Source organism: Phallusia mammillata, chromosome 6 (genome assembly GCF_965637545.1).
Source record: "Phallusia mammillata chromosome 6, kaPhaMamm4.hap1.1, whole genome shotgun sequence".
In the NCBI taxonomy this organism is placed as follows: domain Eukaryota; kingdom Metazoa; phylum Chordata; class Ascidiacea; order Phlebobranchia; family Ascidiidae; genus Phallusia; species Phallusia mammillata.
In genome coordinates this window covers 5,876,302-5,947,294 of record NC_137257.1, presented here as the reverse complement: position 1 = coordinate 5,947,294, position 70,993 = coordinate 5,876,302, and the positions used below count along the sequence as shown (strand labels likewise).

At 37.1% G+C, this 70,993-nt stretch overlaps 7 protein-coding genes and 1 long non-coding RNA gene across 9 annotated transcripts in view; 4 read left to right on the top strand and 4 right to left on the bottom strand.

Moving 5' to 3' along the window:
• The window catches only part of LOC145233353 (uncharacterized), an 8,014-nt gene extending 6,278 nt beyond the window's left edge, over positions 1–1,736 (top strand). Inside the window, exons 5-7 of the mRNA XM_080098065.1 lie at positions 86–99; positions 762–829; positions 890–1,736. Of these exons, the coding sequence (XP_079954191.1) occupies positions 86–99; positions 762–829; positions 890–935 (128 nt within the window). The 3' untranslated portion in view covers positions 936–1,736. The remainder of the gene's footprint in view (positions 1–85; positions 100–761; positions 830–889) is intronic.
• A 26,767-nt stretch (positions 1,737–28,503) lies between these two features.
• On the top strand, positions 28,504–29,676 carry LOC145232917 (uncharacterized). The gene is made up of 4 exons (XR_013860954.1): positions 28,504–28,564; positions 28,870–29,035; positions 29,446–29,536; positions 29,598–29,676. It is a non-coding gene; the product is annotated as an uncharacterized LOC145232917 (long non-coding RNA).
• Positions 29,677–30,404: 728 nt separating this feature from the next.
• Positions 30,405–42,700, bottom strand: LOC145232916 (uncharacterized). Of its 2 annotated transcripts, none has more exons than XM_080097587.1 (16): positions 42,476–42,700; positions 41,340–41,434; positions 40,982–41,088; positions 40,462–40,599; positions 39,498–39,624; positions 38,989–39,152; positions 36,758–36,895; positions 35,799–36,186; positions 35,314–35,402; positions 34,898–34,961; positions 34,739–34,806; positions 34,477–34,671; positions 32,874–33,015; positions 32,206–32,390; positions 31,830–31,944; positions 30,405–31,696 (listed from the first exon to the last, which is right to left on the bottom strand). In XM_080097587.1, exons 1-16 carry the CDS (start codon positions 42,601–42,603, stop codon positions 31,590–31,592), a joined length of 2,250 nt encoding a protein of 749 aa, XP_079953713.1. In that variant the 5' UTR covers positions 42,604–42,700; the 3' UTR covers positions 30,405–31,589. The 2 variants fall into 2 exon arrangements, with proteins under 2 accessions (XP_079953713.1, XP_079953714.1); XM_080097588.1 differs by having other exon boundaries at positions 31,839–31,944.
• Positions 42,701–44,244: 1,544 nt separating this feature from the next.
• Positions 44,245–46,508, top strand: LOC145233334 (mRNA (2'-O-methyladenosine-N(6)-)-methyltransferase-like). Its single transcript, XM_080098042.1, has one exon. The coding sequence runs from the start codon at positions 44,309–44,311 to the stop codon at positions 45,848–45,850; it is 1,542 nt and encodes a 513-aa protein (XP_079954168.1). The 5' UTR covers positions 44,245–44,308; the 3' UTR covers positions 45,851–46,508.
• LOC145233335 (plasminogen receptor (KT)-like) lies at positions 46,490–51,812 on the top strand. Its single transcript, XM_080098044.1, has 4 exons — positions 46,490–46,680; positions 47,039–47,145; positions 47,278–47,387; positions 50,505–51,812. The coding sequence occupies exons 1-4, from the start codon at positions 46,555–46,557 to the stop codon at positions 50,609–50,611; spliced, it is 450 nt and encodes a 149-aa protein (XP_079954170.1). The 5' UTR covers positions 46,490–46,554; the 3' UTR covers positions 50,612–51,812.
• A 1,663-nt stretch (positions 51,813–53,475) lies between these two features.
• LOC145233971 (uncharacterized) lies at positions 53,476–55,388 on the bottom strand. The gene is made up of 3 exons (XM_080098735.1): positions 55,325–55,388; positions 54,730–54,777; positions 53,476–54,133 (listed from the first exon to the last, which is right to left on the bottom strand). The coding sequence occupies exons 1-3, from the start codon at positions 55,348–55,350 to the stop codon at positions 53,539–53,541; spliced, it is 669 nt and encodes a 222-aa protein (XP_079954861.1). The 5' UTR covers positions 55,351–55,388; the 3' UTR covers positions 53,476–53,538.
• A 236-nt stretch (positions 55,389–55,624) lies between these two features.
• Positions 55,625–58,349, bottom strand: LOC145232849 (uncharacterized). The gene is made up of 5 exons (XM_080097528.1): positions 58,156–58,349; positions 57,140–57,595; positions 56,463–56,701; positions 55,793–55,975; positions 55,625–55,728 (listed from the first exon to the last, which is right to left on the bottom strand). The coding sequence occupies exons 1-5, from the start codon at positions 58,176–58,178 to the stop codon at positions 55,625–55,627; spliced, it is 1,005 nt and encodes a 334-aa protein (XP_079953654.1). The 5' UTR covers positions 58,179–58,349.
• An 11,760-nt stretch (positions 58,350–70,109) lies between these two features.
• LOC145234714 (uncharacterized) overlaps positions 70,110–70,993 on the bottom strand; it is a 1,234-nt gene continuing 350 nt past the window's right edge. The window contains exon 1 of the mRNA XM_080099440.1: positions 70,110–70,993. This exon is cut by the window's right edge and continues 350 nt beyond it. Coding sequence (XP_079955566.1) covers positions 70,344–70,993 — 650 coding nt within the window. The 3' untranslated portion in view covers positions 70,110–70,343.

Here is a 70,993-nt window from a genome sequence, read left to right as displayed (position 1 = left end):
ATTTAACAATCAAAATATGTAAAAACTTGTAAATGATCAAACAAAAATATTTCCGCATAAACACTTTATTGTTTTTCTTTTGCAGCTGTAAAGAAGGACGTAAGTATGTGAGATGGTATCAGGGATCTGTAAATTCTAATAATTTAATTTTTTTGAGAACGTTAGTTGTACCATTTTTTGTCGCCATGATAAGGGATTGGTTAGCGTAGTGGTTTCCAAGTTTTATCGACGAATTGCTCACTTAACAAATCAAAACATTTTCATTCCTCCCCAATAGACTACATAGTGTATACTAAACCATACAAAGCTTGTCGTCAACTTTGCAGGTTATATTCCTAGAGTTAACCACATGTACGAATTAAAGTAAATACCTCCCTGGTTGGGAACCATTATTGGCGCAACCGCTTTTGGTGTTCACAATATTGTGAGAAGTAGTCTAGTCTTGACCACTTGTGTTTTCCTGAGCATAAAAGTCGAAAAAATCACATAAAAAAATGATATGACGGACTTGCAATAAAACAGTCAATTCGGCGGAAAACTCATTTTGAGCATATATTACGCAGTCAGACGTTGTACACAGTTAATAAAATACCGATGTGGTGATAATCCGGCGTAATTTGAACCAACTGGCTACAGATCATTTTTGAAAATCTATTACTCATGTAATGGTCATTTGTACACCACCTCCCCTTTATTTCCCAATCAAATTATCAACGTGCTACTGTTGCCAGTGATTATTCAATTTTTTGTTTTGTTTACAGATTATAGTTAAACCCATAACGGAAAGAGACCAAGTTTATCTGAAGACCACAGGAAGAGGGGTTTGGATGTAAATGACTTTTTTCAAAACAATTTAAGCTTTTAACTTAACTTAAAAATTTGACGTCAGATGCATCGTCATTGGAAAAATACATCTTCGATGCGATCCAAGCTAACGTCGAACCAAGGGTTGACCTTTTCACTGCTTGTCGCAAAACCTTTGACAATTTTATATTTTGTCCAATAAAATTTGTACAATTTTGTGTTACATTTAATGTAATGTATGTCAACGTTAATTTTTTTTGATAACAATGTAAATATTTTGTTTGCAAGGTTTTATTCACAAAACACCATTTACAGAAATGAATGGTTTATTAAACTTCCAACCCTTTTTGGACAATAAAATACCTTTGGTCGTTATTAAGCATGGTTTGAATGAAATTCTAAAATTTTCCGTTGTAATCAGAAGTAGGCTAGGAATGTACCGCTTTTTTTTATTATTTTTCAGAACTGATTTTTTTCCAGTTTGATTACGAATTTTAAACCTTACCTGCCGCATTGTTTTTATCAAGTAATATTTGGATCCAATTTGCCGAACAGGCAAACTGTACCAATTTTTGAGTATTTAAACTGTCAATGAACCAAAAAATATTTTAAACTTGACTGTAGTGTGGTTTCATGATAATTATTTTCGTGCATCATTTTTACATGTAGCCTATGTTTTCTTAGCGTAGCTAAACCAGTTGTGCTGATTCAATGAATAACATTTTCACAATAACCTTACATGCACCCGTATCATCTTTAACTGTACATTGCATTTCAGTCCCTTTGTATTATAACTTATAAACGCATAAAAAGTCGTGACAGTTTGTTGCATTTGTTTGCTATACATTTCGATGTTTGAATTAAAAACAGTAACACGTTGCGCCCCAGTGACACATTCACGAGGAATATTACTTACATAAATACTTTTAAAGCCAGCGAATAAATTATACAAAAAATGTAAATTTTGTTGTAAAGTATGTAAAAGCGTTCTCATATACAGATTGCATAAACAGTGAAAAATGGGTTAATGTACATTAGCTTCCGGTGGATTTAAAGCTGCAACTAAGCGAACAATTTTGGCAGCATGTAGATACTGATTGTTGCAAGACAATGAACACGAATCTAGTCTGGTCTGCAAGTTGATTTTAAATCAAACAGTTCCTATTGTGACACAAAGTTCACTTTGTTGGTTGTTTGTAATAAAACTGCAGAAAGAGCATTACTTAATAATACATTATGAGACACTTGTTTATTAAACATAAATTATATTAACGATTTTTTTACAGAAACAAAATATTTAACATAAATAACTTAAGATAATATGTCCACAAATATAACATCAGGATTCTCTGTGAAGGTCGTCCAAACCTTTTTGAAAAACAAGTTTAAATCTACGATAATAAAGTTTATGATGTAACCTACGGCGTATAGGTTAAATGGTGAAACTGCTGGTTTAAACCGCCGGAAAGTTTTTTTCCACAGCTTAGGCCGCTGCCTGTACCGGTAATGCAAAATAAACACCAATTTGGGATAACGTAATGCTTTAACACAGGGGTGTCCAACCTTTTTGGCCAAAGGGCCACATGTGGTTTACGAATGATTGCGCGGGCCACTCGAGTGCTTACTGCTAATTTGTAATCATAGAAATGGCTGTCCACATGTCCACTTTTCTTGGAATATTCTGTTAGCGTTACTTGCTTTTCGTTTCCTATTTGGCATAATCTATATCACTGCAGAGTGCGAAAGATATTTCACCACTAAATGCGTTTAGCGCGAGTCTCTGATATCAGATGTACATCAATGAAGCAAGAAATATTACTCAATGACTACTAAAACACGAGTAAGATTGTGGACGTAACAATGCAGAAATTGTAATGAAATTGTAAATGTGCATTGTCATGCAATAAAAGTAACTTGAACAGTTGTGTATTACTCTATTAACAAAGAAATAAAGCAAACAATAAATGCCAATCCTCGGAACATAAGATCGCCATAAATTGCGCAGGCGATTAAGATCATGGTATAAGTCATTTCGAAAATACCGCGCTGGCCACTCAGAACCTTCCTGCGGGCCACGGGTTAGACACCCCTGCTTTAACATGACAATCCGCCTAAACTTGTGCCTGTTGCGGAAAAGGCCCCAGAGTATATCTTTACTGCAAATTTTGCATGATATCTAGTGTTTCACGGAGACGCAGCAACACTCATAACCTTTTAGGTAAATCTACGGAAAAAAATTAAACTGTAAATTAGACATTAACTTGACTTTACTAACGAGGGAATATTTCGAGATAAACTATTTTCTTTTCGAAATTTGAGAAATAAATTATTATTGGCGACGACTTGTAATGCATTAGTCAATAGGCAAAAGCTCGTGTCCTCTGGTTTAGCTGATGAAACGTGTTTTGTAGTTTATACAAGTTGTTTTAATGTTGTCCATATGTCCGATAACAAACATCTACAAGACTGGATGTGATGAAAATACAGATGATGATTGCTAATTTCCGAACGTGGTTAAAGCGGTACCATAGTCCAGTGGTTCTCAAACTTTTTTTGTTGCGACGCCTCTGGAAAAGTTTTCTGGATTTACGACGCACCAGCAAATAAAAGTGTATGAGGAAACTTATTATTAAAGTTGTGTTTATTGATATAACAACAAAAAGCAATGCATAATATTTAATGTTGTTTGTTTTGAACGCAAACATGCGTTCAATCCGGGCTTTTGTTCTTTCAACTATTGCCACAATTGCATTGTCTTGTCTGCCGCAAGGCCTCAACAGCATCAACAACGAATTACAATGAAAGTAATGTTACAACTTATGCATAATGAAGTCTTGTGCACAATAATTTACTGCTACAACTCATGCACAATAATTACTTCAAACTTTTGCTAACAATTATTCGTTATAACTACCTCAAGCTATTGCTAGAAAAGTCGCCTTTATTACATTGTTATGAAACAAGACTCCATTCACATAATCAAGTTTAATGCCCGCCAAGCGTCGCCCCAGACACGCCCCGATAACGCACTTGCTGCATGGGCTGTCTGGTGTTGACGTACATTAACGGGCAGCCGCGTTTACGTCGATCCGCAATCTACGCAAAACGTCTTTGGACGTAGATATACGTCAACCGCATTGAAGGTGTTAACCTCATTTTCAGGAGATAAACTGAGTTTAGCCACGAAACGGAACTATTCTGCGACGCCCTTGGAAAATTGAAATGACGCACCAGGGCGTCGCGACGCACAGTGTGAGAACTACTGTGATAGTCGGTTGCAATAAGGGTCACCAATCGCCTTATTATATTTAAAAGGTAAACTGCTATATTCTGATCTAGTTATCCTTGTCCTGTATTAATATTAGAAATGCCCTATAACTATATTTATCTTTATAACTAACTTTTAAACGCGGCTACAGTATATACGTGTGTTGGTAAAGCAATCTTTGTAGATAAACGCTTTCAGTTGTGAATTTACAGTCAAGACGACAAATGGTATTAGTTGGAGTTTTTGGAGTAAATAAAGATGCCAAGCTTTATGTAAATTTTAGATTTAATACCTTATAACCAGTGTTTCATCCAGGAACGGAACGAAACCATATAACGTTATTCGTTCTGAGCAAATTTTTTATTTCGTTATTTCGTTCTGGACCGATATTTTCATTTCGTTCCGGTCCGACCGAAATAAATTTATAACGGTATTTTTTCGGTATTTCGGTCTTAACAAACGAACATTTCTTTGTGGTCTTTGCAACTATTAAGCGAAAAAAGAAAGAAAGTTGCAACACACAAGAATTATTGTCGGTAGTTGTTACGTCACATAACTTTTGACAATGATGGTCAAACGTATGTAAATTTTAGGAGCTTCAATTTTTATTTTAGCTTAACGGCGTGAAATTTTCAGCAATTGTTTCATGTGAAATGTCCAGAACGAAATTCCGGAATAATAAATAACGGTATTTCGTTCCGTTCCGGTATCTTGAATATTTTTTATTTCGGTATTTCGTTCCGGTATTTGAGCCAAAAATTATTTATTTCGTTCCGGTATAACGTTCCGTTCCGTTCCGGTATGAAACACTGCTTATAACAACAATTTGCTTTTCACTACAAATAATACAACCAGCCTTGCATATTGCACTGATTTATTTTATTGCTGCTCATTTCAACTACTGTACAATCAAGTGGCAGTAGGTTTTCTGCTGGAATGTTTCGTTCTGAAACGGAACAAAATACTTTGATTACAAACAGATTCACGAAAATATTAAAAAGACATTTTTTTACCAATCCATATTAATATCATTGTCAATCATGTTCATCTCAAAAATGTCTTCGATGGTCATCTCCACCTTGGGCATTTGCGTATCTGGTCATTTAAAATGAGTAAATTTCATTTGGATAAGTCAACTACACTATATCATGGCAAAACAAAACAATATTGAGGTATACGCGCAGTAATTAGTTTCCAATATTCATTACAGATTAGAAACTATCACAAGTTGGAAAATGTTTTTTCTACGTTAAAATCAGTTGACATATCAATATATATTTTGAGTGTTTGGAGATTTTCTAAATCTGAACCTAAAAGATTTTTAAAAAGTCAGTTTGATACCCGTTTAAGTCAGTGTACCTTTGCCCTTATAACAACCAGATAAATTTTATTCACATCCTGCAAGAAATACCACCTACGACAAACCAAAAAGGTGATGTCACTGAATTAAAACGTTTTACCTCGCTTAAACGAATTAACCTCACTTAAACCGGATTCGGTTAATCCGGATCTTCGCCTATAATTCGTACAAAACTCGAGGAAAAGTGATTTGTAGTGTAGTTAAACTAATCCATATCGGCAGCCTAATCCGCCCAAATTTTTCGATCCAAACGGGTCCGAATTAACCGAGGTTTACTATTTTATGTAATTATCCACTGACACGTATAAAGCAATATTTGCATTAAATTTTTACTTGTTAGAAAAGTTAGAAACAGCACCACGTAGAGCAGTGGTTCTCAAACTGTGGTACGCGTACCACTAGTGGTACGTCTGAACTTTTCAGGTGGTACGCGAGTCTATTTCTGTGATTTACCTATTACTGAATTTAAGTCCGATATAAAGTTGCAACCCAACTGACAAAACTGATCAGTCCTGGTTTGGGCGAAACTCGTGTTTTGGACATTCTTTTGAAATTGCTAAATATGCTAACTAGGTTAAGAAAATGGGCATATTTCTTGGTTTATCTATTAAACAGATTTTAGGTGGTACGCAACAATAGAAAAGGTTGTCAGGTGGTACGCGATCCGCAAAAGATTGAGAACCACTGACGTAGAGGATATAACTCACCCTGCTTCTTTCCAACAGGCCTATAGTATGCCCATAAATGCGTGTAGCAGTGACTTGGGTAAGGGTAGTACCTACAGTGGTGACAGTAACGTCTGTAGATGTACCCATTTACTTGGTTGTCAGTCAACAGACCACACAAAAGCAGGGCGATCAAACAAAGCTTGTTCATCTAAAAATAAAACAACTTATCCGAATTAAATGTAGATTTAACAATAAATTTTATTGTTGGACAAAATCAAGTCATTAAAACTGTGAATGGCATCTTTCACATGTAGTGTTATCGGTTTTAATGTTAATAGTCGCTGATGAGTCTCAAGGCTACAACCGAGTCACTACAAATTAAAAGAGGTATACCACCGTCCTTAACCTCCCAAGCTCCTGGGCTTGTCAGGACCGGAGTCCTGGAAACTCCACACACGTGTCTTGCACTTCGGTTCGTTTGTTTATTGTTCACGAGAAGAGAGAGAGATGGTAGAAGAGGAAAGAGATCGAAATGAACGAGTGCGGTTTTATATATACCCGGAAAAAGGCGTTAAATCGTACACATGTGCTCTTGCGATTGGCTCTTGCACAAATTCCCACACAAAGCAGCATCCAATCACAGCACGAGACAAAACATACGGTTAAAGCACATAAACACCAGATCACAAAGTTGCATCTGCATCCTAATTAACTGCGACAGGAAATATTACAAAGTCCGAACACGATTTGTCATTACAGTGGGATTTGGTTGCTATACATTTTAACTTCCTCGCAGCTTTTGAGCTAGCGAGTCAAAACCGAGCTATTTTGGTAAACAAATATTGCAAAGTTTGCACAAATTATGTCGCAACCGCTACAAAATACCCCCCGCCATTTTTTTGAGCAATGAGCAATATATGGTCATTGCGGGATTGGGCATGAAAGTGGCACACAAAAATTACATATCATACACAACAGAAAACAGTACGCAATTGAAAATTTGTTGATTTTTGAAAGTTTCTGGATCAACCACACAACGATGCACAAGTAACATAACAAATACGATATTGTCTGTATTAGGCATTAAAACGTTTTAAGATTATACATTCAAAAACAAACAACATTCGCTTTTACACCACACTAATTATCGAATTTCATTATCGCATTTCGAGCGTAACGTTTTGTTTCTGGAGATTGATTGTCTCCAATCTTCAGACATCTGAATTGCTGAAATTATGTGTCTGTCAGTATGGTGAATTTGAATGTCCTTTGCTCTTGATCGCAATAGCGGTTCGAAGGCACGTCGCTTCTGAAACAACAAAATAACAAGCAGTATACCGCAATAACAATGACATTATTTTACAAGAAAGTTTCTACGTTTCAATGTGTAACAATAGAACATAGTAATTACGGTAGAGCAGCGCATTTATTGCCTGAGAATCGAATTCAGTATTATGTGTTACAATTGGGCAGGCAATAAACTTCGCAATTGAACTGGTAGTCTTGGCTGACTATATTTGATAATATGTGCAAAAAATTAATACGTTTGATAAAGCAGAACACGAAATCAAGTTGTGATTTAATGAAGGTATGCCCCCAAGCTAGCCGATGTTCAGACTAAACCTTAAAATTGAGATGGTACTCAGGAGTATATTGATGTAAGTAATCATTCGCATAGCATTCATTCTTCGTGGGAAAATAATAAAAAGTACGTACGTGTATCGAGCCATGCTCGGAAGCTACGACAAGCTTCGATTGTTCGTTCTTTTGTAATGTATAGAAAGCGCCTATAGTTGGCGTATCATGCAATGATAATAAAAAAAACAGAGAGCGCCTAGTTGGCATAGTAATGCAATAGTAATAAAGTAATCACCGCCTATTTGGCGTAGTAATACAATAATCGGACAAGTAATAAAGACCGCCTAGTTGGCTTATCATGCATGAACAAGAAGAACAATAAACGCCTAGTTGGCGCAACATGCGATGTAATAGCACGGTGGCATAAACAATATACTCCTATGGCTAGGCTAGTGGACAGCACCCACACGATTTGGTTGTTTTTATGGTTAAATTACGTGTTTCTTAAAATCGAGCGCATGAGGTCAACACAGTGGAAGACCGATACAATTCTTTGTGCGCATATGATGTAACATGAGTTGTAAAAAGTTTTTCTTTCGTTAAACAAATATGCATACAAATAACAAATCAGCCAAGAATAGCACTTCAATATTTGCTCACCTGGTTTAAGAAAAGACATCGCACTGCGGTGTAACTGATCGAACGATGATATAGAAACATGATCCAAACGGTGAGAAACAAAAACAAACGTTCGACGTTGATGACAACACATAAAATACAGTTTTCTGCAAAAAGTAAAATGTTTACAAATTCTTAGCTTAAAGAAACAGTCCAGAAATTTGGACGGCAAACTTGTAATTCTTTTGGTCGCATGTCGTAAACTTTGGTGACATCACTAGAGCTTTTCTCAAGTTATCATTCGTTAAACAGCAAATTTTGTTCTCCTCACTCAGGGCACCACATTTTTGTAGTGTTATCGGTTTTAATGTTAATAGTCGCTGATGAGTCTCAAGGCTACAACCGAGTCACTACAAATTAAAAGAGGTATACCACCGTCCTTAACCTCCCAAGCTCCTGGGCTTGTCAGGACCGGAGTCCTGGAAACTCCACACACGTGTCTTGCACTTCGGTTCGTTTGTTTATTGTTCACGAGAAGAGAGAGAGATGGTAGAAGAGGAAAGAGATCGAAATGAACGAGTGCGGTTTTATATATACCCGGAAAAAGGCGTTAAATCGTACACATGTGCTCTTGCGATTGGCTCTTGCACAAATTCCCACACAAAGCAGCATCCAATCACAGCACGAGACAAAACATACGGTTAAAGCACATAAACACCAGATCACAAAGTTGCATCTGCATCCTAATTAACTGCGACAGGAAATATTACAAAGTCCGAACACGATTTGTCATTACAGTGGGATTTGGTTGCTATACATTTTAACTTCCTCGCAGCTTTTGAGCTAGCGAGTCAAAACCGAGCTATTTTGGTAAACAAATATTGCAAAGTTTGCACAAATTATGTCGCAACCGCTACACACACCAGGGGAGGGCAACCTGCGGCCCGGCAAACAAGACGAACTATTATATATTTTTAAGCAGATTAATGCGCCTGATGCTAGTTTTCTGCGACCTGGCAAAATGTGGCTAGAATCAAATGCGAATTATACTTATATTTATGCATATTTGGTAAGCAACGAAGTAAAATCACCTTGTGTTATACACAGGTGCGGCCCGCGATCTATTTTTGAAAAAAAAGTCTTAAAAACATTATTCCTAAACAATACGGTTTTGGGTGGATATTCGTCGGAATATTCCAGTTTCAAACTGGTTTAGACCGGTTTCTGCCTCCTACCGAAGCTCCAAACCGGTTTAAACCGGAATCGGAGATACAAAATTTTGACACGATTTTTGAAAAAAACCTAAAAACCCTTTCCGTTTTTTCGGTTTTCGTGGGTCAAAAAATTGAAGAAAAATCCGATTTTGGGTGGCTTTTCGCCGGAATATTCCAGTTTCAAACTGGTTTAGACCGGTTTCTGCCTCCTACCGAAGCTCCAAACCGGTTTAAACCGGAATCGGAGAGACAAAATTTTGACACGTTTTTTGAAAAAACCCTAAGGCTATAGCCTTTCCGTTTTTTCGGTTTTCGTGGGTCAAAAAATTGAAGAAAAATCCGGTTTGGGTGGCTTTTCGCCGGAATATTCCAGTTTCAAACTGGTTTAGACCGGTTTCTGCCTCCTACCGAAGCTCCAAACCGGTTTAAACCGGAATCGGAGATACAAAATTTTGACACGATTTTTGAAAAAACCCTAAAAACCCTTTCCGTTTTTTCGGTTTTCGTGGGTCAAAAAATTGAAGAGAAATCCGGTTTTGGGTGGCTTTTCGCCGGAATATTCCAGATTCAAACTGGTTTAGTCCGGTTTCTGCCTCCTACCGAAGCTCCAAACCGGTTTAAACCGGAATCGGAGAGACAAATTTTTGACCCGATTTTTGAAAAAAAAACTAAAAACCCTTTCCGTTTTTTCGGTTTTCGTGAGTCAAAAAATTGAAGAAAAATCCGATTTTGGGTGGCTTTTCGCCGGAATATTCCAGTTTCAAACTGGTTTAGACCGGTTTCTGCCTCTTACCGAAGCTCCAAACCGGTTTAAACCGGAATCGGAGAGACAAAATTTTGACACGATTTTTGAAAAAACCCTAAGGCTATAGCCTTTCCGTTTTTTCGGTTTTCGGGAGTGACAAAATTGAAGAAAAATCCGGTTTTGGGTGGCTTTTCGCCGGAATATTCCAGTTTCAAACTGGTTTAGACCGGTTTCTGCCTCCTACCGAAGCTCCAAACCGGTTTAAACCGGAATCGGAGATACAAAATTTTGACACGATTTTTAAAAAAAACCTAAAAACCCTTTCCGTTTTTTCGGTTTTCGTGGGTCAAAAAATTGAAGAAAAATCCGGTTTTGGGTGGCTTTTCGCCGGAATATTCCAGTTTCAAACTGGTTTAGACCGGTTTCTGCCTCCTACCGAAGCTCCAAACCGGTTTAAACCGGAATCGGAGAGACAAATTTTTGACCCGATTTTTGAAAAAAAACCTAAAAACCCTTTCCGTTTTTTCGGTTTTCGTGAGTCAAAAAATTGAAGAAAAATCCGATTTTGGGTGGCTTTTCGCCGGAATATTCCAGTTTCAAACTGGTTTAGACCGGTTTCTGCCTCCTACCGAAGCTCCAAACCGGTTTAAACCGGAATCGGAGAGACAAAATTTTGACACGATTTTTGAAAAAACCCTAAGGCTACAGCCTTTCCGTTTTTTCGGTTTTCGGGGGTCAAAAAATTGAAGAAAAATCCGGTTTTGGGTGGCTTTTCGCCGGAATATTCCAGTTTCAAACTGGTTTAGACCGGTTTCTGCCTCCTACCGAAGCTCCAAACCGGTTTAAACCGGAATCGGAGATACAAAATTTTGACACGATTTTTAAAAAAAACCTAAAAACCCTTTCCGTTTTTTCGGTTTTCGGGGGTCAAAAAATTGAAGAGAAATCCGGTTTTGGGTGGCTTTTCGCCGGAATATTCCAGATTCAAACTGGTTTAGACCGGTTTCTGCCTCCTACCGAAGCTCCAAACCGGTTTAAACCGGAATCGGAGAGACAAATTTTTGACCCGATTTTTGAAAAAAAACCTAAAAACCCTTTCCGTTTTTTCGGTTTTCGTGGGTCAAAAAATTGAAGAAAAATCCGATTTTGGGTGGCTTTTCGCCGGAATATTCCAGTTTCAAACTGGTTTAGACCGGTTTCTGCCTCTTACCGAAGCTCCAAACCGGTTTAAACCGGAATCGGAGAGACAAAATTTTGACACGATTTTTGAAAAAACCCTAAGGCTATAGCCTTTCCGTTTTTTCGGTTTTCGTGGGTCAAAAAATTGAAGAAAAATCCGGTTTTGGATGGCTATTCGTCGGAATATTCCAGTTTCAAACCGGTTTAGACCGGTTTCTGCCTCCTACCGGAGCTTCAAACCGGTTTAAACCGGAATCTGAGAGACAAATTTTTCACCCGATTTTTGAAAAAAAACCTAAAAACCCTTTCCGTTTTTTCGGTTTTCGGGAGTCAAAAAATTGAAGAAAAATCCGGTTTTGGGTGGCTTTTCGCCGGAATATTCCAGTTTCAAACTGGTTTAGACCGGTTTCTGCCTCCTACCGAAGCTCCAAACCGGTTCAAACCGGAATCGGAGAGACAAAATTTTGACACGATTTTTGAAAAAAACCTAAAAACCCTTTCCGTTTTTTCGGTTTTCGTGGGTCAAAAAATTGAAGAAAAATCCGATTTTGGGTGGCTTTTCGCCGGAATATTCCAGTTTCAAACTGGTTTAGACCGGTTTCTGCCTCCTACCGGAGCTCCAAACCGGTTTAAACCGAAATCAGAGATACAAAATTTTGACACGATTTTTGAAAAAAACCTAAAAACCCTTTCCGTTTTTTCGGTTTTCGGGGGTCACAAAATTGAAGACAAATCCGGTTTTGGATGGCTTTTCGCCGGAATATTCCAGTTTCAAACTGGTTCAGACCGGTTTCTGCCTCCTACCGAAGCTCCAAACCGGTTTAAATCGGAATCGGAGAGACAAAATTTTGACACGATTTTTGAAAAAACCCTAAGGCTATAGCCTTTCCGTTTTTTCGGTTTTCGGGGGTCAAAAAATTGAAGAAAAATCCGGTTTTGGATGGCTTTTCGCCGGAATATTCCAGTTTCAAACTGGTTTAGACCGGTTTCTGCCTCCTACCGAAGCTCCAAACCGGTTTAAACCGGAATCGGAGATACAAAATTTTGACACGATTTTAAAAAAAAACCTAAAAACCCTTTCCGTTTTTTCGGTTTTCGTGGGTCAAAAAATTGAAGAGAAATCCGGTTTTGGGTGGCTTTTCGCCGGAATATTCCAGATTCAAACTGGTTTAGACCGGTTTCTGCCTCCTACCGAAGCTCCAAACCGGTTTAAACCGGAATCGGACAGACAAATTTTTGACCCGATTTTTGAAAAAAAACCTAAAAACCCTTTCCGTTTTTTCGGTTTTCGTGAGTCAAAAAATTGAAGAAAAATCCGATTTTGGGTGGCTTTTCGCCGGAATATTCCAGTTTCAAACTGGTTTAGACCGGTTTCTGCCTCTTACCGAAGCTCCAAACCGGTTTAAACCGGAATCGGAGAGACAAAATTTTGACACGATTTTTGAAAAAAACCTAAGGCTATAGCCTTTCCGTTTTTTCGGTTTTCGGGGGTCAAAAAATTGAAGAAAAATCCGGTTTTGGATGGCTTTTCGCCGGAATATTCCAGTTTCAAACTGGTTTAGACCGGTTTCTGCCTCCTACCGAAGCTCCAAACCGGTTCAAACCGGAATCGGAGTCACAAAATTTTGACCCGATTTTTGAAAAAACCGTAAAAACCCTTTCCGTTTTTTCGTTTTTCGTGGGTCAAAAAATTGAAGAAAAATCCGATTTTGGGTGGCTTTTCGCCGGAATATTCCAGTTTCAAACTGGTTTAGACCGGTTTCTGCCTCTTACCGAAGCTCCAAACCGGTTTAAACCGGAATCGGAGAGACAAAATTTTGACACGATTTTTGAAAAAACCCTAAGGCTATAGCCTTTCCGTTTTTTCGGTTTTCGTGGGTCAAAAAATTGAAGAAAAATCCGGTTTTGGATGGCTATTCGTCGGAATATTCCAGTTTCAAACCGGTTTAGACCGGTTTCTGCCTCCTACCGGAGCTTCAAACCGGTTTAAACCGGAATCTGAGAGACAAATTTTTCACCCGATTTTTGAAAAAAAACCTAAATAGCCTTTCCGTTTTTTCGGTTTTCGGGAGTCAAAAAATTGAAGAAAAATCCGGTTTTGGGTGGCTTTTCGCCGGAATATTCCAGTTTCAAACTGGTTTAGACCGGTTTCTGCCTCCTACCGAAGCTCCAAACCGGTTCAAACCGGAATCGGAGAGACAAAATTTTGACACGATTTTTGAAAAAACCCTAAAAACCCTTTCCGTTTTTTCGGTTTTCGTGGGTCAAAAAATTGAAGAAAAATCCGATTTTGGGTGGCTTTTCGCCGGAATATTCCAGTTTCAAACTGGTTTAGACCGGTTTCTGCCTCCTACCGGAGCTCCAAACCGGTTTAAACCGAAATCAGAGATACAAAATTTTGACACGATTTTTGAAAAAAACCTAAAAACCCTTTCCGTTTTTTCGGTTTTCGGGGGTCACAAAATTGAAGACAAATCCGGTTTTGGATGGCTTTTCGCCGGAATATTCCAGTTTCAAACTGGTTCAGACCGGTTTCTGCCTCCTACCGAAGCTCCAAACCGGTTTAAATCGGAATCGGAGAGACAAAATTTTGACACGATTTTTGAAAAAACCCTAAGGCTATAGCCTTTCCGTTTTTTCGGTTTTCGGGGGTCAAAAAATTGAAGAAAAATCCGGTTTTGGATGGCTTTTCGCCGGAATATTCCAGTTTCAAACTGGTTTAGACCGGTTTCTGCCTCCTACCGAAGCTCCAAACCGGTTTAAACCGGAATCGGAGATACAAAATTTTGACACGATTTTAAAAAAAAACCTAAAAACCCTTTCCGTTTTTTCGGTTTTCGTGGGTCAAAAAATTGAAGAGAAATCCGGTTTTGGGTGGCTTTTCGCCGGAATATTCCAGATTCAAACTGGTTTAGACCGGTTTCTGCCTCCTACCGAAGCTCCAAACCGGTTTAAACCGGAATCGGACAGACAAATTTTTGACCCGATTTTTGAAAAAAAACCTAAAAACCCTTTCCGTTTTTTCGGTTTTCGTGAGTCAAAAAATTGAAGAAAAATCCGATTTTGGGTGGCTTTTCGCCGGAATATTCCAGTTTCAAACTGGTTTAGACCGGTTTCTGCCTCTTACCGAAGCTCCAAACCGGTTTAAACCGGAATCGGAGAGACAAAATTTTGACACGATTTTTGAAAAAAACCTAAGGCTATAGCCTTTCCGTTTTTTCGGTTTTCGGGGGTCAAAAAATTGAAGAAAAATCCGGTTTTGGGTGGCTTTTCGCCGGAATATTCCAGTTTCAAACTGGTTTAGACCGGTTTCTGCCTCCTACCGAAGCTCCAAACCGGTTTAAACCGGAATCGGAGAGACAAAATTTTGACACGTTTTTTGAAAAAACCCTAAGGCTATAGCCTTTCCGTTTTTTCGGTTTTCGGGGGTCAAAAAATTGAAGAAAAATCCGGTTTTGGGTGGCTTTTCGCCGGAATATTCCAGTTTCAAACTGGTTTAGACCGGTTTCTGCCTCCTACCGAAGCTCCAAACCGGTTTAAACCGGAATCGGAGATACAAAATTTTGACCCGATTTTTGAAAAAACCCTAAAAACCCTTTCCGTTTTTTCGGTTTTCGGGGGTCAAAAATTTGAAGACAAATCCGATTTTGGGTGGCTTTTCGCCGGAATATTCCAGTTTCAAACTGGTTTAGACCGGTTTCTGCCTCCTACCGAAGCTCCAAACCGGTTCAAACCGGAATCGGAGAGACAAACTTTTGACACGTTTTTTGAAAAAACCCTAAGGCTATAGCCTTTCCGTTTTTCGGTTTTCGGGGGTCAAAAAATTGAACAAAAATCCGGTTTTGGGTGGCTTTTCGCCGGAATATTCCAGTTTCAAACTGGTTTAGACCGGTTTCTGCCTCCTACCGAAGCTCCAAACCGGTTTAAACCGGAATCGGAGAGACAAAATTTTGACACGATTTTTGAAAATACCCTAAGGCTATAGCCTTTCCGTTTTTTCGGTTTTCGTGGGTCAAAAAATTGAAGAAAAATCCGGTTTTGGGTGGCTCTTCGCCGGAATATTCCAGTTTCAAACTGGTTTAGACCGGTTTCTGCCTCCTACCGAAGCTCCAAACCGGTTTAAACCGGAATCGGAGAGACAAAATTTTGACACGATTTTTGAAAAAAACCTAAGGCTATAGCCTTTCCGTTTTTTCGGTTTTCGGGGGTCAAAAAATTGAAGAAAAATCCGGTTTTGGATGGCTTTTCGCCGGAATATTCCAGTTTCAAACTGGTTTAGACCGGTTTCTGCCTCCTACCGAAGCTCCAAACCGGTTTAAACCGGAATCGGAGAGACAAAATTTTGACCCGTTTTTTGAAAAAAGCCTTTCCGTTTTTTCGGTTTTCGGGGGTCAAAAAATTGAAGAAAAATCCGGTTTTGGGTGGCTTTTCGCCGGAATATTCCAGTTTCAAACTGGTTTAGACCGGTTTCTGCCTCCTACCGAAGCTCCAAACCGGTTCAAACCGGAATCGGAGATACAAATTTTGACACGATTTTTGAAAAAACCCTAAAAAGCCTTTCCGTTTTTTCGGTTTTCGTGGGTCAAAAAATTGAAGAGAAATCCGGTTTTGGGTGGCTTTTCGCCGGAATATTCCAGTTTCAAACTGGTTTAGACCGGTTTCTGCCTCCTACCGAAGCTCCAAACCGGTTTAAACCGGAATCGGACAGACAAAATTTTGACACGATTTAAAAAAAAACCTAAAAACCCTTTCCGTTTTTTCGGTTTTCGTGGGTCAAAAAATTGAAGAGAAATCCGGTTTTGGGTGGCTTTTCGCCGGAATATTCCAGATTCAAACTGGTTTAGACCGGTTTCTGCCTCCTACCGAAGCTCCAAACCGGTTTAAACCGGAATCGGAGAGACAAATTTTTGACCCGATTTTTGAAAAAAAACCTAAATAGCCTTTCCGTTTTTTCGGTTTTCGGAGGTCAAAAAATTGAAGAAAAATCCGGTTTTGGGTGGCTTTTCGCCGGAATATTCCAGTTTCAAACTGGTTTAGACCGGTTTCTGCCTCCTACCGAAGCTCCAAACCGGTTTAAACCGGAATCGGAGATACAAAATTTTGACACGATTTTTAAAAAAAACCTAAAAACCCTTTCCGTTTTTTCGGTTTTCGTGGGTCAAAAAATTGAAGAGAAATCCGGTTTTGGGTGGCTTTTCGCCGGAATATTCCAGATTCAAACTGGTTTAGACCGGTTTCTGCCTCCTACCGAAGCTCCAAACCGGTTTAAACCGGAATCGGAGAGACAAATTTTTGACCCGATTTTTGAAAAAAAACCTAAAAACCCTTTCCGTTTTTTCGGTTTTCGGGGGTCAAAAAATTGAAGAAAAATCCGATTTTGGGTGGCTTTTCGCCGGAATATTCCAGTTTCAAACTGGTTTAGACCGGTTTCTGCCTCCTACCGAAGCTCCAAACCGGTTTAAACCGGAATCGGAGAGACAAAATTTTGACACGTTTTTTGAAAAAAGCCTTTCCGTTTTTTCGGTTTTCGGGGGTCAAAAAATTGAAGAAATATCCGGTTTTGGGTGGCTTTTCGCCGGAATATTCCAGTTTCAAACTGGTTTAGACCGGTTTCTGCCTCCTACCGAAGCTCCAAACCGGTTCAAACCGGAATCGGAGTCACAAAATTTTGACCCGATTTTTGAAAAAACCCTAAAAACCCTTTCCGTTTTTTCGGTTTTCGTGGGTCAAAAAATTGAAGAAAAATCCGATTTTGGGTGGCTTTTCGCCGGAATATTCCAGTTTCAAACTGGTTTAGACCGGTTTCTGCCTCCTACCGGAGCTCCAAACCGGTTTAAACCGAAATCAGAGATACAAAATTTTGACACGATTTTTGAAAAAACCCTAAAAACCCTTTCCGTTTTTTCGGATTTCGGGAGTCACAAAATTGAAGACAAATCCGGTTTTGGATGGCTTTTCGCCGGAATATTCCAGTTTCAAACTGGTTTAGACCGGTTTCTGCCTCCTACCGAAGCTCCAAACCGGTTTAAACCGGAATCGGAGAGACAAAATTTTGACACGTTTTTTGAAAAAACCCTAAGGCTATAGCCTTTCCGTTTTTTCGGTTTTCGGGGGTCAAAAAATTGAAGAAAAATCCGATTTTGGGTGGCTTTTCGCCGGAATATTCCAGTTTCAAACTGGTTTAGACCGGTTTCTGCCTCCTACCGAAGCTCCAAACCGGTTCAAACCGGAATCGGAGTCACAAAATTTTGACCCGATTTTTGAAAAAACCCTAAAAACCCTTTCCGTTTTTTCGTTTTTCTTGGGTCAAAAAATTGAAGAAAAATCCGATTTTGGGTGGCTTTTCGCCGGAATATTCCAGTTTCAAACTGGTTTAGACCGGTTTCTGCCTCCTACCGGAGCTCCAAACCGGTTTAAACCGAAATCAGAGATACAAAATTTTGACACGATTTTTAAAAAAACCCTATAAACCCTTTCCGTTTTTTCGGATTTCGGGAGTCACAAAATTGAAGACAAATCCGGTTTTGGATGGCTTTTCGCCGGAATATTCCAGTTTCAAACTGGTTTAGACCGGTTTCTGCCTCCTACCGAAGCTCCAAACCGGTTTAAACCGGAATCGGAGAGACAAAATTTTGACACGTTTTTTGAAAAAACCCTAAGGCTATAGCCTTTCCGTTTTTTCGGTTTTCGGGGGTCAAAAAATTGAAGAAAAATCCGGTTTTGGGTGGCTTTTCGCCGGAATATTCCAGTTTCAAACTGGTTTAGACCGGTTTCTGCCTCCTACCGAAGCTCCAAACCGGTTTAAACCGGAATCGGAGATACAAAATTTTGACACGATTTTTGAAAAAACCCTAAAAACCCTTTCCGTTTTTTCGGTTTTCGGGGGTCAAAAATTTGAAGAAAAATCCGATTTTGGGTGGCTTTTCGCCGGAATATTCCAGTTTCAAACTGGTTTAGACCGGTTTCTGCCTCCTACCGAAGCTCTAAACCGGTTCAAACCGGAATCGGAGAGACAAACTTTTGACACGTTTTTTGAAAAAACCCTAAGGCTATAGCCTTTCCGTTTTTTCGGTTTTCGTGGGTCAAAAAATTGAAGAAAAATCCGATTTTGGGTGGCTTTTCGCCGGAATATTCCAGATTCAAACTGGTTTAGACCGGTTTCTGCCTCCTACCGAAGCTCCAAACCGGTTTAAACCGAAATCAGAGATACAAATTTTTGACCCGATTTTTGAAAAAAAACCTAAAAACCCTTTCCGTTTTTTCGGTTTTCGTGAGTCAAAAAATTGAAGAAAAATCCGGTTTTGGATGGCTTTTCGCCGGAATATTCCTGTTTCAAACTGGTTTAGACCGGTTTCTGCCTCCTACCGAAGCTCCAAACCGGTTTAAACCGGAATCGGAGAGACAAAATTTTGACACGATTTTTGAAAAAACCCTAAGGCTATAGCCTTTCCGTTTTTTCGGTTTTCGTGGGTCAAAAAATTCAAGAGAAATCCGGTTTTGGGTGGCTTTTCGCCGGAATATTCCAGATTCAAACTGGTTTAGACCGGTTTCTGCCTCCTACCGAAGCTCCAAACCGGTTTAAACCGGAATCGGACAGACAAATTTTTGACCCGATTTTTGGAAAAAAACCTTAAAACCCTTTCCGTTTTTTCGGTTTTCGGGGGTCAAAAAATTGAAGAAAAATCCGGTTTTGGATGGCTTTTCGCCGGAATATTCCAGTTTCAAACTGGTTTAGACCGATTTCTGCCTCCTACCGAAGCTCCAAACCGGTTTAAACCGGAATCGGAGAGACAAAATTTTGACCCGTTTTTTGAAAAAAGCCTTTCCGTTTTTTCGGTTTTCGGGGGTCAAAAAATTGAAGAAATATCCGGTTTTGGGTGGCTTTTCGCCGGAATATTCCAGTTTCAAACTGGTTTAGACCGGTTTCTGCCTCCTACCGAAGCTCCAAACCGGTTCAAACCGGAATCGGAGAGACAAAATTTTGACACGTTTTTTGAAAAAACCCTAAGCCTTTCCGTTTTTTCGGTTTTCGGGGGTCAAAAAATTTAAGAAAAATCCGGTTTTGGGTGGCTTTTCGCCGGAATATTCCAGTTTCAAACTGGTTTAGACCGGTTTCTGCCTCCTACCGAAGCTCCAAACCGGTTTAAACCGGAATCGGAGATACAAAATTTTGACACGATTTTTGAAAAAACCCTAAAAACCCTTTCCGTTTTTTCGGTTTTCGTGGGTCAAAAAATTGAAGAAAAATCCGATTTTGGGTGGCTTTTCGCCGGAATATTCCAGTTTCAAACTGGTTTAGACCGGTTTCTGCCTCCTACCGAAGCTCCAAACCGGTTCAAACCGGAATCGGAGAGACAAACTTTTGACACGTTTTTTGAAAAAACCCTAACCCTTTCCGTTTTTTCGGTTTTCGTGGGTCAAAAAATTGAAGAAAAATCCGGTTTTGGGTGGCTTTTCGCCGGAATATTCCAGTTTCAAACTGGTTTAGACCGGTTTCTGCCTCCTACCGAAGCTCCAAACCGGTTTAAACCGGAATCGGAGAGACAAAATTTTGACACGATTTGAAAAAAAACCTAAAAACCCTTTCCGTTTTTTCGGTTTTCGTGGGTCAAAAAATTGAAGAGAAATCCGGTTTTGGGTGGCTTTTCGCCGGAATATTCCAGATTCAAACTGGTTTAGACCGGTTTCTGCCTCCTACCGAAGCTCCAAACCGGTTTAAACCGGAATCGGAGAGACAAATTTTTGACCCGATTTTTGAAAAAAAACCTAAAAAGCCTTTCCGTTTTTTCGGTTTTCGTGGGTCAAAAAATTGAAGAAAAATCCGGTTTTGGGTGGCTATTCGTCGGAATATTCCAGTTTCAAACTGGTTTAGACCGGTTTCTGCCTCCTACCGGAGCTTCAAACCGGTTTGAACCGGAATCGGAGAGACAAAATTTTGACACGATTTTTGAAAAAACCCTAAGGTATTTAGGTCTTTGCTAGGTATGTACTAACTTGTTTTTTTGCAGGTTTAACAAATATGTTTTTATGTTGCAGCGTTTCGATAGTTTTAGTAATAAACTAAACTTGTTCAAAAGACAATATGTTTAACAGATTTGATGTAATCGCGATGATTTTCAGCCTGACAATCTTTTTCGAAAATACGAATTTGGTAAGTGTTATTGTCATTGAAAAAAAAACATCGTTTTAATCAATATTATTTTACTTTACAAACACAAACGTCCAGCAATAAGTAAGTCCAAAGAAGTTGAATGGGTAAAAAATACCATTATACATTTCTGACCAATTAAATTCTGATGTGTTTTAACTTGACATCGACACTTAATTATATGCAATTCTCCCATTATGTTTAAACTATTCGCACCCCGACCAAACAAGTATTGATAAGCACTGGTGAATATTCCGCCTTTGTGCAAAAAATGGTTTTAACTCCTATACAACAAATGCAGGTCACATGTTCCTTGTAGCAATATGACGTTTTGTGATGTTCATGTGCTGCCCTTGACATATTTTACTCAACAAACAACCAATGACGGCGGCGACAACCGTGTACGGAACTAAAAGGTAAATGTATTCATTATTTCATTTCGTTCCTACCAAAAGTGTTGCTTAAAATTTAAAAGCTTTCGTTTCGTGATGGAACAAAAACAAAACAAACTTAAACGTACATTGTATCATAGAATAACTTTTAATGCAAGGGAATTTTTGTCATTGGTAAGCAAGCCTTTTGGCTCTGCCACAAAACAGCTAACATTGGACGGCGGGCCTAGTGTGTTAAAAACAAAATTAGATTCTACGATTGCGTGGCATATCAAGGCCTATTTCAGAGATCGTAAACCTGCCATTGTAAGGCTCCTGTGTCAACAAATGCAGCCTCTAACATATAATAACTAAATGTTAAGACATTAATAACGTCCTGGGCTCCAAGTCCGTATGACAAAACGTTAGTTAATGCGGCCTTTACGATTAAAAATATATTGTCAGGTAGCCCTAAATAAGAGTTCCCAACCACTGGTTTGTTTTATGAGTCACTAAATTCACGAAATCCGAAATACATTTTTATTTGGTTCCACAGACACCCGTACATCCAGCGTTCAAGCGTGTGACGAAATCCGCGTAAGCATTCGGAAACCTTCCCCTGTGTTTGTGCAATCGTTCGCTGATGGCGACTTCAACGCCACTTGCACGAAACACATAAGCTCCACAAAAGTTGTCCTATAAGCAACCGCTCTTACATTCTCGGACGTTTATGATGCCACACTACGGTTACTATTGCGTATTACACGTGACATCTCGTCAGTGTTTCGTGGACAACTTTGGCCGAAGAGAAACAGGGTTAATTTCAAGCAGTGAACCTGACAAAAATACATATTTTGTGATGGACTGTTTCGGCAAAATCGAAATAAGCTGGTTTAAAAATTATGAAGCTTGCATTTTGTGTAAATTACCAAATTTATTCATTTTGTGATTATTCCTATTTTTTTGCTTTGTTTTATTGCGTTCAAGTCCTAAACCTTAATTAGTTCTAATGTATGTGACACGCCAGCTATTACTAAATCATCCTTGCTATATTTGTTGTCTAAATTCTTTATGGCGTAACAGAGGTTGTTGTTATCTTTCAAAAATTTACGCTTAACTCTAATTACTCCCAAACTAAGCCGCGAAAGGTTTTTAAAAAGTAGACCCTTAAATATTCGTTTTTGCGAAGTGTAATCTTTTGTATGCATAAGAACGACTGCTTATTTGATTTTATTTGTTTCCTAAAACAGTCGCCCAAATCATATTAAAAGATCAAGTTATACTTTTTGAGAAATTGTTTTGAATTTTAGCCCGTGTGTGGTGAAAACAATTTGGTGTCTTCACGGCTTGTTGTCCACAGAACTGCGTACGTTTTGATGTCAATTATTTTTGCTGGCACTGAGCGTATTTATAACTATGTATTGTGCAAACTTACTTGGTAAAGTTGTCATTAAGTGGTAGCTTATGGAGCAAACAATTTGCAATCGTTTGTAAATGATATGAACAATTTTAACTTGGTTAAACTTGTTTTCTATTGTGCCAATGTCATTTTTCCGCTTGTTAGAAAAACATCTTTCATTTCAGTTTCAATCGAAGTGACCATTTAATACTTCATGTTGCTATTGTTTCATGCACTGTTTTGTTTAAACGCAATGTTTTGTGCAATTAAAGGGTTAACTTGGGAGACGAATAGTTTTTTTAGTTAGCAAGTAGCAAGAGTGGTTGACTTTTAGATCCTAACTTGACCCCTCCCCCAGCCTTGTTGCCCTGGTGCGCTTAATGATTTGTATCACCTGGCGAAATATACTCAACTTAAAGTAATGTTTATTTAAAGAAAATTGTCATATTTAGATCTTGAAAGTTTTTAAAATATTTTTATTGAAATATAGATTTAACAATCTGTAATCGGCAAATTTCACAACCATATTATCACAAAACGAAATTTCTTTTTACTTATTTGAATGTGTGTTATTCTTCAGTTTTGACTTGGTTTCAATAAACTACAAGTCAACATTGGCTGATGTTTGAAAGCATGAAATAACGTTTTATTCTAAACCTCATTTGCAGATCGAATTCATTGCAAAAGCAATTGTGGTCTAAAGTAAAGATTACCAAGATAAACAAATTTATTTGCATTTGCTAAATACACTATACGAAATCAAATTTGAGCTTCAACGACATCAATTCATCCACTAATTTTTTTGTGTCCAAACCGGATATTTATTTACATAATCGTGAAGATGCTGCCAAAGCAATTCAGTAACGATCATTTAATTTTGAATGGGTCAAACATTCAACAACAAATTAGATCGGGTCAAAATTTTGTCTCTCCGATTCCGGTTAAAACCGGTTTGGAGCTTTGGTAGGAGGCAGAAATCGGTCTAAACCAGTTTGAAACTGGAATATTCCGGCGAAAAGCCACCAAAATCGGATTTTTCTTCAATTCTGTGACCCCCGAAAACCGAAAAAACGGAAAGGCTGTAGCCTTAGGTTTTTTTCAAAAATCGGGTCAAAATTTTGTCTCTCCGATTCCGGTTTAAACCGGTTTGGAGCTTCGATAGGACGCAGAAACCGGTCTAAACCAGTTTGAAACTGGAATATTCCGGCGAAAAGCCACCCAAAACCGGATTTTTCTTCAATTTTGTGACCCCCGAAATCCGAAAAAACGGAAAGGGTTTTTAGGGTTTTTTCAAAAATCGTGTCAAAATTTTGTATCTCTGATTTCGGTTTAAACCGGTTTGGAGCTCCGGTAGGAGGCAGAAACCGGTCTAAACCAGTTTGAAACTGGAATATTCCGGCGAAAAGCCACCCAAAATCGGATTTTTCTTCAATTTTTTGACCCCCGAAAACCGAAAAAACGGAAAGGCTATAGCCTTAGGGTTTTTTCAAAAAACGTGTCAAAATTTTGTCTCTCCGATTCCGGTTTAAACCGGTTTGGAGCTTCGGTAGGAGGCAGAAACCGGTCTAAACCAGTTTGAAACTGGAATATTCCGGCGAAAAGCCATCCAAAACCGGATTTGTCTTCAATTTTGTGACTCCCGAAATCCGAAAAAACGGAAAGGGTTTTTAGGGTTTTTTCAAAAATCGTGTCAAAATTTTGTATCTCTGATTTCGGTTTAAACCGGTTTGGAGCTCCGGTAGGAGGCAGAAACCGGTCTAAACCAGTTTGAAACTGGAATATTCCGGCGAAAAGCCATCCAAAACCGGATTTTTCTTCAATTTTTTGACTCCCGAAAACCGAAAAAACGGAAAGGCTATAGCCTTAGGGTTTTTTCAAAAATCGTGTCAAAATTTTGTCTCTCCGATTCCGGTTTAAACCGGTTTGGAGCTTCGGTAGGAGGCAGAAACCGGTCTAAACCAGTTTGAATCTGGAATATTCCGGCGAAAAGCCATCCAAAACCGGATTTTTCTTAAAGTTTTTGACCCACGAAAACCGAAAAAACGGAAAGGCTATAGCCTTAGGGTTTTTTCAAAAATCGTGTCAAAATTTTGTCTCTCCGATTCCGGTTTAAACCGGTTTGGAGCTTCGGTAAGAGGCAGAAACCGGTCTAAACCAGTTTGAAACTGGAATATTCCGGCGAAAAGCCACCCAAAATCGGATTTTTCTTCAATTTTTTGACTCACGAAAACCGAAAAAACGGAAAACGCGCATTAATGTAAGTGCTTATAACAGTCTTCTAATTTTCAACCTAAAACAATCACTTCCTACAACCTGAAAAACAAAAACAAAACATTTAAACGACCAAAACAAATTAAGCACAAAAATACTGCAGTCAAAAAGGCTTGAAGACAAAATAATAAATTTTACTTTAAAAACATGGGTCTCAAACCATTAAATTTAAGTCATAGAATACACCTACAAAAAGTAGGTTTGTTATATTTCTCTGTAAAACAAAACAAAATATATTTTTTTGGCAAAGCGACTTAGAAAAAAAGGACGTTTGTTAAATCTACAAAAAGGAGTAGGCTATCTGAAAAAACAGTAAAGTTTGTTATGCCTGTAAAAATAGAAATTAATACATCTGTAAAAAAAAGTTTGTTTAAGCCTGCAAAAACAGAAATTATTAAATCTGCAAAACAAAAAGTTTGTTAAGGCTGTAAAACAAAAATACTTCTGTAAAACAAAAATAATATCGTTAAACCTGCATAAAAAATTCGTTGCTTTTTTGTTATGAATGTCAAAATACCTTGAACTCCTACGGAAATCATTTTTTTTGCATTTCACAGCAAGACATAGTTTTGTGGAAACAAAGGTTTGGCACATTTTATACCCAAATCCTGAAAAAGAAATAATGTATGATATGTAGTAATTATTTTCTTATTATTGAAATCTCCTTTCAAGTAAAACGACCGCGACGATTCAGAGTCATTAAAATTCAGGGCTTTTTATAGCGAAATGCATTTGTTTTGATAAAACAAATAAAATATAGCGACAGATTTAGTGGTTTTCACACTGAATTTTCTTCATCTGCTTTTTATAGCGAAATGCATTTGTTTTGATAAAACAAATAAAATATAGCGACACATTTAGTGGTTTTCACACTGAATTTTCTTCATCTGCTTTTTATAGCGAAATGCATTTGTTTTGATGAAACAAATAAATATAGCGACAGATTTAGTGGTTTTCACACTGAATTTTCTTCAATGTATGATATTTTATATATTTTTTTCTTTTTTTTTTGTCAACGAATTTCATTTTTGTCACCTTGCAAACAGCAGCAAAATAAACATCAAATAAATTGCAGCCGGATATAGCTGCAAAACCTGACCTCAGTTCTAACAGTTGGTTCTCAACATTTTTACGATGACAGTTCGCATGGTTAGAACGACGAGCAATAATAAAAAAATAACAAAAAAATAAAGAACCTGTCCGGCTGATGTAAAAAGGCACAACACCCCCCAAGAACTGATCTAACTAACAAGAAAAATAAAGGATAGAAAAAGTAGACACAGCACACATTTTTGTTGATGAAAGAGCGAAAGCGCAAGCTCAAAATGTAACGCAAAAAAGGTGGACAAAAATATTATTTGATCTCTTGCAAGTAAATGGCGTCGTACGTTTTAGGAGGCTGCAGTTTTTTTTATCTGAAACAAAACGTTCGAACGGCCATTGTACCTGCGCGGCGACGAAAAAATACACACGCTTGCCTCAACTAACTGCCCTGCATACAACCGTCGGAAATTAGCCTAGAAAAGTAGAAGGCAAGTCTGTCGTGTTTTACAACCATCCAATATATGCCATGCCCCATAATTGACGAGGTGGCCTGGTCAAGCAGGAATACGGAACTGAAATTAGATAATTAAGTTAACCTAAATCCACAAGTAAAATAAAAAGGGCTTGACCAGTAAAATGGGAATTGGGGCATCAAATTCGTCGGTTTTATTATTGAAGTAAATTTTTAACATAAGTCAAATTTATGACTAGCAGAAGTTTTGCACTTCAAAAAGCCGCAAACTGCATGTCAAGTATGTGAAGTCATAAATTTAACATCACATACTTGACATGCAGTTTGCGGCTTTTTGAAGTGCAAAAACCTTAAACTGGGTGTACAGGAATGGATTATACAAACTGGTCAAAACCCGACAGAAACACAACACCCCTAATTTTACAGTTAATGCAGGCGCAACCGTTTAAAAGGCTACATAGACGTTTACAGCGTATAACTCATCAACATCGAGTCACTGTCCCTTGCCCTTCGAGTCCCCCCGCAAGGACCCAAGTGTTTTACGCAAACGCAAGGGCTTGGGCTGGGAAATTTAACAACAGTTTGCGCCCTACCAGGGTGGCTCACAGGACTTTTCGGGCTATATGCAAAGCCGTTTTCCTCTGGTCCACGAGCCTGGACTTTCATTGAAAGTAGCGGTGTCCGTAATTGGTCCTGCCTGCACCAGCCAGTGCAATGCTGTTGAGGCCATGCCCAGGCCGTGTTTCTATGCGAACCTTAGCTAAAGCCTTTTAGCAACGCGCCACACCTAGCTGTAGAACGATCTAGACTAAGTCCCTACGTGGCGCGCGAATCCCAAACGTACCCCACCTATGTTATTTAGCGTCAACCCTATTTAACGAGTGCTACCCTCTTCTATCCCTAGCGCCAACTGGCTGATACAATAGCACTCCTACAGACTCTGACCATTCCTTGACCGAGAAGACATCCTTCACGGGTCCTCTCCGGACAAAGAATAGGTCACTCATCCCTAGCGCCAGTTAAACTAAGTTAGGCCAAACAGTCTCGTAATCCAGGTTGACCCACGACAGGCTCCTATGTTTCCATACAAGAAAATATTTGAAGTTGAAGAATGTTGGCAGAAGAAGAAGAGAAATAATTCTGGTGATGTTTCAACGATGAATCTGCAACAACAAAAAACATGCAACAGTCCAGTAAACTATAAAGCTGCCATTGCAAAGCTTTTCTTCTCAAAGGCAAAATGTAAAAGCTAATACGAGGCACTGCTTCTACAAGCAGCGCCGCGTGTTTTGCTTAAGGCAAGCCCCGAGCACGCCTTGTTCACGAGCCTGCTGGTTCGGGCATAGTGCTATTTAGTTTATAACTTAAGCTAGTAAGTATCAGCAGTATAAATAAAACATCTTAAATAGCTTGCTTTATGTAAAAAGTAATGTAGGCAACTCATTTTAAACATCATGTGTGGAAAACATAAACATGTGAAAGTTAAACCTATTGTTAATATTAAAACAAAATGCCATATACACCTAGCTTTAGTGTACAAAGTAGTTCAGTTATAAAGCTCCGCAAAAGTTGTAACGTACCTTGTAACAGAGCAGGCCTTCAACCTCCGCACACCACAATGTCCCAAACCAAATGACTTTGCAATGGAAGGTTCGACTTTGGTGCGCATTGGAACTTGACTCTGATTGGTCGTGACGTCAACAAACTTAATCAAGGGTATCCACTGGCGATGTGACGCGAAATGCAATACTGGGACATTATGTTTTGGGTCGTTTTTTAATGTTTGACAATTTAACCTATTGAATTATTTGAAACCGATTTCCTTTGGCAAGAAAAACGCTAACATATGGAAATTTCAATAACTAATTGAAGGATAAATTTGAAGGATTGTTTAGGTTTTTGGTAATCCTTTTGCTAGGTGAAAGGCTGGATCTAAAAAGGCTAATAGTTACTTACATAAAACCATTGAATCGCGACCCCCTTTGGGTTTCGTTTGCCATTCTAGTGATGTTTGCGAAATATTCTACCGGGTTTTCTTTTTAACTCAACATCTTACTGAAGAGTTTCATGAAGCGTAAGGATTGTTTTTTAAGTTTTTCTTTTAATCGGTTTAAAATTGTATCTTTAATTCAGGTGTATTTCAAACAGGCAAACTTCAGACTTTAGGCGTTGCACCTTAGAGAAGATAAAATGATAAAAAGGTGAAACACTTAAATCCCACTTACAAGCCGTTTTTTGTGTACCCTTCCAAACAGGAAACTGTTGTTTTGGATTGACAAAAGTCGTTTTCTGAGTAATTTATCGACAACGATGTTTACGGAAATTAGTGATGGACATACGTTTCAACCAACCTTTTTTCAAAACATTCCACGGTGATTTTAGGCGTACGAACAAGAAAAGTTTATTTTCAAATTAAACTAACAAGGTAGGTGGTGTCGATTTCACTTTGCGCCCTTTGGGCGTCTATAACGATGAAAACACTGGGGTCTTTGGCAATGATATTCTTTTATTTTCTGTTTTTATACAGTTTTACAAAATGTATACTTTAGATAGGCAATAAAAACACATAAACAGGGAATTTCCTGTGTGAGTGCGTTCAGAGTTTAGTAAATCAGACATGGGGTTAATTATGTTACATAAACCGTGTTAGGCCAAAGGCAGAAAACAAAAATTATTTGTTTCGGTAAAGTTGTAAAGTTGCATAGTTTTGAGATACCGTTCCATTTTTAGATGAACAAAATCGTTATAACTGCACTGGTTCTCTGTGTTTTCTTGGCTATCAGTCAAGTAAATGCTGGATATGGTGGAAGGTATCGACGAGGTGGATACGGGTACAGACGAGGACGGTATGGTTATAGACGTGGAGGGTATGGTTATAGGCGAGCTTTCGGAGACCGTAAGTATGATTAACTTTAGTTTGGTCCGTGTTTATATTTTTATCTGTGGGTCTGAAAATTTTTAGTAAAACTATACTTAGGTGCTTCAGCATAAATACAGACACTGTTTTGCAACACAAACTATGCGGGATTAGATTTTCGGCAACAGTTTACAACACCGGCCCAGACATAAAAATGAACTGGGCTAAAGCAATGGTCCAAGTGTCTAAACATCTTGAGATGCAATTGTGTTTTAATGCAATTGTGTTTTAACGCAAATGGTTTGAAACTGAATGGTGGATAAAACAGTGGTAAATACCCCTGGTGTCATTTACACGCTAACTCTAATCGCATTAAAAAAATGATCGCTTTTATATATTTTCGGGGTAGATTAAAATATTGACGTGTTTCTTTGAATTACAATGAACAGATGAAGTTCAAGAGAATAAGAGAGCGTTGACCATGGCTGATATTATGGAGATGAACATGATTGAAGATGAAATGGACGTAGAATAGCAAAGGTGTACTTCTTTTTAGGCGAAAATGGTGATTATAATCTAACAGTAAATTGTTTGTTTGCAGAATACAACATCCCTTGGGAAAAACAACTGCTATTTGATTGTGTAGTAGTTGCGTTAAGCAATAAAATAAATCAATACAATGTGCACAACTGGTGTATATAGGCTAGTACATAGCAGACATACCAAAGTATCAACTAAAACCGAACTATTCGCGCAATAAGAACGGTTTTTTAAACAATGATGCGTTTAACGCGTATAAAGTTCAGTTAGAAATACCGATCTAGCAATAGCTTTAAATTTGACCTTACAATTTAAATTGAGTTTAAATTAATTTTTATTTAGACATATAATTAAATTGCGCTTTGTGTTGTTTGTTTGTGTTTTTTTATGACAACTTTAAAGTGCAGCTTATATCTGAATAGCAGGGGAGGTTTTTCTTTAAGTTTTTTGTTTTCACAAATTTTGTGCCAGCGGTTCCCAAACTGCAAAATATTTTACCAATTTTACTTAACAGCAAGTGTAAGTTCATGGGAAATTTATATACCAGTCACCGTTTTTTTATTGCACAGTAGTTGAAATAAGAAATAAAAAAATCAGTGCAATATGTGAATATGCAATATGTAGGCATACATGCTGTATTTATTATGTAGTTGAACAGCAGGAAGTCAAAGGGTGTAACCTATTTGCACGATACCAAACTCTGAATAATACTAATTGTGGTCTTACAAAGGTCGGAAAAACCCACAATTTTGTTATAAAATCCAGTTAAAAACCCAAACTACTCAAATATACAACTGTAGTAACAAAAAAATATAGGACAGACTTAACACTTCAATAGTAAAACAAACGTTTAGCAGCAAAAACTTCCTCACAAGTAAAATCTTATTTATTCTTCAACAAAATGAAAAAAAACAGAAAAATATTTCACAACGTCACAGTATTCAAAGGCGTCGTCATGCCAACACTGACGCAACGACAAAATGATCGTGCGCTCTTGGTCGCATTTGACTTGTAATTGTTACAGTAGGAAAAGTTAGAACCGGAGTGTGTAACCGTCGATTGTTTAAGCGCAGCAACTTCGGAATCATACACGGTTGTTCGAAAACGGTTAATATCTTTAAAAGTAATGACTGGTTGTACATTGATATGAATGATGTAATTGTAAACTTTTGCGAAGGTGATTTTACTGCGTTAAACGGGTTGGGTACAATTTTGATTGGAACAAATATTTCCGGTATAAAAACTCAATGATCTGGTCACTGTCAACAGATACAGGTCAAAACTGAACGTGTGTGACTAATATGAAATTTTTCTCCTAATGGGTTTATTTTAGACCAACATTCTGAACAATAATATAATAGATTATGAGGTCTAAAAAAGAGATGTTGTACAAATGTGTTAACAGAACAACCACTTTAGGCCCAAACCGATTGTCAAAATGTATATAAATCAAGTCGTACCGATAGAGTGTTAAAAAAATATAAATTTTTTTGTTCAAATGCAAAGTACAGGAAAATATGTACACATTACCCAAGAATACTGCACATTTGCGACAAAATTGGGACCTTCAACACAGTAAGTATTTACCAGTAAATAAGCTTACATGTACTAGTTTCATAAATGAAACGTTGCTTACATTTTAGATTTCTTTTGCGGAATCCACCAATTGCAAGATATTGTCTTCATACGGTCTTAAACATCAAAATTGCTGACAGCGTTCATACGAAAAATAACCCCATCAAACTGTTGGGACATTTCTAACCAGACAGGTGTTGAAAGCACCGTTTCAGGCATACAGAATAGGAATAACACAAAATTCAGACGACATTAAAGTATTCTGTCCAAAAAATTTAAACCGACGGCACTCATTTTATATGAAATGAATAGTTAAATATGTACCAAGACGACAGACTTTTAAAAATATTGAGGTTACATTCAGGCTTTTGTTCACAGCACCGAAAGTATATCACAGACATAAAAAAATTCCTGGCCTGAGGACCAAGATTTTATTACTTAGTATCAAACAACAAAACACAAAAACTCAAGGAAATCATCATAACGTCATTTCTTCAATGTCGTCATCGTTGAATGATGACGTCACTGCTTTCACCAACGGTGTAGCGAACACATGTTGGTGCTGATTTGTCGCGTCACCGTTGCCTGGCAACATACGAATTTGTTACAAATTTTCGCAACATATTGCTTTGTGTTGTGAGAATTTCCTACTAATGCCCGAGAAAAACGAGAGAAAAAAGAAAAAGGGAAGGTGCTTGTTTTCATTTTACATGAATACCTTTGTCACCTGGTGCTGCGAGAACATTCTTTTCCCACGGGTAACCAGAATGCACAGGTTTTGCTCTCGGCGTCGTTTTCGAGGCGTTTGACTTTTCCCTTGCAGGAACAAAATCCTACAGAAAAGCTTACCGTTACTTAGATATCATTTATAAAAAGGCGTATTTAATTTCCATAGTTCTTGGATACAAAAAACGGCAAAGACATTTCTGAAATTATAGTTTTTACTCATAAGGATAACTTGCAATTGTTTCAAACACACGCAGTTAGGTCCAGTGTTTTTTAACACTGTTTGGTCAAATGGTATTAATCCAGAACTACAATTCACATCAATTTTTCACTACTTGATATTACACAAAGTAAATTTATGTGCACACCGATTGAGGTTTCGGGTGGTTGGGAGACGACCCAGTTGGCGTTTGTTTTCCCGCTTGGTCTCCAAATAATTGGGACAATAAATCGCTCTTCTTGGCTTTGCCACTGTTTAGGTCTAACAAGGGTTCGTCTGACTCCGATTCGGACGATTTTGATTGAGGAGGTTTCTTCGGAAGTTGTGTACGGGCTAGACAAAAAATAAAACACATCAAATTTGTCAGTAAGTTTTAGACACAAGCCTTTTAATAGGAAATTAAACAACTAATATAATAGTGTCAGGCGTGGTTTTCGAAAATTTTATTTATATGATCAAAGACTGAACCATATGTTCCCAAATTTGCAACGCTATGACAGCAAACCAAACTTTTACTGCTAAAAAAACACATAGAAAACGAGACAGAAGGTTAAATCCGAGGTCATTATATTCTTCGGCATTTGTTTTGGTCTAACAAGACATTATGCTGTGCAAATTCGGGCAAGCCACTTTCTTGGAATGGTGACAAACATGGCCGGTGAAGTTATTTGCTAAGTGGGAAGGTTTATTAGAAACGATTTGGTTGATGATAGTCGATCAACTTTCGTTTTGAGCGATTGCCAACAGTGTTCCAAGCAAAGTTACCTGTCCAACATTCAGCACTTTAACACGTATTTTTACTTCCAGAACGCTTACCTTTAGTTTTCCGTTTGGGCTGCACGCCGAGGGATGGTGCATATCCACCGAACGAAATATCGGGTTCACTTACATCCGGGGCACTCTTCTTTGATGTTTTGCCATCTAGTGAGGAAGGTACTCCCATGTGCAGGTTTTCAACCTTTTGTTGACCAGATAGATAAAGTGTTAGATTTGGGTACAACAAGAACTTTACAACTAAAAAGTATGCTAATGAACTGGAAATAACTGTTACCGAGTTTCATCCCCTTGGATAAAATCATTTTCATTCAGTGATTATTACAATGGATTGATTATTAAATTTAAACAAAAACTGTCTTCTAATGTTGATCCAAGCATGAGCATCATAAATGTGTATGTGTGGATTAACTCCAAAAATTGTAAAAACTGGCTGGTATATAAATGATTCCGACCAAAAACTTTTTAACCAGTTTTAGCAAAAACCACAATTGAAAAATAGTCACACACAAGTTCAACATTTGTTAATGGTACACAAATAAAGTCAGAGTTCTCATTATTGCTATCTCACTAATTTTTAAGAACGGGCCAAGGTTAATTATTTGTATTATTTTTAAACTATCTGTAATCTGAGAATCCAAATCGATATTGGCACTAGTCATTCTCAGTTGTTATAGTATTTCTGCTAAGCTTGACAAACAATTTCTGATAAATGTAATGGTAGCTACCTCCTGTGGAAAAGTGTAACTCTTTCTTGGTGATCTTGTTGTTGAAATTCCTTCAGTTTCTTCAGGATCGCATGACCCTGGCGCAGAAAAACTTTTACTTTTTGCCAAACTGTTGGCACTTTTAGTAAGCACTGTCTTTCTGCTTAACACTGGACCATGCTGACTCTGAAATATCACATAACTAAACTTTGCAACTATCACCTAAAAAACAAAAGGACAACCTCCTGTGGGGTTTTATTTGGTGTATTCGCTTGTTGATTGGGTGCTACCTCCATAATGTCTTTTTCTGAGCTACAATTTCCAACTTTCTGTAAACCACAAATACGCTGCACTGTACATCAAAAATAAAAAATGGTTTAAACTGAGACATATAATGCAATATTAAACACAAGTGATTTAAAATGGATTATAATTACCGCAATTAGTCAATCAAGGTTTAAAACCTTTCAAAATCTAGTTAGTAAGAACCTTAACACTTTGTTAGGAAACCAAGATAGTTTATGTTTACGTATGAATTTAGTCTTAACCCGCCAAATGCCAATACAGGCCATTATAGTCGAGCCGAACCTGAGTACTCGGTACCAAGCATCGCTATTGTTTATGCTTGGTGCTCAGCCGTAAATTTGCATATTCATGCCCTGTTAACATACCAAACCAATGTTCAAAAGGGTATCCAAGAACAAAAATGTTTTTTACAGCGTTTGATGGTGGAAAAGTACTGGGTCATGTACAGCATAATACACCACTGGTGACTTAAGGGACCTTGGAAAGCTACAAAACTAGGGAATTGGAAATGTTTGTGTCACAATGTACCGCGCTATTTGGCCAAGCACTAAGCATTAACATGAGAGGCTTGTTGTTCAATCATTTGCAGGTTTAGCCCAGCCCTATTAAATAAAGACTCTAACAGAACTTACACGAGGATCATTAGGGTTCACTTTATCTTGCTTCATTAACACCTTGTTTCCATGAAAACCATTGCCACCAAGTTTTCTGTGTCCAACACCATTAATTTTGGGTTTATTATCCTCTAATGATATTTTTGAACTGTCATCTTCAAGTTCACGGATTTTAGAAAGAAGATCTGCTTTCCTTCGCCTCTCTTCCTCTTCCTAACGGGATTGACATAGTTCAAAAAGGTGCAATCATTAAGCCAAAACAAATTGAACAAAAATTTACCTGTTGTCTTCTCAACTCCTCTTCTTTAGCCTTTCTTCTTGCATCCTCAAAATCCATTGGTTTTGCAACTAAATTAAAGAATAATGTAAAAATTGTCAATAAAAGTAAAAATAATTGTCCAATTACAAAGGTGTATAACTTTTTTTAAACACTTCTTACCATTTGGTGGGGATGCAGTAAGGCTATCTTCAAGAATTGATTGTTTTGCAGGTGACGATTTTGTCTAAAAACCAAAGTGTGTTTTGTTACATAGTCATAAAATTAATTTATCACCAGCAACTATTCACAAAGAGTATTTACAACATTTGTGTTCAACAAATATATGTCATACAAATGTAAAATGCGAATATACGACAGCAAAAATACAAGTTCTTGAAAACAACAAGTATTTTACCAGTTGAACAACAGGCTTGGTAAATAAACTAATATGTATCAAAAAGTATATGAGTTGGAACTTCTAAATTACATCGTAAGAATAATCCTCCCACACATGCCAGAGGTTGCTGACATCCAGCTTGCTTTGTCAGCCCAGTATCATGCGAAGTTTATTTGTAAGACTAGGCAAAACAACAAACCTTATTTTCATCTTCAATAAATGAGCGAGCAGGAGTTGTAAGGGGAGACTCAAAATTAGCGGTGAGAAAAACAGATTGTCGCTTGTGATCTGTAGTGAAAACATTCTGATTTATGTCCATAACTTAAAACAATAAAAGACTAAACCAGTTGTTCTCAACCTTTCGTGGACCGTGGCGCCCTAAAAGTAACTTTTTGGCCTTGTGCCCCCCTGTAAGACCTGTAACCCTCTTAAAAAAGGTAAATTGCAAACTCGTGTTGGAATTCGGTACTAATTTCGGCTTTAAACAGGTCGAATAGAGTAAACAAGAATCTGTAATTGGTAAAAACCTTAATAGACAAATGGTATATGAAATAGTCGATTAAATTAGGGAATAAAGTAATTTGCAACACACACTTAATTTAAGCACATTAAAAAAGAAAATGGCTTTTAGTGGGCGGTTCTGGTGAATCTACACTTGTTTACCAGAAGCTTTATTCTTCTTACCGTCTTCTTTAGGTTTTTGCTCATGTAGCCTTAAACCGTTGAGGCCTTTGGTGACTTGTTGTTCCTTGGTAGCTGATGATAAATCCAGCAACGCCGAATTTTCTCTTTCAGTTTTCTCCAATTCTGGAGATTTGATTGTTTTTCTATGGTCTGTAACCTCAGTGGTGGCTTTTAGGACAGTAGGAGCAGGTTTCTGTGGTTCGGGACTCTCTTGTATTGCTAAGGGTGGTTTAGGCTTTCGCGGTGGTGTCTCTGGTTTTGGCGAGGCTTGCTTTTCAACTTGACGTGGACTCATCAGTGCCACTTTTCCACCAACGAACGACTTTTCAGGGGACTGCTTCACTCGAAGTGCATAGATGTTGTTTACATCCAAAGCTCTCTCTTTTTCCTGTGTAATTTAAGTATTTTAGTGAAACAAGAAGCGTTTTAAGTATTTTAGTGAAACAAGAAGCGTTTTAAGTATTTTAGTGAAACAAAAAAATGGCTCGCACATTGTAAAGCTGGTTTTAGTTACCGAGGAGTCTTTAAAGCAAAAAAAAAAACGCTTTTATTCAATGAATCGGACTAGAGAACATAAAACTAAGTTTATGCAATAATCAAAATTAATGCAGTTTATTTGTTTTTTTTAGATCAAATCTGGTTGAAAACTCCTCTAGTTTTTTTTAAATTGAAAGACTCTCCACTATTAGAAATTATTAGTTTAACTTTAAACTGGCATTAAGTTAAAGCAAATTAGGTTAATTGCATGATTTGTTTAATTGCATAGAGATCATGAATCCTAATCATAGGTGTTTATAATAAAATCATAGGGAGTATCACATTTTCTAGTTAATTGTATAAAAAACCTACACTGTTTATGCGATTTAATGTATTTGTCTATATTAATAAACTAACACAGATGGTTAAAGCAATTATTTTGTCTACTTTGGCACATTACAAATCTGTGAAACAAATACTACTTTTAGCTTTGCTTGTAATGAAAGGTGATCGTCTCTGAGAATGTCCAGACTTTCTTTGGTTTCTCGGTGCCGAGTTCTTTCAGCGTTGAGCTGTCGAGTGTAACTATTTGTCATCAACTCAAGTTTCTTGTTCAGCTCCTAAAATAATCCAAAAACACGAGGTTATAATTGTGAAAAAAAATATTACACATAAAAGCAACGTTCCCATACAATAATAACTTAGCCACAGATAGTACACACTTTTTTAAGTTGGCCTTGCTATGCTACCCTTCATATGCAATCTCAAGTAACCAGTGGCACTTATGAGAATGTATAGGTCAAAATAGTCTACACAGTTAAAATGGCTTTTTGACAGTGGTGGCCTATTAGTTTCATGTGAAAATTGGATGTTTATTTAATGTCATAAGGCATTATGTTAAAAGTCAACTTTAAACAAAATGTTGTCCCTTTCTAAGCATCACAAAAACATAAAATATGCCGAAATTCTGGAGATAATTGGTCGTTTGTCAGAATTTCACCAGGATTTTAGAAAAATTTATGAATCTGAAAATGAAATTGATACATTTACAAAAAAAAAACAATATTCTAAAATAAAAGTTGAAATTCCAATGTCACAAAACAGAATGTAGCCTATTTTTATTCAAAACTGAACTTGAGGTAGAGCAGGCCAAAAGCAAAACAGATCGGGCAAGAAGTCCAGACAAGCCCTGGAATAAAACTGGCATAAGATAACGTAAACACACAACAAAATATGAATGTTTGATAAACCCCAGAAACATGTGCTTGAGTGGATGACAAAATACTTGAGGCCATTTAGATTGGTCTTAGAAGTTTGTTGAAGTGTCAAGCACATAAAACCCACAATTGAGGACTAGTGTAAAGAAATCTTCGGTTGATAAGATTTTACTATTGATATATTTTAATTTATTAAAAAGGAATGGTTTTCACATGCTAAGTATTCTGGGTGAAGTTTAAATACCAAAATCAACCTGTTTTGTAATTGTTTAGGTAATAATAACTTGTTCGCCATTTAAAACTATCTTTGCTACATTGTAGCTTTATAAAGTTATATGTGCCAGCATATCCATTGTAAATTTCAGAAAAAAACAGACTGGACTTGAAAAATGTTTCAGAAATGAATTCTTTTTAAAAAAGTGCAAAAATTAAGATTTGTATATTGAACATTTACACATAATACTGTACTATAGGTAATCATTTTATATTGTGTGGTCATGGTAAACCTAATTTATATGAATATACCATATCACATTTAAATGGATAGTATTTTAACCAAAGTTTTAAACTCATTTTAACTGTTTACTTTAGTTTCATTCAAAAGAATCGCAAGCAAATATATTGCATTAATTATACAACACTTCATACTTATACTTAAATATAATTAAATACCTCATTATAGCCATTTGAAAGGTATAACATTTCATAAAAATGACAGCTTCAAAAAACTATTGAACGAACAGTACAGCAGGTTGGATATGAAGTAATTTCATGGTGCCTTCACCTGAATGGTGAACCCTGTATTTTCAAAAGCTTTTAACAATGGCAGAGTTTTCCTTTTTCGCTTGAGTGCCTCACAAAGCTACATGAAAGATTTAGGATACACAGCTATCATACACAACTGTACACATATTAGGCCTTGACATTCAGTCAAAATACTGAAACTTTGTACTAACATAATTACATACAAACTTGGTTGATATGGAAACAAAAAAACAACGTTAGTCACAATGGGCTGTGTCCGCTATTGTATCAAATTCTGACATATCAACAGGTATGAGTATAATCAATGTTTACCTAAGTGACTTCAACCAGCTTACACAAAGAAAATAATAAATCTATTGTGTGACAAACCACTGAAATGTTGACAGGCGGTGACTAAACGTGACAGCACAATACAGACATCTGTTAGTTTTACCACAAGAAGAAACCAATGGTTGTTAAGTACATCAGATATTTTACTTTCAAAACCAAAATTCGCACATGTTTCACAACTTTGACAAAAAGTTAGAATGTGTTGAAGTCGAATATATATGCAGTAAAATAAGTTATTTTTACTTTAAAAAAAAATTAACGAAGCATTAAAACATACATGGTCTTGATTTTCCCGTCAAAAAAGTATTGGTTGATTCACACAAACAAAATCATTTTAATCATTTCAATCCTACAAAAACTATTTACTGAAAGTTTCGAATACACCAAAATATTTAATCTACCTTATTTTTTCTTTCAAAATCTTCTAATCTGGTTTCAGCAACTGATAGCTGTCTGGCAAGTTCAGAACGTTCCCCAAGATTTTTATCATAAACCATTTTTTTCAGTCTTCGCAAAACATTTTCCATTTTCTGCATTTCTTCATTTGTTTCCCGTAGTTTTTTCTCTACATTTAAATTAACCAATGATGTTTTAATGTAGCAGAAAAAAAGTGGAAAAACACAAATTTAAAGTTTCAAATTATTGGTTTGTACTTACAGGAATATAACATTTCATACAATCAAGCCAAATAAGCTACATTTTAAGTTTAAGCATGCCTAAGCATATTCTAACCGGGTGTTTAATTATTTGTTTTAACATGTTTTACCAAATTTAAAAGTTAACTGAGTTTTCCTGAAATAAAACCAATATTTCACTTTTGGTACAAACTAAACATAATGCTAATTTTCTTAGAGAGCAAGAATAAATCATAGCCTAGGTCATTGAGAAAGGTTTATAATGCAATGCATACCAAGTTGTCTTTCTTTGTCTTGGGACTTTCGTAATCTTGCCTTTAGTATCCTCTGCTCCTCTGAATGTTGGGAAATCATCCGAGGTAAATCATTTTCTTCACCCTCAAACCTCCGAAGTGCTCTATCCTACATAGAAAATGAACTATATAAATGAATTTTTTATATTGTTTACCCCATTACAAAGTCACAGCTGCAAAATTTGTCTACATAATTTTCTCACAACCACAATTTTAAAACCAAAACATATTATTTCTAGTTCAAGTATTGGCAAGCGGAATCAACTACCATGAATAAGGTGCCCTAGAGTCCTGGAAAATCCATTCACATGCCAAGACGATGAATGTTAAAACATACAGTATAATGCCAATAAATTATAAGTCAGTTTTACACCACAAAACTAAGTTGCATCAATCTATTGGTGCCAGTTTGTAGCCACACAAGCTTGCTATTGCTGTTTTGATGTGTTATTGACATTTTTGTGGCTTAATAAGAACTTTGTGTTTTACGACAGGGGTGGGCAACCTTTGTTACTGTGGGGCCAAATACAATTGCCAAAATTAGATCGCGGGCTGCACCTGTGTATAACACAAGGTAATTTTTCTTGGTTGCTTACCAAATATGCTTAACTACAAGTAAAATTTGATTACACATTTGATTATAGCCACAAATTGCCAGGTCTCAGCAAAATAGCATCGGGCGCAATAATCTCTCAAAAATATATAACAGTTGAACTCATTTGTCAGTAAATTTGAAATCCAAGAGTCTCTGCGGGCCGCACAACCTTCAAACAAGGACCGCATTTGGCCCGCGGGCCGCAGGTTGCCCACCCCTGTTTTAAGATATAACATTATCTTGATAAAGACTTGTATGGGACTTTGAAATGCCAGTTATTTTATATAATAAAACTGCTGAAAGAGCAATGTATATATATACATATATATCTGTTTATTTGTGACTCGTTACCTGCCGATGTTGCAATGTTTTAAGAAGCCGATTTTCCTTCATAACCTCTTCCAATCTGACCTGAGTTTCACAAAGCTGATTGTTTAAAATGTTGATTCGATTTCTCCTAGCAGACAACATGCGTGACTGGACTGAATCCTGCACAAAATTAAATATTTTAATCATAAAAATACATCCAATGTCAGGTAGATATGCCTTGAAGAGCCACTTTTAGTTACCCTACGAAAACAGACTGAAAGATTAATCATACTATACCAGGCCTATTAAACATTAGTCAAAACACAGGAACATTGCCTGCCTCATTTGCTGCACATATCAGCTACTCAGCTTCATAAAAATGGATCACAAATTGGAACAATATTAATCGGTTAAGATGAACATATATTTACAACGGGAATCAGCCATGACAGTGTCAATGTAGTCTAGCCATCATTGCATACTTATTCATGATGCATAGTACAATAGGCTTGCAAAAGTTGAAGTGCTCTTATTTGCTTACAGTAAAATTATCAGTTGTTACCTTAGTTGGAAACTTTTTCTTTGTGTCTTTGGTGAAGCTATTTGATCTCCAGCCATATTTGTAACTTGACTGTTTAGCCGGACGCCGTCGTCCCTCACTTTGAGTGGCTGCAAAACAATGTGTAATTCAAATAATGCAAAGCATGTTAGTTTCTTAAACAGTTATTTTTGTTCAGAATTGCTTTGCACCTAGCATTTCTTGGCAATTGCTTTCAAGAAATAATCTGCTATCTAAAATTAAACAGGTGCCCAAATGTAAATCTTTAAAAAATGCATTGTGAGCATTTAGCATTTTAAGCATTTAGAAAATTTTGTTTGAAAAAATAAAACAATTACAAACAAACATGTTTTTTGCTTACATTTTTTCGCACTTCTGGTTGTTGTTGTGTAACTGCTTGAAGTCAAATCATCAGAAAAGTTGGGGTCATGCTTGTCAATTAGCCTGGTTTTGTTTCTGTTGGTATAAAAACAACAGTCCTAGCAATAACTGCACCAGACATATGTTCAGGTGGTGTACACAATAGACATACCATTAAGAAAGTAAAAACTAAAACAAACTGGTTTGTGAAGTACCAAGGTCATAAATAATTCAGAACTGTAGTAGACAATCCAGGAATTGTTGAGCTGTTTTTAAACTGTAAGCAGAGAATTTGTAACCTTATCTTACCAGTGAATTGATAACTTTGTTGTTAAAGGACTTGTTTAAGCAAAAATGCACTCATTAGTCATTGATAAAAGTAATTACAATCACAAGTTTTAATTTACAGTTCTATGGCCGGTTGAACTGTGACACAAAAACTTTGTTTCAAAGTTTGCATTTATTACAACATTCAACCAACAAGTTTCAACAAAACTGAAAGTACTTCAGTAAAACCGGATTTGGTTAATCTGAACCTTCGCCAAATTCGGACAAAACTTCAAATGCAAATGATTTGTATTGTGGTAATACTTTAACTAATCTACATCAGCAAATCTGGATTTTCGTTTATCCAGACAATTTTTTGGGTCCAAACAGGGTTAGATTTAGTGATGGGACAATACTAGGTTTTGAAGCGAGTACCACATGTATATACCTTCGATACCGAGTACTTAGGTGTTGTTGCACTAAGTTGTATATCACTGGCTAATTTATCTGCAATGGTCAGGGTACAGGCGTGCACACACACATGCCGAAAAATGTAATCTCAACGTGATAGCGAAAAAGATATACGTAAACTGGTGGAACTCTTTTCCAATTTTGTGCTGTCCGAAGCAAATATTGGCATAAAGTTGCCCGTATTCTTATGGTGTAAAACAGCTATTGGTACTTGCATGTTGGTATCGAAAACTGAGGCAAAATATTTCGATACCGAGTACGAGTATCGATACCACTGAAATCGTTTGATACCATCGATACCTAGTACCGGTTACTCGTCCAATCACTAGTTAGATTGACTGAGGTTTACTATATCTCTGAACGATAACCAGCATACTGCTCCATTATAACATTACCAACCTGATATTAGAAAGACCATGATCAGGACTTGCAGAAGGAGAATCGTGCTCGAAATCTTCGGAATAATCTGAGTATTCATCGTCATTGTCAGAGGTAAAGGTATTTTCCTTTGGTCTTCTCCGACTCATTATGTTTCAAATTGAAGTTCTTTGTATTACTTTAAATTTTTACATTTTTTTCAAAATTTTACACTTATGTGTGTCTGCATCATACAGATAAAAATATTAATCGCATCAAAAAAGTTTTGGAACCACTGTTACAAGCAGGGTTGCCATCAACATGGACTCCAAAATAGGACATGTAAACATTACATTTTTATGTGAAACAAAATAACCAGTTTTGAACAAATCTTTGAATTTATACCAACCATGAAATATTACATGCCATATTTTCTTGCCAGAAACAATCTGTTACAGCAACTCCTTGTTCATAGATAATACTTCATGCATCTCTCGACAGTTTACATTTATTTATAGCAGGGATTGGACTGTCATTTCAGTAAGATAGAAGTTTTGTAATTGTTGAAAATAAGAAAAAATAAGGACTTAAGTCAAAAAGAAGGACATTTCTTGGAGTAATACATTTTTCTCAGACATTACCTTCAAAATAAGATGAAATCTTAGAAATAAGGACGGTATACGCTGTTTACAGCAGACATACATACATATATATGTATACATACACACATACTCTGCAAACGTGACAATAGAGAAACAAAATTAGACGACAACTTGCATTGATGTTTTGCTTGTAAATCAAATATTAGATTCATTGAATTACGTTCCTCATCCATCAGCTCAAATTTTACACTCCAAGTCTCAAACGGTCCCTAATTCACTGACCATATAAGTAAACATGTATTCGGCCAAAATCGATAATCCCATCCAACGAGGCTAATACCCGCTGTACGAGAAAATAAAATCTTGCTTACGTCTTGTTGCTAAGACACAGAAACAGTGAAACACTACTGCCTGTGATGTCATAAAATGAGGTTTTTCGTAAATGTAGCTGTTTACTCAACCATGCAAAAAAAATGCTGAGTTTTTATTTAGGATGTGATTTTTTTTCTTTGTGCTAAAAAATACCAACTTCAGCTAAAAATTACTTAGATTATATTAATCTGAATTTATTGTATTATATTGCAATCCTTGAAAAAAGTAGTCACACTTTTTTACGTTAGTACTTAGTACATTCCGTAGACTACAGTAGCAGTACTGCAGTACACCGCATTTTTACAGGTTTTTACTCGCATATTTTGCATTATTTATAGTGCTAAAAGTAGAACATAGGTGGCTTCGTTTATGAGATGTTATACCCAGACGTAACAAAGCACTACGCCAAATATGGTTGTCTCATTGCCTTTTTGAGTATTATACTACTGCAATTATTCGTACAGTGTTCATAGTCAAGGGCGAATCTTACAGCACGGCAGAGGTATTGTTTAAATGTTTACTATACGTCTCGTGTGCGTGTGGCGGACCAAGCCAAAATGAAAACTATATGTTGTAGCTTTTATCACAGAAAACAAGCTCACAACCCACTATTTAGAAAACTAAAAAGGTCATGATTCTGAAATTGTGACACAACGTTTTAGTATTGTAATTTTGTAAACGTAACAATACAGCCATTCATGACACTCTACTTAATTGGTAATGTAATCATAATATTGGCAACTACTATCATACAATGACACCCCCATAGCTTAAGTAAAGACTTTCAAATTTACATTTAACATTCTTTCATAATTAACTTTATGCCTACTTAGGTTTATCAAATGTCAGATTTTGTATTTGTTTTGAAAATGCTTTAATATGAGCTGCTAAAAAAGGAAAAATGGTGGAAATTAACTCTGAAAATCAGGATTTTTCTATCTCTGGTAGTTTGTGGGACTTCTATATTGAACCAAATGCGCTGGTTATTGAAGGGGCCCCATGTACACTTCTACCTCCAATCCCTGAAGTGGAATTACTGAGAGCCAAAGTCGTGAAAGAAATGAGAGAGCACTACCACAGCCTTTGTGTTTCACATGAAGGTATAGATGCCCCAGCAGAGTCTTTTAACAGATGGATAATGGAACGAAAGGTGTTTGACACTGGATTTGAACCACTACTTCCATCTAAATGCAGGGAAGACGTCTCTCCTGCTATGTTTCGAGAAATTATACATGACATTCCGATTCGCTTGTCAAAAATTAAAAACGTTTCAGATGCGAGAAGAGACTTGTTTCAGTATGCAGAGGGTGCAAGAAAGCTGCTGGAAAGACGTGGAGTTGATTTTGAAAGCAGCAAAATTGTGAAATGGCATACTGATGAAACACTGAAGTGGTTAAGAAAAGACCAAAACGCATCCTTAGAAGACTATCTGAATCAATTGCACAGATTAAGGCGGGAATGTGGACCCTACTTAACTAAAGTCTCGACGCCATCTGTTGAAGACATTTGCAAGAAAATGTATTACATGTCACAAGAAAAATCGAAGTTAATTCTTGACAAACATTTAAGCATTCTGAGACAATGCAACATAAATTTGCCCCACCCAGTGCAGCCAAATGGAAATATAGTATCTGTCAGACCAACAATGTTAATTTGCCCAAGTCCTGCATTGGGTGACATTTCGGTTGTTAAAGAAAAGGGCATTGTATCGTTGACTTATCACTCGGATATGGTAAAGCTGAATGTAATTCATTATCAGAAACTGGAAAGCTTGTACAGATTAAGCTGCAAAGATGACCCTAAAATGGAGCTTATACATGCAAGAATGTGGTGTCTCCTTCAAAGATACCACACATTCTTTGGGCCAAATCAGTATGAAGGCATTATGTTGCACGGTTCATTACCAACTGCAGTGTTCAAATGTTTAAATGAAGAGTTTGGAGTTAGCATGGAGTGTTTTGCCTCCCCGTTAAACTGTTATTACAAGCATTACCTATCTGCATTTGCCGATACCGACTCTTACTTTGGTTCTAGTGGGCCTGTGATGCAGTTTTTCCCTGTTCAGGGATCTTTTGAAGCAAATCCACCTTTTTGTGAAGAGCTTATGGAGGCGATGGTGGAACATTTTGAGAAACTGCTGGCCCAGTCGAACAGCCCATTGTCGTTTATCATTTTCATTCCCGAGTGGCGCGACCCAACACCACTGTCAATTTTGCGCATGGAAAGCAGTCGTTACAAACGAAAGCAAGTACTGATACCTGCCTTTGAGCATCAGTATCGCAGTGGTCTACAGCATGTAACTTCAATTGCAAAGGAGGTTTACTTCAAAGCTGTTCATGGAACAATGGTGTTCTTTTTACAAAACAGTGAGGGTTTCGCGAAGTGGCCTCCAACCCAAGATCGCCTAAGGAATCTTTTTCGAGCATTTTGTCCTGATACCTGAAATTCGCCATGTTTTGCCACAAAAAAGGGGTCAAGGTTTTACTGATTTTTGGTAAAATTTTAAATTATTTGTCTGCTTTTGTTCACTATTGTGCAAATTTGAAGCAATATCAGTTACCTCCATTATGTCAACAAATTGCAAATGGTTCGTCAATGTTTTTGTCTAAACAATAAGCAATTTTGTTTGTGTTTGTTAAACCAATATTTAAAGTGCAAAATGATGCATTTCTCAGTGTCCCACAAAGATTATAAAGCTGCTACCAGTAAAAAAAAATATTTTTAATTGAAAAATTGTTCAAAATGTTACACAGTTACACTGCCTAACGCCTGTAAACACCAGTAAAGATTTGTATGATGAACACATTCAATGCTGACGAAAATAAAAAAATCCTTTTCAAAACTCATGTTTTATGCCCTTTTGTTACTGTTACTCGGTAAGGCAAAATGTTAGAATATAAGTTCCAAGTATAACTGTGTTACACATAATACTAATATTGCCACAGTTTTCGTTTATTTGTTGTAATATGTAAAACTGAAAGTGTTGTGTTGAGCTTCTAACAGACTTGATTGTTTTTTATGCATATATTTCATCATTTTGCAAGTTGGTGCATTTAAAAAGGCTTGAATCTTGCATTTTTTGACCCTCCTATCTATTTACAGTAATTTAGAGGGTAGTTTAGTTTAACAAACCTAACAAAAAGCATCATGGGACAAGTTGCTAGTGGAATAGCATCTGGGATGAAAACTACTATGGATGAAAACTTTAAAAGACAGATGGACTTCCAAATGGATGCGTTTCAAATGCAGTTAGAGAGGCAACTGGCAATGCAGGTCTGTGAAAGAAAAAAATGCTGTTGTTGTATGAAATTTGTTTAATGTTGATTTGGGTAGAAAGACAGAACATGAATTTATTATGCTCACAATGAGTCTGATTTGGATTTCTAGCTCACAAAACACAACTGGCTAAAATAGGATTACAACCCACAACGTTGTGAACGCAAGACGGTTGCACTAACCACTTGAGCATCTTGGTATTGTTACCGAGCAGTGTTTAAAAATGTTGTAGAACTTTGCTCATTTCTGATGTCTTTTAAATTTGCAAAAGCGCTATAGAAAACTTTAAGTCCCCCATGAATGATTGGATTTTGAGCTACAGCTTTCAGCATTTAACAAATGTTTTTATGCTCAGAATGAAATGCGGGAGCGACAGATGAGTATGCAAATCGCAAGAGCTAGAGAAATAGTGAAATATTATGGTACTTTTTATGCCGTTCTTGCTTTGGGATGCACTGCAGGGTAAGATGGTAAAAATTTAGATTAAACTCATTATACTATTTTTCCCCTTTTTCAATTTGAATCTGTTTTCATTAATCCAAATTGTGTGTAACCTGTATAACAATGTTAAAAGGGACAAAAAAATGTATTTAGAGCAATAAAGACAAAAAAAGGAACCCCACTCATACCACTGGTACCACTGGGATTTGTTCTTACATTTCAACTTGATAGTGCATATGGAAATCTGATACAAAGAGCTAGAAGTAAGTGTACTGTTTGTCCCTGAAAACGAAACAAAATACAGAATAAATTTGCCATGTTTTTCGATATTGTGAATTCAATACATAGTTTTTAGTCCCCATTAAATAGTTATCCTAACATGGACGTAGCAACTATATTACAGGTTGTAGTGCATAGCATAGTGTGTCATCAGATCTGGTTACATTTTTGGCATCGAATGTATCTGTTATTGGTTAAATATCACTCGAACAGTGTGTTTAGATTTGAACAAAATATATATAATTTTAATTGTTTTTCTGACGAATGGTTATGATATTTTGGCAATTTTTTTTTTTTTTGTGATGATTACAAAAGTTTACAGCAACTAAATAGAAAAATAATTCTGTACTTTTGTTTCATAGTTACATATGATAAATCAAACTCGTAACACAAAAATGGTGGAATTATTTCAGCACATACAAATAGTGTGTTGTAGTAGTAGTACAAATTACTACATTTGTGACACAGGATCAGAAAACATTTGTAGTTAGGTTTTTACATAAGGTTAACCCATTACTCTCTGGTTTTCCAGTAAGTGTTGCAGATGAAATATCACCCTAAATTATATATAATGACATGGGTGTGTCTTACCTATCAAGGCATTGACCTTTTAATTTATTGTATAAAAGCTTGACATAAGTGTATTCTGTCTGGGTCTTCGACTGCAGTGCAAGGACCTAAACTGAATGTACATGTACACTAAAAATAATTAAAATATTGGTTTTGCCCATTTATATTTCAAACATTACTGAAACATTGTTTTCTGAAAGTCATTTTTCAGCAATTTTGTAAAAAGAAATTAAATGAGATGCGTTTAAAAATCATGACCAATAGTATTTGCCGAATCTTGACAAAGCTATGAATGCCAAATTTTAACAATATTTTGCGACTAGTCAATGGTATGACTATCAGGCTTTGGAAATAACTTGATAGCTAGTCTCAAAAATTTAAAACATTTATCAAGTGCGTAAATGCTGTAATACATATAAAGGTACTGTATTTGGTTCGTACTCTAGGCTAGCTAGACAGACATATGGCGTATGTCAGGCGAATATAACTAATCATCGAGAGCGGTTTTGTGCACCATGCGTTGTTCTCACCAAATTTCCGTGTAAAACCACAGTTCAAAGTTACATTTGTTCGACTGTACAATGAATAGTAACGACAGTGGCGCGTTTCCAAACAAGCTTACATATGCTCGTAAAAGAGTTTTTGGTAAATCTCGAATAGCCCAAAACACGTATTTTTTGTAAAATCAATTCTTGGTGTGTCTATGCGAGAATTATTTACAAAACACAGATACAGTACCATAAAAAACGTTCCACCCTTGAAAAATCTCATTAACAAAGTATTTTTTGAAAAAAAAAATCATTGGACGTCAACTGTTATAAAACAAATATGTGAAATGGCATCCATAAGGGCCGTTAATGCAAATTTGGACGCCGACGTTTAAAGAGAAAAAAACAGAAACAGGGCGTATTTATTTATTAATGATCGATAACAGCCATCTTGCTTTCCTTTACTAAAAACTCACATGGCATTTAGTCGTTCATATTGCAAAAACGTGGCCAAGCGAATATCCCAAAAAAACATGATACGCCTTTTCCTGTAATAGTTGTTTCCGTTTTGGAGTCGTTTGTATCTAACTGCACCGTTTTTTCACTCTAATTTGCGGATTTTCTGCGTTTTGTTTTGTACAGTTTTAACTGCTGTTATAATATATACTCAAGCCTGGGTTTTTGGTTTTAAGGCATCAAAGTGATTGGCGTCTGCTACAGGGCGCACAGAATGGACATTCAAAGTGCGTTCAGTTCGAATGTGTTGAAATCAATGCTCGCTATAATTTGACTTGTGTCTGGACATACACACATACTTCCGCTATACACTGCTGACCACTGCGAGAACCATTAAAAGTACACATGTACCTATGTGTATATTATATGTCATGTATGACTTGTGTGCAGTGTTTTTTTAAGGTGTTTTAGGGGACCGAAACGGTCCCCCAAATTTCTCCAGCGGTTTCCCAAAATTTTTGCAAATATGGCTATTTTTTGGTATTTAAATGAACACTTGCGGTCTCTTAAAACTACTTAGCGGTCACCCAAACCAAACCTTAAAAAAACCCTGCTTGTATGTACCAAATTTTATAGCGGCATCTTCCAAACACTTGCAGTATTTTATTTGTTTTTAAAGTCAACCGAACTGAGATATTTTTAGTTTCGTTTTGCTTCTAAAAGTAAAACGACTTCGATACGCTACTATGGAGTTTGGTACATACAGACTATAACATACCCGAGATAAAACTTACACACACACTAATTAGCAGTAGTTTCTAGTTTGGTTTATGGTGACTATTGGGTGGTCCATAGGACGCCCACTGTATATATTTGGTGATCAATTTGACGCATTTTAGGCTTTTCCGTAATTTTTGAATTTTCCATTGTGAAAACAAACATGTCAAACTAGATTGGTTCCGTGTATGCTTACTAGAATGATTTTTAATCTTTTAAGTCTTTTAATCGGGTTGGTGGTGCAGAGCCTGTAACAAGTTTAGAACCACTGCTCCATAGCCATATATTGCACAACATACATTTCCTGTGCGTTACAATGTACCAGCAGTACAGAATAGCGCAAGGGCACTTAGAGCAATGCCCCGCAACTGGTGTGCAGCAACGTCACTGTCCACCTAAACCATGTTTTCTGAAAATAGCATTTAAAAACTTTGTTCAACACGGTGTGGTTCAAACAGCCCCAAATATAACGAAAAGTTACTTTGTATCATATGATCATTAAATTTCATGCTGATTTTTTCCCATTAACAGCAAACCTCTGTAAAACCGGATTTGGTTAATCCCGATCTTCGCCTAATTCTAACAAAGCTTGAGGTACACACGATTTGTAATGTCGTAAAGCTTTAACTAATCGACATTTCGGGATCTTCGCCTAATACGGACAAATTTTTAGTCCAAACGGGTCCGGAATAAACACGGTTTTCTGTATACCAATTGTGTAACGCAAAATTTCGGCAATTTTTAGAGGCACTTACTGGAAAAAGTTTGCGAAACACTGATTTAATCTAACTTTGTGTTTTATGTTCACAGCCGAAGCTGAGAAAATTATGACGGAAGAGCGAGATATGTTAAAACTTCCTTACAACATGCCTACTTTCGACCTTATTGAAGCAAAACGCTTGGCAGCCAAAAAGTAAAAAAAAATGAATTTTAATCACGGTTTCTAGAGTTTTGTGCATATCTGTTATCCTAAATAGTGAGTTAGGCCTGTTTTTCAAAACGATTTTTCACCTAAATTTATGCTGTTGCATTTTGTGCTGACTGTTATCTGTGGTGTACCTGTCGTACTATTTCTAGGGTAATCGCTTTAAAGTTTTGCTTTCGAACCATTTGCTCAAAATAACCTTTTTTTGTGTGTGACATAAATCACTAAATGCATTTTTGAATTTAATGTGGATACCCAATTTTGTTTTCTAATTGTGTAATTTGTAACAAAGTAGGTTTTTCATGAGGTGTTTAGTATTATGCCTTTGTTTGCACTAAAGTTAGTATTTCAGCATTGTTTATTATTAAAAGCAAAACAATGGACTTGTGTTTTGATTTCAACGTTGCAACCCTTCACATTTTCGTTGTCATTCAGTATTTTTCGAAAATTAATTTCAAATATTTATGCCTGCCATAAATTGTTACCACTCTGCGTCTTAATGTGGTCCACAAATAGTGAGCTGAAAAGTCAAAGCACCCAACATACAAACAATCCTTGAATTCCTGATAAGCATTTGGAGTGATAAGCCACATTATTATGCTATTTCGGTATCATAACGTTTGGCACGTGTAGGCCAGAGCCGAAACCAAAGTATTTTAGTCACAAAATTAATGAAACATTTGCCTTGTAAAGTCATTGCCTGGAGTTGTTGCAACGTTTTGGTACATTTGACGTAAAATGCAACATTTTTGTCACGTACGTTAGTAACTTTTACGTTAAGAAGTAACATCTAAATTACTTTGCTACGTGCATGCAATTTTCATTTTCCGTGTGGTTATGTAGGTTCTTAGGTTAAACTACCTCTTAGAATTTTGAATTCGTTGCAAGATTACAAACTTAAGTGCGTTTAAAGGAAAAAAAACATAATCTTACAGTAAACAAAACTAAGCACATTAAAGATTATTTTGCGTTTTTTCGTGTATGAAGGTCCTAAATAACACGTGTTAAAAGATGGGAATAAAAACGGAAATATACAGTCAATATGTAATGCATTGTCGTGTTCTATCTGAAATTTAGCGATTTTGTGTTTTGAAACTATTCGAATAGAAGTGAATTTTTAATTTATTTGCTATTTAGCCTACATGGTATGCCTTTTAATCAGTGGACGCAGAATACAAGTGCCATCAGTCGTGTGTTTTTTTGTGTGTTTAACGCAATACAACAAAAAAAGGCCGCAAAAAAATTATGACTCTTCAAATTTGCATGTAATGCCACCTAGCGGAGCATGTTTTTTTATTTTTTTGCGAAAATCAAAACATGACTAAGTGTAGTAAACTGGAGTATTACCAACAATTGCACCTTATGCACAGACAGCAACGCGTTTTACGAACAATCAACACAAAATACAATGGTACTACCAATAATAAACAGTAAAAAAACAAAATAAAAACAGTTACATAGCAGAAGAAAAAAAATCAATAATAAACAGTTTAAACGGTGTGTTCGAAAGAATTCAGTGTAAAAAAAAAACTTTTACATTAACAAACAGCAACTGGTTAATTTCGCTTTACTTAACGTCAACCAAAAACACATTATTTGAGGTTGTACTAGTTTGCATATCTTACAATTAAAAAACAGTGCACACTTGTACAGTAGGCGGTGTTCTTTGGTCAAGTTTGCATGGAATGTAACTGACAATGGTTTCTATGTGCTCTGTTGTTTATAGTTTGTTTCATTTTTATTCTCGGAAGGCGGGCAACGCCTAAATGCGTTATTTGGAATGCCTGTTGTTGTTTTAAGTTAGTGGAATCATTTTTTTTTTTTGGCGTTATGCAGTTAGTGACCTCACTTTAGTGGGGAAACCTAAGCCACTGGTTGGATCAATGCCGCTCAAGTTTCTTGCTCAGGTAAACACAAGCGACCGAGATAGGATTAGAACCCACAAACTTGTGAACACAAGACAGATGAGCTAACCACTCAGCCATTTTGATGACAATGTTGAGTGGATGCAACAATTGGGCTACCTTTCAAGCAAATGTGTAAGATATTGCACAGACTAAACGTTTCAGCAAGGAAATGGTTGTGTAAACATTAAGTTAGCCCACACAGGTCATATGGGATCTGTTTATAACAGCGGTTCTCAAACTGGGGTCCGCGGTCCTTTAGGGGTCCATGAGGCAATTTTGGGGGGACCGCGATAAGGTTGAAGTAATTCTATAATCTTATTTGGCGTCAGTTTGTGCGTTTAAATCAAAGTAAAATTGACAATTGACTGTCTCCTTTGCAAAACAATATAGCCTTTAATCATAAACATTACTGCCAAGGTAGTGGTGTATATAGAATACATCGTGTAGACGTTTCGACAACAGAGATTGTCGAAACGTCTACACGATGTATTCTATATACACCACTACCTTGGCAGTAATGTTTATGATTAAACTACTTTTCAAGTCCGTGCATAGTGTTCCTAAATATAGCCTTTATTGCATGACAACTAACCAAAATGCAATTGTTCGCGCACAATCGTAATGTTTTTTTTTTGTCTGTGATGTCAGATGCTCTTTGGAACATTGTTCTGTGCAATTTTGCATAACTGGCTAAAGTCCTGCAATCAACTTTCGTTTTCTGAAATGCAAATTTAGGCTTAAGGACCGCGAGCCCTCGAAATAATGGCAAAGGGACCGTTTTGAACAAAAAAGTTTGAGAACCACTGGTTTAAAATAATTTTAATCAATCTTTTACATGGTCAAGCGTCCGCCCCTTGTGTCATACCACAATTCATCATTTTAAATATTTTTTACATGTTGACGTTAAAATATAATGGGGTAAATTAAATCATTTAATCCTATATGCAAGATGCCGGTTCGTATAAAAATTGGCACAATGACACGAATGTTCTTCAAACGGACAAAGTCTCATTTAGGGAAGCAGCATGTACTCGTTATTGGGATTTTCTTCCGTAGGTGCGAACGAGTAGCGAATCCAAACCAGCGAGGTGCCGAAAAAACGACCAGCAATCACTGCAAATTCGTCTAAATCTCTTGGAATAAGCCCTACCAAAGTGCCGCAGTGTTCCCATAACTGCTTGTTGGTTTTCCAAAGGCGAAGTACGAGTCCATTCTCATTTAACATGCCAATGGAAGGATATTGCCAGCAGGAACCCTTGATGGCAAAGGCTGCTGATGTTTGCCGTTGGTTGTCTTGCAAATCGTCAAAATCTTGGTGTTGGGCTAATTTTAGTTTCATTATTTTTGGAAAAGCGTCGCGCAAGACCTTTTGGGCCTTACCTTTTCCAAAAGCATCTTCACTGGGCTCTTTATCTGCAAAGTTGACAAGCCGAATAGAGCCATTGACTTTATTTATGCTTACCGGTAAGACAATGATTTTGAAAAGTGACCCGTCTGCAAAACTGCTCTTGTAAGAGTAGAACAAAACGTTTCCTTGCGCAAACTCATTTTCGAGTTGCAGAGTGGCTTTGAAACTGTATGATAAGTGCTTCCGCCCTTGGGTCCATCTAAAAACAAGCTATCCCGCGTAAGATATGATAAATATATAAAACTTTCTGATGGTAGTTTGAGGTTTATATTTCGACTTAGAGTTGTAGGCGGGCCCGAAATTTGACCCCGAACCCAAATCGCTTTTTAGTGGTCCATTTGGGCCATTAAGAGGCCTGTAATAATAAAGATATATACCAAGTGGATAATAATAGACAATAGCCTGATGTTTTAGTAATGTTGGGCATTAGGTTTAATCAACCAACTATAGCTACTCAGCTAAGTAAATTACATTTAAAAAAATTACTGACACAGAATGTGAAGTCAGGTCCGAATCAAGCCCGTATGTTAAAAAAAAAAACTAAGCCCGAATCCGGCCCGGACCCGAACCCGCCACGAAAAACCCGGCCGACTTACAACCGTATTTTTTAAAGTCAGACATTAAAATACCTTTCAAAAAATATATAGAATTAACATCCGATCGTTTTTATTGACAACGTTTTGAAAAGAAAAAGCCAATTCCGTTGCAAAAAAAGTTTCCAGTGGCGCTTTTTTTGTTTTGTTTAGGTGTGGATAGACTGCGTTGTTAGACTGTTGTAAGTCTTTGCTGTCTTACCTTGCAGGTAGGATCATCCTGACGAATCTGGTCATTCGGGAATGGTTTCTAAAATCAAGTTAATGATTTGTTAAATTATGATTTCTATCTTCAGATTGCGTTTAATTTGGAAAAAAATGAAAAATTTGTTTAATTTGGAAATTCTACTAAGGCCATAACTTACGTCAGACCCATATTTAGCTAATTTTCGATAGGTGGCGCAATATGCACTTAACCAGTTTAACTTGGCCGAACGGTCTGGCGCGCCTGACCCATATACAGACATAAAAAAAAACTGATCGGGATCCGTCCCCGGGAGTGTCCTGGGTTCGAACCTCCGTGAAGAAGAAAAAAATATATAAAAAATAGAAACTCTAAAAATGCCCATGGTTAGGGCTATTAGGGTCGGTGTAAGGTATTTGCATTTAAAATTCAAAAAATAGCAATAGAACTTAGTTTCAATGTAAAATTTTCAAAAACTTACATCCTAACTAACCCTATGTGGGTCTGACGTGCGTTATGGTGTTAGTAGTTTTACCGTTTAATTCGGCATTTCGACCTGTCGATGACAATTATTTTAACGTGATCATAATCAACTATAAATAAGGCTACTAACCGTGAAGCAGGTGGCATCAGTCCCATAGACCCATTGCAATCGATCTCAAACCGAAAAACCGACGAACCTTAGCATAAAAAACTTTGGAATTTTTCGGGACAGTAATTTATCTGTAAGTTTTTGAAACAACACAATCGAAGTTAGGCAACAAATAACAAAACCTAGTTCAAAATACGACTTTTCAACCAAACAATTGCATGTGAAATTTAAAAATCAGTTGCATGTTAATGGTTGAAACGGAACTTTAAAAGTCGTAGAGACAAAGTTTTAAATGTAGCAAAATCCCGCCGTCTATGTGCATCACACACAGTCTAATTCAAACAGAGCAGGAAAGTCCCTTGTTAAAACATGGTACACTGAATCATTGACAAACTTTAGGACTGTATACATAAGAACATGGCCCTCTGAGTAATATTGACATAGATGCAGAGTAAGTTAGATACACTTTGGTTTTCCAGGTATAGTTACCTTTGGCGCTAGCACAAACGTTGCTGCTGGTTATTGGTCGACTGGTCACCTTGAAAGGAGGCTCAAAGGTATGAAGGCCAACGCGGTTGCAGTTAGCATCAGAGTAATTAGGTTGAGTTACCACAAAATTGTACCCATTCCGATTGTCAAAGTCCAGCGATAAACAAGCAAGTTTATCATAAACTAAACAAAAATGCTCTAATTGCAGATTTTTATTTACAACACACACAAATTGGTTTTAAGTATTAAAACAACATAACAATTTTAACATTCAAATCCCAACCTTTTTTTTGCTTTATAAATACATAATAACTATTGCACTGTCTTGTTGGCTGTAAAATTGTAAAACATAGAACTTATGAAACGCTAAAGGTTCTTATTTATCACTCAATTACGATACAATGCTGCAAAAATCCAATCTAATTGTTTGGTCATAAGTATGTGTGTTTATTCAACAATTATGTTCAGAACAATTCAAAACAACACAGCAGAGGCAGGCAAACAGAGGCTAGCGGGTCGATCTATGGTTGACAAATCGTTTTATTGTGGTACTAGAAGTGTAGTTAGTAAGTGTTGGCAAACCGTATGCGGTTGGTGTCAATTTCAAGAGAATTGTAGGCCTCTGTTGTCCGAAATAACTTCTACTTATGTTTTTCAGTAGTCAATTTACCTTGAGAGCTGGTATACCGGATATTGGGGTCCTTATTCCAGCAAACCGTCATAATGTTTTTCAAGACAGTGAATATTTTACGATCGTCAGGATTGGAAAGCTTTTTCTCGACGCTGTCGACAACCTCCATGAGTGGGCGATCACCACGAGCTATCAGCACCACAAGAATATCGTTGCTCACTTGACAACCCTCATAAACGGTACGTCTTGTAATGATTTCGTAAAAGACCATGCTCGTGCTGTGAGTACAAAAGATGCCATTGCTGCCATTTATGTAGTGATCTTATGTTTAAACTTAGGAACAGTGATCAGCAAAAATACAGAGCAATTAATATAAAACTTAACATTGCCTTGACTTTGTTTTAAAACTTAACATTGCCTTGACATTGAGTGTTTTCGGTATTTCGGCTATGCCAGGGTTAGACATGTATACCTGTTGGCCGGAATAACGTTCATTGAGTGAAAAAAGGGCTGTTATGTGAAAATTTAGGGTGCTTTTACCCGTATCGGTTAATGGTACCTAAATCGTGTTTTTTTACAGCTTTTTTTATGTTTTACGCAAAAAAACAAATTCTACAGAAATTTTTCACGAGCTGCTAACAGAAATAAAAATATGCACATGAGGCCAAATACACCGTAGTCGACCCTTTCTGATAGGCTCGATGCCTCAAACATACCTGTACATATCCATGCTTGGAGTCTTGGAAAACACGTGAGAAAACAATTCTGGAGCTGCATAAACTGGCGTGTGCTGTTTGGTAGGTGGTGCGTCCAGGGTTGTAGTTTGCAAACCGGTAGCACGCAAAATATTCGCGGCCCCAAAATCACCTAACTTTAGGTCATGGTTTTTGGTAAGCAATAAATTGTCGGGTTTGATATCACCGTGACAAAATATTTTGCCTGGCTCAAAGTTATGAAGATATTTGAGCGCATTTGCAAGCTGAGAGGCGAATTTTAGGCGTGTTGGCCATGGAATTGTGGCCACTACTTCGTTTTTTAGATAAGAATCTAAATTTCCGCCGTCTACATATTCTAACACGATTCCAACGTTATTTGACCAGCTAGCTACACCCAAAATATCAACGATATGGTCGTGGCTGATTCTTATCAGGATGTTTGCTTCACGTTTGACACTGAAACAAAAAAGCTATTTTTACCTAATTGGTATAAAGAAGGTCTATTACAGTAGCTTATACACTTATGTTTGTAAATAACACTTTTACATTTAAAAAAAGATCAAGCTTTACTAACATTTTGATACAAGGTGAATCGATATCCATCAAAAATGCATTTTGATTATACCGGAGCGAAATAAATAAATTTTGGTCCATTTACCGAAACAACATACCGAAATTGTTTTAAATACCGGAAAGGAATCAAATACCGATTTTTTTCCGAAAAGTGTTTTCTTCCGTTAAGACCGAAATACCGAAAAATCGCCTTGATAGGCCTAAATTTACTTTATTTATATGAAAACGAAATGAAAATATCAGTATCGGAACGAAATAAATAAATTGCACTGAATAAACAACGTTATTTTGTTCCGTTCAGTATGAAACACTAGTTAAAAGTGATAAAGTCAAGTTAGATTATTTGGTGTGCATAAACACGTGATTAAAGCTCAATATAAACTAAAATCAAATGCTAATAATTAAGGTCATATTATCCGATTTCAGCAATTCAAGTGTATTACCTTGCAATACGTTTGTCTATCATTCCCTTGGCCCCCGTCAAGCTAAAGCACTTGACGACCACCTTTCCAGCATGTTGGTTGTAACATACCCGGGCAGAACCGAAACTGCCACAACCTAAATAGTCAGTTTCGTCGCAACTTGTCAGCAAATCGCACGCTTCGTAGCATTTGTCTCGAAATCGCGAAGAAAACTGGATCTCCTCATCCTTTGTGCAAATAGTTGTGGCAACTTGTGGGTTTGCGGTTTTCAAACAGAAGTATTTCACCTTATAGGTCGAAACAGCATGTATTGCAGCTTACTTACCATTTGTTGGCTTTATATGCTTTTACATTTAATTTATGTTTGTTAGGTGTTTAATTTTGTTCAACTTTATCTATAACCTGAATGTTAATTTGTTTGTGAAAGGCGCTAAATCCAAACAGCGTAACCTATATGCTAAAATTCCTAACAGGTTGTTGTTTACAATTAAAAGTGAAACTTCTTACGTCACCGTGACGTCACAGATTCATAAATGTGACGAATGAAACTACCTTTTTAGCAAAGTATTAAGTTATCTTTTTTCACAAGTTTTTCTTTTACATTTTGAAGGACACTTGTTTTCTCCCCAATGTACTACAAAGTAGATGGACACGTCAAATTAAACAAACATATTTTACAACGGGGTTCACATCAAAAGCCCTGCTCTCAGAATTGAAGCTTTTAAGTAACCAAGTATTTTCATGCAGACCAACCTACCTATCTAGGTCGTATGGGTCCCTGACATTTTTTTCTGTATAGAGTGGCAATACTTTAGTTCACTCATCAAAACCAGTTAACTAAATGTTAAGACTTTAAGGTGTGAAAAATCTCTTACCTGATTGTTAATCATAAGTGTGCAGAAACATCAAACTAATGCCTTCTATTTACCGGAACTATCAACTATAATTGAGAAGATGCCCACCGCCTTTGGGTTCAATACAAAACCTCTTTTCTTGACATTTCAGCGCTATAAATTGCTTTTACAGATAATCTTGCTTCAACGTCTACTTTCAAAGCTGTTCTGAATTCAAGCAAGCCACTTTAATTCCGTAAACGTTAGGCATAACTGGGCACAGTTCACCGTGACGTAGAGGCAAGGTATGTCAACTACGTACCTCAAGGCATTTAGCAAAATTGCGCCACTACGCAAACGCTGTAAAAGTCCTTTATACCACAAGTACGGGGTGTAGCCATGGGACAATCTACTAACACCATACCTCACGGTAGGCACACATTTAGCTAAATTTCGATAGGTGGCGCAAAGAGCACAAATACTTTTTTGAAATGGTAAATCTACAAAAATGCTGATAGTTGGGGCTATTAGGGTTGGGATAAAAAATTCAATAAAACTTTAAAACTGTGTAAAAAATCAAAAATCTTAGTTTCGTATCTCTGCCGTTCGTTGGCTGCTGACATAATAATAATGCTCTTGGTGCCATCTATCGATATTTAGCAAAATGTCGGTATGCCGCGACGTATGGTGTTGGTAGCTCTGCCGTAACAATGTTGTTTGTATAAGAATGTAGAATTATTAACTAAACTCACTTGGTAACCATTTTAAACCTGGTACGCGTGCCAAGCAGAGATATTCCTATTAATTCTTTAAAAACCTTTCTAGGAACACCGCTTGGCCACCATTTTATCACTTAGATATGTTTTGCTACGTTTCTATAAAACAATACCATTAAATTATTTAATCTTCAATGTGTGTACATAGTTTTGTGCTTTTTTCTGTCGAAATTTTATGTTCATCGCAAATATATTAACCTGTCTGTTGTGGGAATTAGAAAAGCCCTGTTTCATTTAAACTTCAGCCCCATGCAACTCCTAACAAACGCTACGTTAAAAGAAAGGCCCGAATTATAACTCTCAGCACTAACTCGAACCCCCAAAACGCTGCCGTGCGAATTCGATCATTTTTTCCCATCCATTGAACAACTACCGGATTTTTGTGTTTTTCTGAATGTTGTAAACAATTCAATGCATAACGGTTCGATAACACACACGTTTATGGGACAAATAATCGAAACTCACGAAAGAACAAAAAATGATTAACGTTAAATCACAAAGGCAAAAATTTCAAGAGAAAGTGATATTTATGTAGTCACATTTTTGGTAGTCAGTATTTAAATGTTCCACGACATCGCCGTCATCATTAGCATCGGAGTAATTGGGTTGTGTTACCACAAAATTATACCCATTCCGATTGTCAAAGTTCAGCGATAAACAAGAAAGTTTATAGAGAGCTCTTCTGGCAAATGTAATTTTATTTCGACGTTTCGACGTCCTGTACAGATCGTCTTCATCATCAGGGCAAATAACACTGAATGCGCCTAGTACAGTGCACGATAAACAAAGGAAAAAAGAATGGAAGCGCGATAACGAATTATTGGGCCTCTAATCTTTAAGCAGGTGCCTGAGCACGCTGAAAGCAGCACGCCTGTTTTGATTATTCACTCGTTCACCTAAAAGATCAGGCACGATGCTTGTGCACTCATAGCGACTACTGCGAGGCTGAACTGGTAAAGTTTCGCAAAGCCTTGAAATTACCCCAACTAGATGCTCTGTGATCGACAGACAACTTGTCCCAAACAGGTGACCCATCCCAAAAACAGAGGGTTTTGTGACACTTCCGTACATACCGAAACTGACGAGTATTCTACGGCGTATGGCGTAGCGGTTGGCGTCCAACCTGCCAATACTCTCCGCAAGCTACTGTGTCACCCGAAACATCCAATCAATACCTTTGAACTATGAGGTGTTGTATATTCTATTCCCTGCGCCGAGTGTCCGTTAATATATATCGGGGAGACTGGAAGGCCATTCAACAACCGCCGAAAAGAACATCAACGGGATGTTGCCAACAGCGACCCGAAGAAGTCGGCCCTTTCCAATCATGCGGTATCACCACCGTATTGATTTCGCTGCGGCGTCTGTTGTGGCCATGGAGCCTGACTACAGGAAAAGACTATTTCTTGAGTCATGGAATATTCACCAACGGGGCAACAAAATGAACATCAAAACAGATGGGATGCTTTCAGCGTGTTGTGACGTGCTTGCGTTCCATTCTATTTTCCTTTGTTTTTGGTGCACTGTGCTAGTCGCATTTAGTGTTATTTTCCGTGATGAAGATGACCAGTATAGGACGTCAAAACGTCGGAATAAAATTACATTTGCCAGAAGAGCTCTCTATAAACTTGATTTTATGCCTGGCAGCAATAGCTTATAGATAAACAAGAGAGTTTATCATAAACTGCACAAAACCACTCTACTCGGGGATTCCATTTACAGCACAATCAAACATATTGGTCTTTAAAACATTTTAAACAACTATTAAAACAAAATAACCATTTTAATAACTGTTTCGAATCCATTCAGTCTTTCATTATAAATGCATGATAATAAGCCCACGGCGCTATTGTTGCATAACATCCACTTGCCCCCACGCCGGTTCAGCGTCACACGCACAAACGGCACGTTCTGTTATTATGACGTAGTGTTTAATGACACAACAAACGCTCATTGCTTGCTTGAATTAAACGTTCATGGGAAAAGATATAAACGCCAAAGTGACTTCACTAGGTGCTTCAGGTACTGTAAAGGTCACTAAACAAATAACTGGAACATTTTTCACTTCGTAAACAAGCAAAAACCTGCAGCCGCGATGCATAAATGGGACTTTCCCAATAGACAATACAAAATGTAAGGTTTAGGAAAAAATGTCTGACTAAAGAGTATTTAATAAAATACTCTTTTTTAATACTCTTTGGTCTGATTGACAATACAGCTCGTACAGAGAAATATGCCTTATTAATATCACCATCAATTGTTATTATTTCTTGTTTTTAAACTAACTTATATTTACTACACTTGCGCCACAAACATGAAATTTGACCATGGGATTTGTAACTCAATTCAAAACGCCGAAAAATTTTAATCAAAAAGTCCAAAATGTGTGTTTTAATAAACCATTTTTGTAACCTAAAAACAACTCAAGCCATGCATGAATGATATTACTTTTTGAATCTAAAGCGCTGGACGCCCAAGTTCACCAACTGGTACACAAAACAGTCTGAATTCAAGATTTAAAATAACACTGAAAGAAGTGGAATCGTTACATATACGAAGTGTCGTGTATGACTTGTGTGGTTGGAATTCTTTAAGAAAGGAGATAGCTTTATAGCAGACTTAAGCGCTGCAGTTTTCAAGTGTTTCACCTAAAAAACTCATGTAAAATAAATATATGCATGTGCCCACGTTTTTTTGTGCCGGAGGAATGTGAAAAAAACATTTAAATAACATATCCGTTCCGTAAAAAATGTCAGAAACGCATAAAATTTTATATCATCAATTATTGTCTTATAGTTTATTTGTTAAACAGACAGTCGGATGATGGTTTGGTGGACAGTCGGTGGTTTTAAACGAGTTAAGGCTATATTTAGGCCGACTGCTTGTTCAGGATATGGAAATGTTTGATATTACCATACCTTCATGCCAATCAAATAGCTCCAACCGGCAGCGTTTTCAAAAGTCTGCAAAATAAGTAGCTTAAATAAGTAGCTTAATAGCCCATTTATTTGCATTTTAGCACATTTATTTGCATTAAACTGCTGACCAAGTTATTTTATGCGGTATTCAGGATCACGAATTTACATATTGCCTTAGGATGTAGCAAATACGTGACGTGTGCCTTGGTGTTTTTTGTCGCATTGCCTACTCAAGGAATAAAACTTTGTAATGTAAGTTTCCGGCGTACAGAGTATATAGTTTGCGGTCAAAGGCATTTCGTTTTTGTCTTTAAACTGTTCAGTCAACTGATCAAGTTCAAGCAAAGTAATTAGGCACATCCTCATTTTGCAAGCATTTTAGTGAGCAGTTTACATAGCAACTGAGTTGAGGTGAATAAAGGTTTATTTTGCTTGGTAAAAGAACACATAGCGACACAATTGCACTAAAATATTTACCAAGTTGGAAATAGCTGCGTAACGTCAAAACGTTATAAAACACAACACGTATTATGACTAAACGCGTTGTAGCTACACCGTATCGGCGTTCACACTCCAAAACTTAATTAATTTGAAATACTAATATTTACTGTAGACAGAAATCGTAGGTATGCTGTGCTTATTATTTATATTGCTAATCCTCGGATGCACGGAAGGTGAATGTCCGAGTGAGGACCTTAGTCTCGCTCCTCGACCTTATGCAAGTAAGTTTACTTAGTTTGATATCAGTTTTGGTTCACTAGTTGCTTTTTTTGTTTGATATACTGATAGTGTGGTCAAATCATGTTGGTCTTTAAAGAGCGTTAAACTAGTGAAACTTGAGTTAAAATCTATGAAAAGGAGTGTTCGTTTTGCACAAATATTGAATGCCGTGGTACATATCTAATTTAACTTTCTCTAATTTACCGAATCGTATAAAATGTTTATTTGCAATTTCATCAACAGAACCTGAAAATCTCTTAGTGTGCAAGAAGCCATTCCGTGGTCCCAATTGCACCTGCCCTTCTACAATGTTTGAATGTGCTTGTCACAAGTTTGGCCATTGTGGGGACAAACCAGGATGCATCCCGATGTGGAGGGTAAACAACGACTTCAACGAATGTGGAGATTGGAGCGACGAATTTGGTGACATTTGTCCTCAAGACAGATTTCAGTGTGATTGCTTTAACACAACTTGTAAAGGTGTTGTCGGGTGTGTGATAAAGAGGTACCACTGCGATGGTACACCAGATTGTTTAGATGGCACTGATGAGGTCTGCAATAGAAATGATTTTTTAATCGTAAATCCACCAAAGAGTACATACGTTCCTATCAGGGGTATGTTAGTGGGAATTCCCCTACTTTATGGAGTTTGCGAAGATTCGAGTATTGAAAGCAACTGCCCTTGTCCTGGCTACCAGTTTGAATGTGATTGTTACAAAACAAACACCTGCCCAAATACCACTGGTTGCATTCACAAATCTCAGCGGTGTGACGGAATAAGTGATTGTGGCGATTTGAGTGATGAAGTTAACTGCACTTGTTCAGCTGATGAGTTTAAATGCTCATGCCTTAGCACGAAACAATGTATTGGGATGAAAGGGAGTTGTGTTGACCGATCTATGTTGTGTGATGGAAATCGCGACTGTTTTGACGGTAGCGACGAAACCCATTACACATGTAACTGCAGTGGACTTTTCGCAAGATGTCCGTGTGATCCTGGTAACAAGCACTGCCCGCCTACTGGCAGATGCATACCTTTTGACTGGTTAGGTGACAACGTTACAGATTGCTCAGATGGAAGTGATGAAACGTGTTCGGTATCAAATTTTATATGCCATTCTTGCACAATGTTTGTCACAACCTGTAGGACTGAACAGTCTGCCAGGTATCTTGTAAATTCCGATATTCCAGCAAAGTGCAATAGAATAATCCAACCGTCGTGTGCTGATGACATAAGGAATTGTAAAATCAAGAAAGTGATTTGTGTGGCATCAAGCTGCACAAAAACGGATACATTTTGTCAGAACATTTTTACGTGTGAAAAACAAGAAATTATTCCTGAAAGTTACTTTTGTGACCCAGTTAGTAGTTGCAGTGACAATAGCGACGAAATCAAGGCAGGATTTGGATTTAAATGCTCTGGATCATCCAGAAAAGGTGTTTGTGTTTTGTCACAAGCCCACGTTTACGATTCAGTGGCTCAATGTTCCGATAAATCTGATCTTTGTTTCGTCAACGGAGAGTTTAAATGTTTTCAGTGCTTGGATAAAAAGTTGATAATATCGCCCAAGCAAGTTTGTGACGGTATCGTGGATTGCTTTGATATGTCAGATGAGTGTTTATGTTTAAATCAAAGTTTGTGCAACGACATAAGAGGTACCTGTCCGTTAAATGAAATGCATTGCCAAAACAAATCTGAGTGCTCGCTTCATTACGGAAAATTGTGTAATTCAAGCGTACAATGTTTTGGACAAACAAATACGAAGTATTTTACGCCTTCACATAATTTGCAAAAAACTCAATGTTTACCAGAAAACTATATGAGTCTCGGACTTGACGAAATATTCAAGTGTGCTAGAAATGACAATAAACCCTTAAGGACATGGTTCCAGTTTCACTTGGATAGTGAAATGGACGCTAAACTCTTGTTAAACTCAATATGTGATGGAAAAATTGACTACCACTTTCAAATATTAGATGAAATGAATTGTCCAAATATGTTTTATTGTTTTTTGAATGGACAAATCAACATAAAAAACAGTCAGGTGTGCGACGGAAAAGTCGATTGTGACGATGGCTCTGATGAATTTATAGATCTTTGTCACAATACCCGTTTTTATTGCAAATCCAAAGACCGAGTTTCTATTGACAGAAAAACTCTTCGCGACGGAATTGTGGACTGCGATAATGAATCTGACGAAAGCAGATGCCGCTGTAAAAAGAAACGGTTTTATTGCGCGAATAAACAACCTTTGTCAGTTGACTTGAAACTGGTTCAAAATGGAATTCGAGATTGTTCGGATGGAAGTGACGAATTTGCTGAAACTGGGTTCGCAGACTTTAACGAAATGATTGCCAATCCAATATACCGAGTAATTTTTTGGATAACAGGTGTGTTAGCCTTGGGAGGAAATTTGTTTGTGTTTATTGCAACTGCCCGCAGCTTATATGGTGCCAAAAAGAAGAACAACGTTTTTATTAACACTAGCGTTTTTATTCTAAATCTAAGTTGCTCAGATTTCCTCATGGGAATTTATCTACTTGCAGTTGTAGTGCAAGGAACTCAATATTCGGGATCATATTATTCGTTTGATAAGGAATGGAGATCAAGTAGTTTATGTTCAGGACTTGGAGCACTTGCAATTGTATCTTCTCAAGCGTCGGCCTTTACCATGGCAGCCATGACCACTTTTCGTCTTGTATCAGTCTTTAAACCTTTTAAAATTGGAAATGTAAGAGTCGAAATTATTTTACTTGTTGAATTGTTTTGCTGGATTTTGGCCGTTGCTTTGGCTACCGTTCCTTTATTACAAGGTACTTCGGAATATTTCACGACCGACGTTTGGTTTCCAAACAACATTTTTCGCAATGATATTGTTTCCAGAGAGAATATATCACTTCTTGCAGAAAGAATTACGGGTATGAAACCGAAAAGGTTGAACGATGTCAAACAAATCATCAAAAAGACTTTCCCCCGTAATTACATTACTAAGGAATTTGGGTATTACGGAGAAACATTAAGTGTCTGTATGCCGCGTTTGTTTGCCACAACCAGTGAATTTGCTTGGGAATATTCAACTGGTCTTATAACTATCAACTTCCTCATGTTCATCTACATGGTGGTTGCTTATGTTGTCATCTATAAAGTGAGCAACAGCATGAAAGGATCCAGAAGCACTGATGTCAGCTCCGAGATGCAGAAGAGAATCTCAAGGTTGATTGTGACCGTCTTCTGTTGCTGGATTCCAATTTGTGTCATGGGATATATAAGTGTTGGAGGAATAAAGATGCCACCAGACGCTTACTTGTTGAGTGCTTGTCTATTGCTTCCAGTAAACAGTGCGCTTAATCCCTTGCTTTATTCAAAAGCAATAGAAGATCTATTTACCAGGGCTACGAAAAGTATAGTAGAGAAAACTTTATTCTTTCGAGTATCAACAACTGGCTTGCCTGATTCAGCTGTGAAATACAACGTTAATGCAGAGGCGGAAGGCGACAGAGTGATTGAGATTGTGAGGTGAAAACACTATCCGAAAGACAGAAAAACCTGACCTATAGGTATATATATCGTAAAAATGTATATACGCTTGCTACATTTTTACACATTTCAGTCTGAGAATTTCTGCATAAACATTCACGTTTTAAGTTTTTACTGGCATCTAATTAATAATAAACATATAGAATACTTTAATAAAAAACAAATTGCCAGTGATGTAGAATAAAACGTATTTATTTTATTAAACAAACGTTTCGACAAAAACATTTTTCTGGATATATATAAACACGCTTGTTTCCGCTTGTACATTATATTTGCACTGATGATGACAATTGTTTATGTCGAAACGTCTGATTAATAAAATGAATACCTTTTATTCTACATCGCTGGCAATTTGGTTTTTATTAAACTACTATTTGAGTCAGTGTCTTGTGTACCTAAACATTAATAGAAAGATTGCTGAACAAATGGCATTTGGCTTAACCTTCTATAAAAGAAAATAATTTTTGCCTTACTTCCATGTATGAACAACGTCTTGTAAAAATATGTAAACCTTATTTTTAACGATTTAACCGATAATTACAAACGGTTATAATTGAAAAAAAAATGTCGTAATAATTGGAAAATTTCTACTTGGTGGATCATTTAAATACTGACTACCAAAACTGAGACTATATTTTCCATGAAATTTCTGCCTTTGTGATTTTACGTTTATAATATCGTCTGCTTTTCTGAATTTCAATGGTTCCGATTATTTGTCACATAAATGTGTGTGTTATCGAACCGTTATGCATTGTATTGTTTACAACCATTTCAGATTCAGAAACACACAAAAATCTGGAAGTTGTTTAATGGACATACAAAAAAAATGATCGAATTTTCACGGCAGAGTTGTGGGTTCGAGTTAGTACTGAGAGTTGGGGCTGAAGTTAGATTATAACGGGCTTAATTCGAGTTTGACTTTACACTCGGTTTCTTTGTGACGCAATTTCACCAACTTTTGAACCTAACTCAGGCATGTTTTTTTATGGAAAAAAGCCAAGTTTGGCCCAGGTTTTAGCCTGCTAACGAGAAAAGGGCCTAAGATGGTTGGAACTAGTGATGCACCGAGCCTGCCTAAAAAGGTTTGGGCCGAAACCGAATATTCGGTCATGAGGCCGAGTAAATTCTGCCGAATCAGGCCGAACTTAAAATCCCCCTTTATATGAATGTTTCCAACTGAACCTTGTGTCGTTGATGCGAGTGAAGTGAAGTATGACAAATAAAAATCGCTTCACAACGCGGAAGCACTACTAAACTTGTAATAATTTGCAGACAACATGGCTCGCATTTTATAGCTGCAACAATTAGTTGAATTATGACGTTTCGTGTTGGTGAAAATCATAGTTTAAGCCAGTGGTTCCCAACCAGGGCCCATGGCCCCCCAGGGGGGCCACGAGCTGTGTTTAGGGGGGCCACAGGTGTAGATTTACCAGAAACACCCACTAAAAATCACCTAATTTAATCAACTATTTTGCATGCTATTTGTCTATATTGAGGTTTTTACGAACGCGGACCCTTATTTACTCTATTCGACCTGTTTAAAGCCGATATTAGTATCCAATTTCCACACGAGTTTGCCATTTACATTTTAAGGGGGCCACATGACTTACAAGGTTACATGAAGGGGGCCACGAGGCAAAAATGACACTTTTAGGGGGCCACGGTCCATGGAAGGTTGGGAACCACTGGTTTAAGCAATAATTTATGCAATCAAAGAGTTCGGTTCCGGCCGAATTTTCAAAAAAGTTCGGGCCGAAACCGAAACATCGAAAAACAGCGTATTCGGCCGATATGTTTCCGCGAACCAAAACTTCGGTGCATCACTAGTTGGAACCATACTAGAAAAGCTGGTTGCTGTCAAAGAGACGCGCGTGCGTTGATAAACATCGGTTGATTCAAGTTGTGAAAAACGTAAGTGGATAAACAAACGGTCTTTAAAACGAAAGATTCAACAAACGAAAACACAGGAAAGGGCACTTAAACATGCAGCTTCCGTTCTGTAAAAATCTCCCACAACTGACAGGTCAATATATTTGCGATGAACATAAAGTTTCGACAAAAAACGTTTTTCCCAAAACGATACTATAGCACACACGTTGGAGATTTAATACTTTGATGGCATTGTTCTATAGAATCGTAGCAAAAATATCTAAGTAAAAAAAATGATGGTAAAGCGGTGTTCTTTAAAGAAACAGGTTTCAAAGAAGAAACTGTCTCTGCTTAAGTTGAGTCGAGTTTATTTCGCTTGGTGAAAGGAAACAAAGCGACACTATAGCACTGAAAACAATCACCAAATCGGAAATACCTGCGCAACGCTAAAACGTTATGGAGCGCAAAACAGTGAATAATACCAAAACGCGCTGCAGCTAGACCGTATTAGAAAGCGTGGCTATGGGGTTCACAAGAAAGTGAGATTGGCGCAGTGTTGATAAACACGACTGATTGGCATATATATATATATATATATATATATATATATATATATATATATATATATATATATCAATTATCAAGCTTTTCAGAGTAAAAAATTCTATACACAACTGGTTTCAACCACGTTGTAAACAGTCATTATTACGTCGTTGCATCATAATAAAGGCAATTATTACGCGCATTCTGCTGGAAGCTTCCATGTTAAAGTACCGTATAGTCTTCTCTGCAAAAAAAAACAGTATCGGTAGTTGACATGTTGCTGAAATAACTAATAGACATTGTGTTGCTTACTGTTATACGTTTTATCAATTGAAATTTACTAATGTTATCGACTTATCTTATTATTAGACGTATTGGTATTGCTAACCTGCGTTTAGGAGCTAGCAAGCGCCAGACTTGGACAACTAGAATACTAGATAATTCTAGTTGTCTAGTTGGGCAAATTAGAGCAAAATGGCGGTAATTCTAGTTCTAATCTAATTTAGAATTATCGAGTATGATCTAATTCTAATCTAATTCACAGTTTTCCCAAAATCGCTAGTTTGTCCAACGGCACTTTTAGGTATGTGATCTGAGCATGCATTTTTTAACCAAAGCGCACAAAACCATTCAATTAACAAGACCAAACTACATCACTGAAACACGTTTATCAGTGAAATTTGGCACTCAGCTCCGTTTAAACACGTTTTAGATGCACCGAATCGTATTGTTTTAAATGTGCAAACAAACTAAAGTTGTGAACAGGCATTTAACAAATTTGTCGTTCAACTGGTGTTAAAGTAAACAAAATACTAGTTGTTGTTTCAAGAACTTGTATTTGCTGACGTTTCGTCCACCAGAACGGTAGGACTTCTTCAGAGCAATGAACGAAAAATACAGCGGGCACAGAGACGAAAATGTATGGAAACAGCGGGATACGATGCACAATAATTACATTAGGACAAAGGCTTCCCGTGAAGAGTTGCGTGTGCTACAAAATGACAGCGCGTAACTAATGCACGATATTTGATGGGGAAGTTGGACGCAAAATGTCGCGGAAAACTGCGCTGAGGTTTTTGCCATCGTTACGATTTAAAACATTTGAATTAGAATTTATGAGGCAACTTTCGAAGACCAATCTTTTCGACCAATTCGGTTCTTGTTTCAAAACTTGGGCATCGTTCCAATTAATGCGGTGGTCACATTCCAAAACGTGTTCGCATAAGGCGGACTTGTTGACGTCCATGTTTTTGACTGCCACTTTGTGTTCCTTGAGGCGTGAATTTAGATTTCGCTTAGTTTGTCCAATGCATACCATATCACAATCACGACAAGGGACCTGATAAACAACTCCTGTACGATGTTGTGGTATAGTGGCATCTTTAGGTTTTGGTAGCAACTGTCCAATTGTTTTAAAAGGTTTCATTGCCACTTTTACTCCAGCGTCGTTCAAGATTCGTTTGAGGCGCTCCGATACACCCTGGACGTATGGTAGGCAAGTGAACGATTTAAACTGTCTGTTCTGTGAGGTGATAGTGTTACGTGTCATGTGATGCAAGTTACGTGGGAAACCGTTATTCCGTAACACGCGTGCAATGTTCTTGCATTCGTGTTTGTGAACAGCCGTATTCCTGATGTGAGTGGTGGCTCTGTTGTAAAGTG

Coding starts and splice junctions, on each gene's coding strand:
- LOC145232916 (XM_080097587.1), bottom strand. CDS start 42,603: ATGAGTCGGAGAAGACCAAAGGAAAATACCTTTACCTCTGACAATGAC. Junction 36,187..36,757: donor CATTACAAGCAAAGCTAAAA/GTAGTATTTGTT, acceptor TAAATTACACAG/GAAAAAGAGAGAGCTTTGGA. Junction 34,962..35,313: donor TTATTGAAGATGAAAATAAG/GTTTGTTGTTTT, acceptor TTTGGTTTTTAG/ACAAAATCGTCACCTGCAAA.
- LOC145233335 (XM_080098044.1), top strand. CDS start 46,555: ATGGGACAAGTTGCTAGTGGAATAGCATCTGGGATGAAAACTACTATG. Junction 46,681..47,038: donor AGAGGCAACTGGCAATGCAG/GTCTGTGAAAGA, acceptor TTTTATGCTCAG/AATGAAATGCGGGAGCGACA. Junction 47,146..47,277: donor GCTTTGGGATGCACTGCAGG/GTAAGATGGTAA, acceptor AAATGTATTTAG/AGCAATAAAGACAAAAAAAG.
- LOC145233334 (XM_080098042.1), top strand. CDS start 44,309: ATGGTGGAAATTAACTCTGAAAATCAGGATTTTTCTATCTCTGGTAGT.
- LOC145232849 (XM_080097528.1), bottom strand. CDS start 58,178: ATGATAGACAAACGTATTGCAAG. Junction 57,596..58,155: donor ATAGACAAACGTATTGCAAG/GTAATACACTTG, acceptor TTTTTGTTTCAG/TGTCAAACGTGAAGCAAACA. Junction 56,702..57,139: donor CCAAGCATGGATATGTACAG/GTATGTTTGAGG, acceptor TTGTACTCACAG/CACGAGCATGGTCTTTTACG.
- LOC145233971 (XM_080098735.1), bottom strand. CDS start 55,350: ATGGGACTGATGCCACCTGCTTCACG. Junction 54,778..55,324: donor CTGATGCCACCTGCTTCACG/GTTAGTAGCCTT, acceptor ACTTGATTTTAG/AAACCATTCCCGAATGACCA. Junction 54,134..54,729: donor AGGATGATCCTACCTGCAAG/GTAAGACAGCAA, acceptor GCTTGTTTTTAG/ATGGACCCAAGGGCGGAAGC.